This window comes from Pipistrellus kuhlii, unplaced genomic scaffold (assembly GCF_014108245.1).
Source record: "Pipistrellus kuhlii isolate mPipKuh1 unplaced genomic scaffold, mPipKuh1.p scaffold_m20_p_163, whole genome shotgun sequence".
NCBI lineage: Eukaryota > Metazoa > Chordata > Mammalia > Chiroptera > Vespertilionidae > Pipistrellus > Pipistrellus kuhlii.
In genome coordinates, this window is record NW_023425475.1 from 17,741 (window position 1) to 84,663 (window position 66,923).

Consider the following 66,923-nt stretch of genomic DNA (forward strand, 5'->3'; position numbering starts at 1 on the left):
CAACGCTGCTGACCTGGGCGTAACAATACTTTTCTCTCCCAGCTGAAGATGCTCTGGACAGATTGTATTTGTGTCATGCTCTTAGTTTATTACCTTTTCGAGGAAAAAAAAAAAAGTGCCAGGAACTCACAGATCCTGGAACTCAGAATGAAGCGCCAATAGCCGCTGGGATGATGTGTGGGATGGCGAACCCCGATTCAAGAACCCATGTCCCAGACTGTCAAATCTCTGCTTTCATACAGCGACCCTCAAACACAGGGAAAACAGCCAACCAGTTTCCAGAGAAACCCGGGAACATGGGACATTCGGGTTGGAAAAAAACAAACCAGGAAAAGAGCCGGCCCCTGGCCCGTGGCCGCCCCGGGAAACGCAGGCACAGAAAGATCTGGAAGAGGTGGCGGGCAGGAAGCAGAGGACGCCTCTTTTCGGATTTTGTGATTAACGGGTCTTTTATTGGTAGTAAACTAGAGCAAACAATCAGAATAATACATATGCAGTTTCAGTACACACAATAAAAGTTAGAGAAATCCAAAACCTGTATAAAACAAACGCGGGGACCGCACATCGGGGATCCGGCGGGAAGGCCCTCTCCGCCCCCACAGACCTGGACCCCGTCCCCCAAATGAGAAATACAGACTTTAGAACCAAGTGGGTGTAAGAGGGTTAAACACGTTTTCTTCTTCTAAGAATCCTGCAGTGGCTCGGAGGTGACCCTCAGCTGGCAGAAGCACGCTTAAGGGGGGAAAGGAGGAAGGGGGGGAATAAACTAGTATTCTGTAACCATCTTAATGACCCCTCGTTTCCCAAACACTGCTTTCGTAACAGAAGCGTCGTGCGCTCGCACGAAGTTAATGACTGCATCGTCCATGGAAGCCGGGGCAGGCGGGTTGCACAACGAGGGGCAAACAAACAAAGGTGAGTGGTGCTTTCCTGACGCCAGCGGGGCGGGAGCCTGAACCACCACGAGAGTACACAGGACTCACCGCAGCAACACCCGGGGCAGGTGAAAACGTCACCAGGAAAAAAACACAATGGCTGAGAGTGGTTTGGGGCAGAGCCGGTCACCAGCAGCTGCAAATGGCAATGCGGGTGGGCGGCGAGTCGGGGTCCCTCCCCACGACCCCCCACCCCGCACAATACTGACGGGCGCCCCTGCGCTCGGCTGCGGCTCCGCCGAGGGGCTCTGAGGTCACTGGGAGGCGGGCCGGCCCTCCCGCTGGCTACGGCACCGGCTGGGATTACACACCGCGGCCGGCGCTCGGGCGCCAAGCACGTGGGGCGTCCCGATACGTAAAGACCTGCGTGGGTTCTCTCCCGTGGTTCAAGCTGGGAGGGGCAGGTGTCTCTCTCATTACTGTTTGGTGTTTGGACGCCGCGGGCCAGTGAAATGCTCATTGGAATGTAGCTCGTTCTAAAACTGAAACTGTCAGGTCGAGGAGGGCCACAACCCTTAGAAAGAGGGTAGGTTTAGAAGGAAAAAAAAAACAAAAGAAAAAAAAAACAGACACCCAGAAGTGCGGGTGACCTGCACAGAGGAGATGTCTCCGGGCTATGTGTGACACCACACACCCCCAATTCCAAAGAACTAGTCACCCCAACGGGGTCCGAACCCCGAACCCCGGCTCGGCTCCGACCCTGGGCCAGCGCCAGCTGCCTGTCGGTGGACGGCACAGGTGGGCAGGGAGCGGGTGCTTTTTAAAAGTTGTGACTTCTTTCATTAAAGCTATGGTTCCGGGCTGGGCCCAGAGGCCCCGGGGGCTCTGTCCTGCCGGCGGGGGGACGTGGTGGAAGCTCAGAGCACAGTGAGAGGCCGCGCGCACACGGCGGCATCGCGATCTGAAATGTTCTCTCTCCACCCCTTCCTCAGACGGGGAAATGGAGATCCTGTCGGCCCAGACAGAGCACGTGAAATGTTTCCGATCCCTTACTCGAATGGTGAAGCGAATACCATCTGTAAACCGGATATTCCATCACAGCGACAGCGTACAGAGTTCCCATGCGTTATTACACTTTCCTGAGAGTAAAGCAATTAGAATAACCTTAATCCTAGCAACAAAGTTTTTTTTTTTTTGTTCTGTATTTTACATCGTTTTTTTTTTGTTTTCTCCCTTTTTTTTTGGTTTTTTTATTTTTTGTACTTTTTTGCATTTAAAACTTTTGGGCTATTCCCTGACCATCTCTATACATGTAAATTTGATTGCTAAGACATTGTCACTTTTGAATGTCAAACTATTTTTAATCTATCGATTTCCATTAAAAATCATAATAGAAACAGAGCTAAAATCACGCTAACAAAATAAACTAAATATGAAAAGTTGCATTGAAAGGGCATTACATCATTCTTAAGAGGATCGTGTACAAACATTCCAATGGCAGTGTTCTCGGAACGAAACAGAAATCGCATCCTGGGACCCCCGGCCGCCGCCCGGGGGCTTACCTGTAGCTCTGGCTGGTGGGAGTCTTGACGCGCGTGCTGCACGGCTCGCTCCCGTCGGCCATCATGTTTGTGTACCCTGAGAAATCGGACACCGCAGTCCTGGCTCTGGGGTCCGCCTCGCCGTTGGAGTTACTGACGAAGGTCATTGGCACCCTGCCGCCCGGCTTGAACTGAGACCCGAACGCCTGTGCAAAGTTCTCGATCTGGTAGGTGGCCCGCGGCTCCATGTCCTTCTGGGCGTCCAGCGGGCCGGCGAGCTCCGGAGAGGGCAGCGGGAAGCTGGCCGAGGGCTCCAGGGCCTTCTGCTGCTCCTTCTGGCTCGGCAGCTTCTGAGATGAGGACTGGAAGGCCGAGGACGTCTCGAGGTTCTTCTGGGAGTCGATCAGATCGTCCAGCTCCTGGGAAGGGGTCAGCTGCTGGTGGGTGGCGTCCAGAGCGGACAGGTACAGGCCCGGCTGGGATCCGAACAGCATCCCAAAAGGAGGCTTTGGCAACGAGGACGGCAACACTGAGGTAACAGACTGGCCGAAGCCACACTCCAGGGGGGGCGTAGTGTAGATCTGTTTCTCGGGGAACAGCGAGTGGTTGTGGAGGGGCGAGGCCAGGCTGACGAACTGGAACCCGTGCCCGAGGGCGAACCCGGTGTTGGTGGACTTCTCGAAGGCCTGCTGGAGGTATTTGGAGTACTCCTGCAGCACCAGGGCCTTGTCGCTGGGCGGGGCCTGGGCGCCCGGGCTCAGGCCGCCCTCGGGCGCCAGCTCGCCGTGCTCCCCGGAGGCGTGCAGGTCCACCCGGGGCTCGGCCAGGCCGAAGGGGTCCTCCTTCTGGCTCTCGGCCTTGCCGGAGTACTGGTCCAGGATGCTCTGCAGCACCTCGTCGGGGATGCCGGACTTGTCGTGGCAGGCCTTGATGTCCGCGTCCATGAGCGCCAGCGGGGCCTCGCCCTCCAGCACGCCGGCGCCGGCCGCCTGGATGACGGAGGGCTGGGCGGCCATGTGGCCCACGCTGACGGAGAAGGCACTGTTGCTGGCGGCGGAGGGCAGGTAGCGCCGCTTCTTGGAGAACTGCATGGCGTCGTCGTAGCTGCTCAGCGGGCCCTGCTTGCCGCCGCCGCCCGGGAGCAGGCCGCCCAGGGCCTCGGCGCCGGCGCCCCCGGCCCCGCCCAGGCCGCCCGGCTTCGCGGACAGCGCCTTCGGCCCCACCAGCTCGGGCAGCGGCGCCACGAAGTTCAGGTAGGTCTTGTCGGCGGCCTTCCGGCCTCCCTTCTTGAAGATGAGCTTTGGCACCCTCCTCTGCAGCTCGTCCAGGCCGCCCGGCGACAGGGCGGGCATCTCCACCGAGTAGGTCTGCATGCCCAGGCCGCTGGCCAGCGGCGGCTCGCCCGCCTTGCCCGCCTTATGCTCCTTGTTCTCGGCGGCGGCCGCGCTCTTGGCCTTGGACTTCCTCCTGGACGAGCCGCTTCCCTGAGACAGCGCGGCCAGGCTGCCCGGCACGGCGCCCGGGGGGGCCGCGGGGCCCGGCTCGCCGCCGCCTCCGGGGGCCCCCTTGGCCCCGGCCTCCCCGCAGGTGCGCCGGTGCTTGAGCAGCCGGTCGGTCCGGGAGAAGAACTGCTGGCAGCTGTCGCACTTGTACGGCTTCTCGCCGCTGTGCGTGCGCTTGTGCCGCTCCATGTGGTACTTCTGGATGAACTTCATGCTGCACTGGTCGCAGCCGAAGGGCTTCTCGCGGCTGTGGATCTTCTCGTGCCGCTGCAGCAGGTACTTCTGGATGAAGCCCATGTGGCACTGGCCGCACTGGAAGGGCCGCTCGCCCGTGTGGATGAGGACGTGGCGGCGCAGGTGGTAGGAGCTGCGGAAGGCCGCGCTGCAGTGGTCGCAGACGTGCGGCTTCTGGCTGGGCGACAGCACGGCGCCCGCGGCCTCCCCGTCGGCGGCGGCGGCCGAGGCTCCTCCGGGGGCGGCCAGGCCCGGCTTGGAGGAGGAGGAGGAGGAGGAGGAGGAGGAGGAGGAGGAGGAGGAGGACGCACCCCCGGGCGCCTTCCGCTTGTTGGCTTTGGTTCCCTGAGATTCCGGCTTGGGCCGCTTGGCCTTCTTGCCGTGCGTGTGGTCCGGCTTGGGCTCCTCGGCGCCCAGCAGGCCGTCGCGCGGGTGCGGGTGCGGGTGCGGGTGCGGGGCGGGCGGCGGCGGCTGCGGGTGCAGGACTGAGCTCAGGTCCTGGATGACGCCGGGGCCGCCCGGGTCGCCGGCCAGGCCGGGCCCGCGCTCCTCGGCGCCGGCGAACAGGCCGCCGAAGGGCGGGTGGTGGTGGTGGTGGTGGTGGTGGTGGTGGTGCGGGTGCGGGTGCGGGTGCGGCGGCGGCGGCTCGTCGGGGTCGGCCGGCTTCTCCTGCTTGATGCTCACGAGCGGCTGCAGGAAGCCCCACGGGGTGCGCGGCGCCGCGGGGAAGGCCGCCGACGGGGACGGGGCGGCGGCGGCGGCGGCGGCGGCGGAGGAGGCCGCCGGCTCCTTCTTGAAAGTCACGTCCGGCGGCGGCGGCGGCGGCTCGGCGGGGGCCGCGGGCGGGCCGAGCGCGCAGGCCGCGGGGGGGGCGGCCGGCCGGGCGAAGCTGGCGACCGGGGGCAGCCGGTGGTTGAACATGACCAGGCCCTGCGGGAAGCTGGGCTCCATCTCCGCCCGCCGGCCGCCGCCGGGGCCGCCGGAGCCGCCGCCGCTGGCGAGCCCGCCGCCGACTCTCATGCCCGGGCGGCGAGGCCTGGCTGCGGAGGGAGAGGACGGAGAGGCGCTGGGGCCGGGCCGCGGGGGCGCCCGCCCGCCCCGCCCGGCCGCCCGGCCTCCCGGCCGCCCGCCGGCCGGCCCCGCCCGCCCGCGCCGCCGCCGCCCGCACTTACGGTCCCGCCGCCGCGCCGCCGCCGCCGCCTCCGGTTAATAAAAATAACGCCGTCCTCCCCACAATGGAATTAAAAGCCTCCCCCGCTCTGCGCAGGCGCGGCGCGGGGGCTGCTGGGAGCCGCCGGCCCGGCCCGAGGGGAGCGCTGCGCCCACCCAGTGCGCAGGCGCCGCGGCTTCCGCCCGCCCGCCCGCCTGTCGATCACCGCCGGGGCGGTTGGGCGCCGGGGCCGGCGGCCCCCGGGGGCTGCTGGGGGAGAGGGGGCGTGGCCTGAGGGACGGGACCCCCCCCCTCGGCGGCCGGCGCGTCCTGATGGTGGGCGGCGGTTGACGGACAGGCTTGTGTGCGGAAAGGCGCCCGCGAGGTGGGCAGTCCCCCCCCCCGGGGGCTGCTGGGGGAGAGGGGGCGTGGCCTGCGGGACCCTCTCGGAGGCTCGAGCGGCCTGATTGGTGGGAGGCGGTTGACGGACAGGCGTGTGTGCGGAAAGGCGCCCTCGAGGTGGGCAGCCCCCCGGGGGCTGCTGGGGGAGAGGGGGCGTGGCCTGCGGGACCCCCTCGGCGGCAGGCGCGGCCTGATTGGTGGGCGGCGGTTGACGGACAGGCGTGTGTGCGGAAAGGCGCCCGCGAGGTGGGCAGCCCCCCGGGGGCTGCTGGGGGAGACGGGGCGTGGCCTGCGGGACCCCCTCGGCGGCAGGCGCGGCCTGATTGGTGGGCGGCGGTTGACGGACAGGCGTGTGTGCGGAAAGGCGCCCGCGACGTGGGCAGCCCCCCGGGGGCGGGATGTCCGGCGGGCGGGGCGGCGCGTGCAGGCTGCGGGCTGCGGGCTGGGGGCTGGCGGGGAAACTGAGGCCCGCACGCACGGGGGGACGGCGGGGCGCGCTCCCCTGCACCGTATGCAATGCATCCAGGGGCGGGATCCGAACCCAGGTCCCTCCGAGGGCCTCCCTCCTCCTCGGGGCCTCGTGGCGCGCGGCCTTCTGCAGCTGCAGGAAAAGCCTCAGATAGCGGTCCCGCTGCGAAAGAATAAAGAGAAGCAAAAAAAAACTTGTCTCCCTGCCAGCCTGCCCGGAGGCGCAGGAAAGGGCGGCGGCCCAGGTGCGGCTGCAAAGCTCGCCCACGTGCGGGCATCCGCGGCGTGTCAGCCCCACACCTGCTGGGTCTGGGCCCGAGGCTGGGGCCTGGCCACGTGCCGCCTGGCACCCCACCCCGGGGTGACACCTGCGGAAACCCATCCCCAGGAGAGCAGCACCCGGAGGAACCCGTGCAAAAGGGGGACCGGGACCAAGTCACCCCTTGAAATCCAAGCCCAATCCCCAAAAACCCAGTCTCAGTGCCTCCTGTCCCCAAGGCTGCAAAAGTCCCAGGAGGGATGCAAAAATCGAACCCCGGCCAAAACCGGTGTGGCTCAGTGGGTAGAGCATCAGCCTGCGGACTGAAGGGTCCCAGGTTCGATTCCGGTCAAGGGCATGGACCTTGGTTGCAGGCACATCCCCAGTGGGGCGCGTGCAGGAGGCAGCTGATCGATGACTCTCATCAATGTTTCTAACTATCCCTCTCAATTCCCCTCTGTAAAAAAATCAATAAAATATATTTTTTAAAAATCGAACCCCATAACGTGCCCACACACACACACACACACACACGGCATTGATACACACCAGAACGGTGACCATCCTGTGTGTACATAGCGTGTCTTCTCCCGCCGCAAGCCCATGTCCGTGGCAAAACGCCCAGCTACATACAAGCACACGGTTCCATCATACATGACCTCCCTGAGGCCTGTCCCCACTGAAACCCTGACGGTGATTCCTGCGTCCTCCTGGGCCTCCTCCGGAGTGTCTGCTCGAGGGCGTCCCAGGCCGTGGGGACCGAGCTTGTGGGGACAGGACACCCGTACTTTCCCAGCTCCCGCAGCTCGCTCAGGCGCCCGCCCCTCTGCCCCCGGGACCTGCGGGGGGACTGAGTCCGGCGTGAACAGGGAGGATCAAGAATTCACCAACTCCGCCAAAACCGGTGTGGCTCAGTGGATAGAGCGCCGGCCTGCGGACTGAAAGGTCCCGGGTTCGATTCCGGTCAAGGGCACGTACCTTGGTTGCGGGCACATCCCTGGTAGGGGGTGTGCAGGAGGCAGCTGATCAATGAATCTCTCTCATCCATGTTTCTAATTCTCTGTCGCTCTCTCTTCCTCTCTGCTAAAAAATCAATAGAAGCCGAAACCGGTTTGGCTCAGTGGGTAGAGCATCAGCCTGCGGACTGAAAGGTCCCGGGTTCGATTCCGGTCAAGGGCACGTACCTTGGTTGCGGGCACATCCCTGGTAGGGGGTGTGCAGGAGGCAGCTGGTCAATGAATCTCTCTCATCCATGTTTCTAATTCTCTGTCGCTCTCTCTTCCTCTCTGCTAAAAAATCAATAGAAGCCGAAACCGGTTTGACTCAGTGGATAGAGCGTCGGTCTGCGGACTGAAAGGTCCCGGGTTCGATTCCGGTCAAGGACATGGACCTTGGTTGCGGGCACATCCCCGGTAGGGGGTGTGTAAGAGGCAGCTGGTCGATGTTTCTCTCTCATCGACGTTTCTAGCTCTCTATCTCTCTCCTTCCTCTCTGTAAAAAAAAATCAATAAAATATATATTTTTAAAAATCAATAGAATATATTAAAAAAAAAAAAAAAAAAAAGAACTCGCCAGCTTCAGGCCCCGGTAACGTGCGAGCGGATGCCCTGAGGAAGGAGGCCTCCCCCCTCCCGCCCTCCTGCGGGGAGACAGTGTCTGATGGGAGCGGGAGGCAGACTGGCCAGCCCAGCCGTGAAGGGCAGCCTCGGGCGCGGGCGGGACGGCAGCCAGCCGGCTCGGGCCCCTCGGTGATCAAGATGAGAAGCCTGTCAGCGCCCGCGTCAGCCTTGAGCACCCCAGCAGACCCACCTCGGGGCGCGCACTCCATCCATCAGGAAGACGGACAGGCCTGCTCCCCGCGGTGGAGGGGGGGGGGCAGCCGTTAGCGCCCATCATGCCTGCCTGCCGCCGCCACGGCCCCCGGAATAAACTTCCCCGGCAGAGACAGAAGAAGACACACTTCATCAAGGTCGATTTAGTTCCCTATTTCTCAGCGTTAGCGGCGGTGCCTCGGGCATTTGTAAGAGAACGGGCGGCCCTCGCTGAAGAGGGGAGGCGGGGGAGCGGGGGAGAAGGGGGCTGCTATTCGGTTCCTTCAAGTTAGAAAATAAAAATGCCAACCCCGGGTACACGGAATGTTAGAAAAATCGCCGGGACCGGTGTGGCTCAGTGGATAGAGCGTCGGCCTGCGGACTGAAGGGTCCCAGGTTTGGTTCCGGTCAAGGGCATGGACCTTGGTTGCGGGCACATCGATGTCTCTAGCCCTCTATCCCCCCCCCCCCCTTCCTCTCTGTAAAAAAAAATAATAATAAAATAAAATAAAATGATAATAAAATATATATTTTTAAAAACAGTGTGCCCGTCTCAGGGAGAAAATTCAAACTCGGAAAAGGTCGTCAAAGTAATCGCAGAACAGCCAGGTGGCATCTGTATTTCTTTTTTCTTTTCCTTTTTTTTTATTTAATTTTTTATTTTTTTGTCTTGCCTAATGATTGGCAGGACATCTTCATACATTCTAGAATTTTTTGTTATACAATTTGCAAATTTTTTAAATATTTTATTGATTTTTTTTTTTATTTATAGAGAGGAAGGGAGAGGGATAGAGAGTCAGAAACATCCATGAGAGAGAAACATAGACCAGCTGCCTCTTGCACACCCCCCACTGGGGATGTGCCCGCAACCGAGGTCCATGCCCTTGACCGGATTCGAACCTGGGACCCTTGAATCTGCAGGCCGACACTCTGTCCACGGAGCCACACGGGTTAGGGCTCCCATTGATTTTTAGAGAGAAGGAGAGACAGAGAAACGTCGATGGGCTGCCTCCTGCACGCACTCCGACCAGGGAGGAGCCTGCCCTTGGCCGGAATCGAACCCGGGACCCTTACGTCTGCAGGCCAAGGCCTTATCCACTGAGCCACACCGGTGAGGGCCCAGTTGTGTCTCCTGTATCGCTGGGAAACATACCATCTCCCCTTCCCCTCTCCCCGCCCCCCCCCCCCAAAGTCTGCTAGGCCCGTGGTCGGCAAACAGAGCCAGATATCAATACCACCACGACGGACGTGTCTCTGGGGAGCCACGTTGTTTAAACGTAAACGTCTTCTGACGCCACGTCTCCCACACAGACCCGCCCGGCCGTGGTGTTCTGTGGAAGAGCCGCCCTCCGGGGCCCGAGAGCCGCGGTTTGCCGACCGCCGGGCGAGGGCACACTCAGCCGGACGGCCCCGTCACGATCGATCGCCGTTTCCTGCACGGCCGTCCCGTCTGTGCGCGGGGCGCAATGCTGCGGGCGCTTGTCCATTTTCAAGCCGTGCTCCTGCCCGGCCGCCGGCCCGCCTGGCTCCGGGGCTGAGCATCGACCTCTGAACCTGCAGGTCAGGGTTCGATGCCTGGTCGGGCCGCGCCGCAGGCTCCGTCCCCAGTGGGGGAGGGGGAAGGGGCATGCAGGGGCAGCGGGTGGACGGTTCTCTCTCATCGTGGATGTTTCTCTCTCTCTCTCCCTCTCCCGCTCTGAAATCAATGGAGATATATATGATTTTTTTTTTTTTTAAATCGAGGGAAAATGTGTAGGAAAATAACAGGGAAGCGATCCCTGGCTTCCTGGTGGGAAGGCCGGGAGGGAGGGCAGGTGAGTCAGACCCAGGTGAGGCCGCAGAAGCTATTCCCGGCAGGACCCAGGGGGGGAGGGGGGGAGGGGGAGGGGGGGAGGGGGGAGGGGGAGAGGGGGAGGGGGGAGGGGGAGGGGGAGGGGGGAGGGGGGAGAGGGGGAGGGGGGAGGGGGGAGAGGGGAGGGGGGGAGGGGGGGAGAGGGGAGGGGGGGAGGGGGGAGAGGGAGGGGGGAGGGGGAGGGGGAGGGGGGAGGGGGGAGGGTGGGAGGGGCGGCCCCTGTGGCAGGTTGCCGTGGAGACGGGAACAGAGCCTGCGGGAGGCTGGGCTGCGTGTCCGTCCTGGGGACCTGCTGGGAGGTTTTCCTTCAGTCCCGCCGTCTCATACGGAGACTGCGGCCCCTGCCGGTGCGGCTCGGTGGGCTGAAGGGTCCCGGGTTCGATTCCAGTTGGGGGTACGTGCCCAGACTGTGGGTTCGATCTCCACTGGTGGGGGTGGGGGGGGCGTTCAGGAGGCAGCTCTGATCAGTGATTCTCATCATGGATGTTTCTCTCTCTCTCTCTCTCTCTCTCCCCCCCTCTCCCTTCTTTTCTGAAAACAATAAAAAAATACTGTGGTGGGTTGTTTTTTTTAAGACTACAATACATTGGAACAAAAGAAGATGTAAATGTGCTTACATAGAGTGAGTCTCAGCCTTCGCCGGTGTGGCTCAGTGGGTAGACCGCGGGCTCCTGGCTGACGGGCCCCAGGCACATACCCGGCGCTGTGGTCTCCATCCCTAGTGGGGGGAAGGGGGTGCAGGAGGCAGCCGAGCAATGCTTCTCTCCCATCACAGATGTTTCTGTCTCTCTCTCCCTCTCCCCTTTCTGAAATTTAAAAAAAAGAAAAAAAATCTAATGAGTCACCTCACTCTCCCTCCCTGGTCTGGCTGTGAATCAGGGGGCCGCAGGAGCCTACATTTTCACACACACACACATGCATGCACACGCACACGCATGCACACGCACTGTTACACACATGCAAACACATTCACACACTCGCATGCACACGCACGCACAGACACATACATGCGTGTACACACACACGCACACGCACACGCCTTCCCCGAGTCTCAGCACCTCCAGGTGGTGACTCCAGCTCCACCGCAAACTGGTTCTGTGGCCTCGGGCGGGGGCGGCCCGGCCTGCCCTTCGCGCCCTCTCGCTGGCGGAGAGATAATTATAACGGCCCAGGGAGCCGAGCTCCGCGGCCACACCTGGCTCCACGCAGGCGTGTGTCATGCAAAACAGGACCCCTCGGGAGGCTCCCTGGGGGTCAGCTCACCCAGCTGTGACCGCGGGGAGGCGGGGCTGGCCTGGGGGGAAGATGAAGCTGATTCACTCTTTTTTTAATATCTATATTTTCTATTTATTTTTTACAGAGAGGAAGGGAGAGGGAGAGAGAGCTAGAAACATCGATGAGAGAGAATCATCGATCAGCTGCCTCCTGCACGCCCCCCACCGGGGATGTGCCCGCAACCAAGGTCCATGCCCTTGGCCGGAATCGAACCCGGGACCCTTCAGTCCGCAGGCCGACGCTCTATCCGCTGAGCCACGCTGGTTCCGGCCCAGTTCACTCTTGTATCCACTTTCAGGCTGGAACCAGCGGGCGGTAGGGGGCCCAGGACCTGAGGAGGAACTTCAGGACAGAATTTAAAGAGTTTTGGCCCCGGCCGGTGTGGCTCAGCGGATAGAGCGTCGGCCTGCGGGCTGAAGGGTCCCGGGTTCGATTCCGGCCAAGGGCATGGACCTTGGTTGCGGGCACGTCCCCGGTGGGGGGCGTGCAGGAGGCAGCTGATGGGTGATTCTCTCTCATCGTGGACGTTTCTCTCTCCCTCCCTCTCTCTGACATCCATACAAACTTGTTTAAAAGGAAAGAAGGAAGGAGGGAGAGAGATGGTCCCGGGCCGTGTTTGCTGAGCGTTAGGAGAATTGCCACACGGCGTGGCTCTGCCGCCGGTTAAACGTTAACGCGAAGCCGCGGCCCTTCGCCGGCTCCGGACCTTCGCCCCCGAGACCACAGGCCGCGCCGCCCTCAGCGTGACGGGCCGGCTCTCTGCGTGTTTCCGTGTGGGGCACGCACACGCCTGGGGTTCCCGCAGACCCCCCCCGCCTCAGGCTGCACCCAGGCCTATGCCCTCAACCACCCTGTTTCCCCGAAAATAAGACAGTGTCTTCTACTCATGTTTGCTCCCAAAGACGCGCTCCGTCTTATTTCCAGGGGCTGTCTTATTTTTCCATGAAGAAAAACACGGTACACATTTATGATTCAATGAAAATAAAGGACATGTATTACCTGTGTGCGGTACGGCAGTACGCTTGTTGTCCACACAAACCAGACACACTGAGAATCCTACAGGATCAAGAATGTACTCATTTATTCAGTGACAATCATATCATCCTCTCCTGGAACATCATCATCACAATCCAATTCCTGAATTTCCCGGTGAATTTCCTGTGACTCCATTTCTTTCAGAATCAGTGGACCAAATCTCTCATGTTTAGCCGGGGGGGGGGGGGGGGGGCTTATTTTCGGGGGGATGCCTTCTATTTCCCTCAGAAGGAAACCTGTGAGTAGGTCTTATTTTCGGAGGATGTCTTATTTTGGGGGAAACACGGTAGAATCGAACCCGGGACCCCATCTAACCACTGAGCCACCCCCGCCAGGGCTGGGAGTCCCTTTTTCTAGATCACAACAGCAACCGGACGGGCCTCCCGTTCCCGGGGGGGATGCGGGTGTGGGAACGGCCACCGTCCGCCTCTCCTGGAATTTTGCCCCCCCTCTCCCCCCCCCCCCCCGCCCGCCCCTGCCCGCCCCCCCCCCCCCCCCCCCCCCCGCCGTGGGGATGAGTGGCTGCCGCGGCCCCCGGGGGGATGGACTCCGTCAGGGCCTCATACACGGCGGCTACAGAAGCCCCCGCGGCCCCAGGTACGGCATTAGCGGCCGCGCAGCTAAATGACAGCCGCCCGCCGGCCATAAAGCTTTATGGGAGGCTCTGGGCCGTGCCGTGGGCCTAACGATACCGTTATGTGGAGCCCGGCCACCTCCGGCCGCCGGCCATCCATCAGCGCGCGGGCACTGCCGGCGCGGGGCGGCCAGTCCATGCATCTTGGCTCGGGCGATGAATAACACCGCTCGGCGCCCATTACTTTATGACAAGACACAGAGATTCACTTTGCTTTTCATTTACCCGCCCGGCGCCCGTGTATGGATGTATATGCCTCGGCGCCTGTTCCCTCCCCACCGCCCCCCCCCCCCTCTCCGGCCGCACGTAATAAACGATTATAAATCTCCACGTCCGACCGGCTCTCTCCCTCTCCCCCGGCCGGGCTCGGGCGGCGCATCGGCAGGTGGAGAAGAAGAGAGAGGAGAGAGAGGGAAAACCCACCCACGGCGACGCACTCGCACCTTTTATTTATGGTGTTGTCCTTGGTGACGGAGATTTCAATGCCCCGAGAGGAAAAGCATGATTAAAGGGGTGCACGTCCTCACCGGGGAGCCGAGGGCAGCCTTCTATTTGCCACGGGAAATATATTGGGTCGGCAAGTAAGTAATTGCGGGTTTCACACATATATGGCTTCAGTTGAATTTTTAGGTTTGCAGACGTAGTAAAAATGTAAAACACATTTTGTTATTTGATAGTTGGCTATTCAGCTGTTAATCAGTAAAAAAAGTTTTTTGATCTGTTTTGTAGTTTTTGTTTGGCGTTCGTTGAAAAATGGAAAATCAAAGGAACATTTTCGTCATATTTTGATTTTTTATTTCCACAAAGGGAAAAACGCATCGCAAGCTCATAAAAAGTTATGTGCTGTTTATGGTGACGAAGCCTTAAAAGAACGGCAGTGTCAAAATTGGTTTTGCCAAATTTCGTTCTAGTGATTTTTCACTCAAAGATGAAAAACGCTCTGGTTGTCCAGTTGAAGTTGATGACGCCCTAATCAAAGCAATAATCAATTCGGACTGTCACAGTACAACACGTGAGATTGCAGAGAAGCTTCATGTATCACATACATGCACTGAAAATCACTTAAAACAACTTGGCTATGTTCAAAAACTCGATACATGGGTTCCTCACGAACTGAAAGAATCACAGTTAACGCAACGCATTAGCAGCTGCGATTTGCTAAAGAAACGTAATGAAAATGATCCATTTTTAAAACGACTGATAACTGGCGATGAAAAATGGGTTGTTTACAACAATATCAAGCGGAAAAGATCGTGGAGCAGGCCAGGTGAACCAACTCAAACAACATCAAAAGCTGATATTCATCAAAAGAAGGTTTTGTTATCAGTTTGGTGGGATTACAAAGGAATTGTCTACTTTGAACTCTTACCACCCAACCGAACGATCAATTCTGATGTCTACATTGAACAACTAATGAAATTAAACAATGCAGTTGAAGAAAAGCGGCCCAAAATTGACAAATCGAAAAGGTGTTGTATTCCATCATGACAATGCAAGGCCACACACATCTTTGGTCACTCGGCAAAATTAATGGAGCTTGGTTGGGATGTTTTGCCACATCCACCATATAGTCCTGACCTTGCACCATCTGATTACTTTTTGTTTCGATCTTTACAAAACTCCTTGAATGGTAAAAATTTCAATAATGATGATGATGTCAAATCGTACCTGATTCAGTTTTTTGCTAATAAAAACCAGAAGTTTTTTGAACGTGGGATTATGATGCTGCCTGAAAGATGGCAAAAGGTCATTGATCAAAATGGGCAATACATTACAGAATAAAGTTATTTAGTTCCATGAAAAAATTGTCTTTGATTTTCTTTTAAAAATCCGCAATTACTTACTTGCCGACCCAATATAATCCCTTTTTGACATCAATTTCATCGAGAATAGACAGCGGCGAGTCATCGGGAGGAAGGGGGGCGGGCGGGGAGCGACGCAAACACGGTTCTAACTTCTCGAAGGTTCCCTCCGAGCGTCGCCCGCCGGAGAAACCGCTGGGGAAGTGGGGGGCAGTGGGTTCGGGGGGCAAAGGGGGTCCTTTTCCTTCTGGGAAACAGGCGGAGTGGGAGGCGGCGGATGGTTCCTGTTTCCACTGTTCGGAGGATTGGTTTTATTATTATTATTATTTAATATATTTTATTGATTTTTTACAGAGAGGAAGGGAGAGAGAGAGAGAGGGATAAAGAGTTAGAAACGTCGATGAGAGAGAAACATCCACCAGCTGCCTCTTGCACACCCCCCACCGGGGATGTGCCCGCAACCGAGGTACATGCCCTTGACTGGAATCGAACCCGGGACCTTTCAGTCCGCAGACCGACGCTCTATCCACTGAGCCACACCGGTTTCGGCTGCTTTTATTATTTTATATCTGTGCGTGTCAGGGAGGGAGAGAGAGAGAGAGAGAGAGAGAGAGAGAGAGAGAGAGAGAGAGAGAGGGAAGAAACAGGGGAGAACTCAGAAACACTCGTCAGTACACATAACGTCTTGTGCTGTTCCCCAAGATTGCCATTAAGAAGGAAAAAAAATGGCACTGGTGTGTCTACTATGGAAACGTTCAATGGGCCCAGGTTGGTGTGGCTCAGTGGATAGAGCGTCGGCCTAAGGACTGAGGAGTCCCAGGTTCGATTCCGGTCAAGGGCATGGACCAGAGCACATCCCCAGTGGGAGGTGTGCAGGAGGCAGCTGACGGATGTTTCTCTCTCATCGACGTTTCTTTTTTTATTTACTATTATTTTTTTAATTCTTTTTTTTAAATGTATTTTGTTGATTTTTTACAGAGAGGAAGGGAGAGGGAGAGAGAGTTGGAAACGTCGATGAGAGAGAAACATCGACCAGCTGCCTCTGGGGATGTGCCCGCCACCAAAGTCCATGCCCTTGACCGGAATCGAACCCGGGATCCTTCAGTCCGCAGCTCGATGCTCTATCCACTGAGCCACACAGGTTTCAGCTCATCGATGTTTCTAACTCTCTCTCTCCTCCCCTTCCTCTCTGTAAAAAAAAAATAATATATATATATTTTAAAAAGCCGGAGCCCGTGCCCATCGGGGCCACCCCCGGCCTCCCTCGGTTCCTGGGCGGCCCCACCGCCGCCTCTGACACCTGCCTCTCGCCCGGCGGCCGGGGGCCTGAGAAGCACATTCCGCCCTGTGTCAGCGTAAAAATAACAGCCCGGACGCTAACCCAAACACAATTACCCCGCAATTACCGTTCAGACGTCCGCCGAATCCGTCTCAGGCCGCCCCACTTCCCCCCCGCGGCCCCCCATCTCCCCCCTCCCCCCAGCCAGACGCCCTCATGCCCCAGGCCGGCGGGTGCTGGGGTCTGCGCGCCCTCCCTCCGCCCGCTGCCATCGGACCCGCCGCACTGGGTTCACCGCCCGAGGTCGGCCCCAACCGCCCACATGTGCAGCCGATTAGGGGGGGCCGGGGGTCAGGGGGCGAGCCCGCGGCCCCCGCTCGCTTTTAACTTGCTAATGTCTCTGACCCCTTTGTGCCCAAAGAAAGACAAGGAAAACGGCTTCCATCAGCCCCGGGCCCTGGGCGCTGTGGCCGCAGGGCCGGCCCGGCACCGTGTTTGGGGATCAATTACGCCCGTCAGGCTGAGACGGCCCAGACCCCGCGTCATGTTCGGGCAATTAGATCGGGGGCTGCGGGGGGCCTCCCGGTTCGAGGACCACCCTCCTCTCTCCCCTCCCCCCCCCTCCCACCTCCCTCCTCCTACCCTCCCTCTCCCTCTTCTCGTCTCTCTCCATCTCCATCTCCCTCGTTCTCTCCCTCTCCATCTCCCTCTTCTCTCTCTCTCCATCTCCCTCTCTCTCTCTCTCCATCTCCCTCTTCTCTCCCTCTCCATCTCCCTCTTCTCTCCCTCTCCATCTCCCTCTTCTCTCTCTCTCCATCTCCCTCTTCTCTCCCTCTCCATCTCCCTCTTCTCTCCCTCTCCATCTCCCTCTTCTCTCTCTCTCCATCTCCCTCTTCTCTCTCTCTCCATCTCCCTCTTCTCTCCCTCTCCATCTCCCTCTTCTCTCTCTCTCCATCTCCCTCCTCCCTCCCTCTCCATCTCCCTCTTCTCTCTCTCTCCATCTCCCTCTTCTCTCTCTCTCCATCTCCCTCCTCTCAGCCCTCTCAATCATCCCGCTCTCTCTCCCTCCTCCTCCTCTCCCATCTCCTCGTCCCTCCTCCCCCCCTCTCCATCTCCCTTCTCCCCTCTCCATCTCCCTCTTCGCTCTCCTCATCCCTCTCCCTCCCTCCCATCTCCCTCCTCTCTATCTCCATCTCCCGCTTCCTCTCTCTCCATCTCTCTCCTCTCTCTGCTCTCTCCCTCCCTCTTCCTCTTCCATCTCCCTCTTCTCTCCCCCTCCATCTCCCCTCTCCTCTCCCATCTCCCCTCCCTCTCCTCTCTCTCTCTCCATCTCCCTCCTCCCTCCCTCTCCATCTCCCTCCCTCTCTCTCTCCATCTCCCTCTTCTCTCTCTCTCAAGCAGCACAGACAAGGAAGCTTCCTCAAACATATCCATGTGTTTTTTTACAGAGAGGAAGGGAGAGGGAGAGTCAAAGATAAAGACATCGATCGGCTGCCTCCTGCACACCCCCAACCGGGGATGTGCCCGCAACCAAGGTCCTTGCCCTTGACCGGAGTCGAACCCGGGGCCCTTCAGTCCACCGCAGGCAGACGCTCTATCGGACCTTTCAGTCCGCAGGCCGGCGCTCCATCCGCGGAGCCACACCGGCTTCGGCAGCCGTGTGCTTTCTGAACCCCGCCTTGTCCCCACGTGTCACACGCAGAGCCACACATTCACGTACACAGACCTGAGCCAAGTACATGTGTGAAACCTTGGTCCTATTAGATAAATATTACTGATGTCAGAGGGGAAGGGAGAGGGAGAGAAACATCCACGATGGGAGAGAATCGTGGACCGGCTGCCTCCTGCACGCCCCCCACTGGGGACGGAGCCCGCCCCCCGGGCCTGTGCCCTGAGCGGGACTCGAACCCGGACCTCCCAGTCCCTAGGTCGACGCTCAGCCGCTGAGCCGCCCGGCCGGTCTGTACTGGCTTTTTTTATGCCATAAAAGCTGAACTTCCGAACAGAACACAGCGGCCACACACACACGGGTTCGTTTTACTGCAAACAGCACTCCATCTCTCTCTCCCCCTCCCTTCCTGCTGAAATCAATGAAAATATACTCTGAGGCCGATACGTGAAATAAAGGAAGCCCCTCTCACCACCACCCATTCCTCCCGCAGAATCCGCCTCTCCGGGTCATAACGGCCTCGCGCGCGAGGGACCGGGGCCGGGTTCGGGGAGAGGGACAGGGACAGGGACAGGGACAGGGGCCGGCTTCAGGGAGAGGGACAGGGACAGGGGCCGGCTTCGGGGAGAGGGACAGGGACAGGGGCCGGCTTCGGGGAGAGGGACAGGGACAGGGACAGGGGCTGGCTTCGGGGAGAGGGACAGGGACAGGGGCCGGCTTCGGGGAGAGGGACAGGGACAGGGACAGGGGCTGGCTTTGGGGAGAGGGACAGGGACAGGGACAGGGACAGGGACAGGGGCCGGCTTCGGGGAGAGGGACAGGGACAGGGGCCGGCTTCGGGGAGAGGGACAGGGACAGGGACAGGGACAGGGGCCGGCTTCGGGGAGAGGGACAGGGACAGGGGCTGGCTTCGGGGAGAGGAACAGGGACAGGGGCCGGCTTTGGGGAGAGGGACAGGGACAGGGACAGGGACAGGGGCCGGCTTCGGGGAGAGGGACAGGGACAGGGACAGGGGCAGGGACAGGGACAGGGACAGGGGCCGGCTTCAGGGACAGGGACAGGGACAGGGGCCGGCTTCGGGGAGAGGGACAGGGACAGGGACAGGGACCGGGGCCGGCTTCGGGGACAGGGACAGGGACAGGGGCCGGCTTCGGGGACAGGGACAGGGACAGGGAGCCGGCTTCGGGGAGAGGGACAGGGACCGGCTTTGGGGAGAGGGACCGGGACAGGGAGCCGGCCCCGGATTGGCCGCCTGGAGCACCGGAGGGTCCGTGGTCCGAGGAAGGAGGCGTTTTGGGGTCCCCCTCCCCGGCCAGGCCAGGCGGGCGGGCGGGGGGAATGGGGGCGCCGGCTGAGTTATGGCCCCATCGATCGGCCGCCCCCCGAAGCCGTGGGCCTCGGCCATAAACGCTCTCTGCATCAGGCAGCCGGGCACGTCCACGTTTTAATGAACTGTTTTCACACGGTCCACCGGGCGCCTCCCGGCTCCGGCCGCACAAATCACCGCCCCCCCTTGCCCCCCGCCAGCCGCTCCCCCACCCGCCCTGCTCCCCCTCCCCCTCTGCCCCCCCTCCCGCCAGCCCTCTGCCCCCCACGCCCTGTCTTCTCCGTTTTCAAATGCAAATGGGGTGCCCAGTCCTGCACCCTCTCTCCAGAGGGCGGGGCCGGGCAAGGCCAACCTCAGGCTTCCAACCCCTCGCGAAGGCGATCCTGACCGTCAGGGACTCCCCTGAGAAATAAGCCGCCGGAGGTCCGGGTTCGATGCCCGGTCGGGGCGCAGGCCCGGGTGCGCGCTCCATCCCCAGAGGGGGGCGGGCGGGAGGCGGCCGGTCTGTGATGCCGCGATGCTCTCTCCTCACGGACGCTTCTCCGTCTCCCTTCTCTCTCTGACATCCACAGAAACACATTAAAAAAATAAAATAAAAACAGCTGGAACCGGTGTGGCTCAGTGGATAGAGTGTCGGTCGGCCTGCGGACGGAAGGGTCCCGGGTTCGATTCCGGTCAAGGGCATGGACCTGGGTTGAGGGCACATCCCCAGTGGGGGGCGTGCAGGAGGCAGCTGATCGGTGTTTCTCTCTCATCGATGTTTCTGACTTCCTTCCTCTCTGTGGAAAACCAATAAAGTATATTTTGAATAAATAAATAATAAAACAGTAATAATAAGCCCCTCCACATGGGCGCCCGGCGTTGCCATGGTTCCCGGCGATGCATAAAGAACGAACCGGACCCTCACCCCCCCCTCCGGCCCGGAATCCTCCCCCATCAGGCCCGGGGTCCCCCCCCATCAGGCCCAGGGTCGCCCCCCCATCAGGCCCGGGACCCCTCATCAGGCCCGGGGTCCCCCCATAAGGCCCGGGTCCCCCCCATCAGGCCCGGGGTCCCCCCCATCAGACCCGGGTCCCCCCATCAGGCCCGGGACCCCTCATCAGGCCCGGGACCCCTCATCAGGCCCGGGGTCCCCCCATCAGGCCCGGGTCCCCCCATCAGGCCCAGGCCCCCCGTGCCTGGCGTTTCTCCCCGTGACCGGAGGCGGATGAATTATTGATCCGGGACGAGGCCGGCCGGTCCCTGCGGGGTAATTAACGGCCGTTTCACTGACAAACAGGCGCTCGGCCAGGCCCACGCCCACCCTCCCAGCGACAGCAAACTACCCGCGTGGGGCCGTCGCCCAGGGCTCGCCTCCCGGTAACACGGATGCAAACGAGGGTGTGAATGCTAGCGGCTGTGGGCTCCGAGGCCGGGGCCGCCTGGCGAGCCCCCTCTCCCCGCTCCCCCCCTCCCCCGTGGAGATCCGTGCTGTCGCCTGTCCGCGCCGGCCCTTTAAGACCCGGCAACAGGTGACACGGGACCGGAGGCGCGTCCTCGTCTGATAACAGTGATGGAGCCGAAGCCGGTGTGGCTCAGTGGATAGTGCGCCGGCCTGCGGGCTGAAGGGTCCCGGGTTCGATTCCGGTCCGCGGCATGGACCTTGGTGGCGGGCACATCCCCAGTAGGGGGTGTGCAGGAGGCAGCTGATGGATGTTTCTCTCCCATCGATGTTTCTAGCTCTCTGTCCCTCTCCCTTCCTCTCTGTAAAAAACCGAGAAAATACATATTTATGTTTTTTAAAAGCTGCGCCCAGGCCCGAGCCCACATGAGCTCCTCGTTACGCCCCGCTCCCCGCCCCCGTCCCCCTGTTGGTGCTCAGAGTCCGCGGGCGCCGCTGGGAAGCGACGTCCCCGGAAAACTGCCCGCGCCTGTTTCCAATACGGGCCCGGCCCCCCAGGCCCCCCGCCCCCGGCCGCGGACAAACAGAACGCCTTTTTTTTATTTTCTTTTGCTTTTGCTTTTCTCCCCCCCCCCCCCCCCCCAGCCGCTGGCATGTTGAAAGCCGCCGGTTTGATTGACACACGCTCTGCCTTAATGAAGGCAATTACCAAGAATAACAGCCGGCGGCTCTGGCCAGCGTCACGGCCGCCCCCCGCCCAGCGCGGCAGGCCGGCCCCGAGACGAGAACCAGGTTCCCGGTGGCGACACATCGCCCCCAACGCCCGTCAGAGCCGATCAGAGCTGCCGGGCTGAAGGGAGGGGCCCGAGGGGGGAAGCCACCTCGGGGAGCCCCCCGTCCCCCTGCCCCCGCCCCCCCGCCCCTCCAAAACTAATAAAATAAAACACAGCCCCGCGCACAGGGGCCTCCCCGCGGCGACCTCTGCGAGCAGCCGGCGTCGTCTGTCTCTTTTGCTAAAAATCTCTGCTGCGCCCTTTTTATTGTTAGTTTTAAAATATATACATTTTATTGATTTTTCACAGAGAGGAAGGGAGAGGGGAGAGGCATAGAAACGTCAGCGGTAAGCCAGGCCCCGGCCGGTGAGGCTCAGTGGATAGCGCGTCGGCCTGCGGACGGAAGGGCCCCCCCCCCCCCCGCCCCGGGTTCGATCCCGGCCAAGGGCATGGACCTTGGTGGCGGGCACATCCCCGGCGGGGGGCGTGCAGGAGGCAGCTGGTGGAAGTTTCTCTCTTATCGACGTTCCCGCCGTGAATGCGCGTTTGCGATGCTGTTTGAAGGAAGGAGGAGGGCGTGTGGGGGGTTTTCAATGTCTCTCGGCCTATTTTTATTCATTTGTTTGTTTGTTTATTTACTTATTTATGTGTCTGAGAGGGAGAGACGCGGACCTGGTCCCTTCGCCTTCCTTTTAGCTCATCCGCAGCCAGGAGACCGGCTCTGGCCAGATTCCTGGGAGACACTGCCCTCGGGTGGCCGGCGTGAGCGTTGCAGCGGGAGAGGAGCCTTCCTTTTGTCCCTCAAAACGCAGGTTTTACCAGGCGAACCCGTGAGGTCCCGTGAGGAACCCGTGAGGACAGGGACTCCAGGTGACGGCCTGCCTCACCCCCTCCAGAGGGCGCCCGCCCGCCCGTCAGCGGGGCCACTGGGGGCGGCGCTGAGGGTAACAAGGCACATCCTCACAGCCCCGGCCCCCAGGACCCTGCAGGGCTGCGTGAGCAGAACGGCCGATCGCCTATCGGACGTGCCCCCCCCTGGGCTGAGAGCTCGGGGTCAAAGGCCAAGCGAAATGCACCGCAGCCCGGAGCTTGTTTGTCTGCGTTTAATGTACTTTTATTGATTTCAGAGAGGAAGCGGGGGAGGAGAGAGACATCGAGGATGAGAGAGGATCACAGACCGGCTGCCTCCCGCACGCCCCACACTGGGGGTCCAGCCTGCGATCCAGGCCTGTGCCCGGAGCGGGAATCGAACCGTGGCCTCCTGTTCAGAGGCGGTGCTATATATACTATATATATATATAATCTTGAGTCAGGAATAAAGTGAATAAAACCAAAGCACCTTAGCCAGGAGACAGTGTGCAGCGGGCAGTTTGGTACGATTCCTTTATTGGGCACATGATTCTGGAAGGACGCACACCCCCCCGCCCCCGGCACGCACACACACACACTCACACTGCATTCGGTTTATTGGGTATAAATACTATAAAGACGTAAATACAGTTTACAATACACCCCAGAGGCCTCTGACCACTGACGCTGAGGCAGCAGCAGGTCAAGGTTCCTCCTGAGCCTGAAGTTAAAAACCACGCACTGTGCGCCAGCAAGCTCGCCGAACAGGTGGAAGCTTCCGGAAGTCCCCACGGGGACAGAGCCCCGGGCACTCAGCAGGGCCCTGCCTCTACACACTCACACACACACACACTCACACATACACACACATACAGTCACACACACACATTCACACACATACACTCACACACTCACACACACACACTCACACACACATACATTCACACACTCACACGCACACATTCACACTCATACACTCACACATACACACTCACATACACACACACACTCACACACACATTCACACTCACACACACACACACATTCACACACACTCATTCACACACACATACATTCACACACACATTCACACACACACATTCACACACACACACACACACACACATTCACACTCATACACACACACACACACACACAGCGCGTCCAGGGGGGCACAGCCAGATGCCAACATTAAATATAAGCAGCAGATTCGCTGCGGGCCCCACGCACAGCTCCGGGGACACCGAGGACCTCCACACGGGGCGGCTGCACGGCCAGTGTGCCCGGCGGCTGCCCCTACAGGGACGGGGCGCACGGGGGGGGGGGGGAGGGCACACGGGGGGGGGGGCGGGAATGGGGCGCACGGGGGGGGGACGGGGTGCACGGGGGGGGGGACGGGGCGCACGGGGGGGGCGGGGCGCACGGGGGGGGCGGGGCGCACGGGGGGGACGGGGCGCACGGGGGGGGGGGCGGGGCGCACGGGGGGGACGGGGCGCACGGGGGGGGGACGGGGCGCACGGGGGGGGGACGGGGCGCACGGGGGGGGGACGGGGCGCACGGGGGGGGGGGAGCGTACGGGGGGGGGGACGGGGCGCACGGGGGGGGGGACGGGGCGCACCGGGTGGGGGGGGGGCGCACCGGGGGGCGGGCGCAGGTTCCCGCAGCCGCGCCGGCCGGCACAGGCACTGCCGGGAAGAGGCGGGGGAGGGCGGCGGGCTCCCAGGGAGGCGGGGGAGGGCGGCGGGCTCCCAGGGAGGCGGGGGAGGGCGGCGGGCTCCCAGGGAGGCGGGGGAGGGCGGCGGGCTCCCAGGCGCCGCTCGGGGTCACTGGTCCCAGGGGCCTCTCGGACCGCCGGCCGCGGTGCTGGAGGCCGGGCGGAAACAGCCTCTCCTCAGGGGTGGAGGACGCGAAGGGGTGTTTTCCGTGACGTGACAGGCCCAGGGACCCTCCGTCTCCGTGCCTCCGCCCGCCGGCCCGCCCGGGAGCCGAGCCGGGCTCTGCCCACGCGCACGGTCCGTGTGAGCCCCGGCTGCGATGGACGGACGGGAGGCGTGTCCTCTGCGTCGCCGTGCCCTGGCCTGGACCCCGGGGGCGCCCTGAGCAGGCGGCGCTCGGCCTCGGAGGGGAGAGCGAGCGGCCGGGGAGCGCAGGCTCAGCCGCCCCAAACCGCGCGGCCGCTTCGCCCCCCACCGCCCCGAGCTCCGCGCGGACCGCAGGGAGCGGGCGTGGCTCCGTCCTCCAGGAGCACAGCCGGCGGGAGCGGGCCAGCCAGGCAGGCAGGCCGGGGAGAGCCGAGGCCACGAGGAGCCACGAGGAGCCACGAGGGCCCACGTGTCCGTCCGCGCAGTCTGACACGTGTCCATCAGGGCCGTCTGACACGTGTCCGTCCGCGCCGTCTGACACGTGTCCGTCCGCGCCGTCTGACACGTGTCCATCAGGGCCGTCTGACACGCTGCTGAGGGCCCCCGGCCGGGCCCCCGAAACCAGAGCCCGTCCAGGCCCAGCAGCAGACGCGGGCTCCATGGAGACCGCACGCCCGGTCCTCGCCGAGCCCGGCTTCCTGTGTTCCCCCCGCGTGGGCGAACGGCCCGCCCCGCCCCGCCCCCCGCCCTCACACCCACTGGGAGCCCCCGGGCGTGCGCCCCCCGGGGCTCGGCGGCCGGCGGCCCTCCCCGCTGTCCCCAGGGCGCGGCCCCCAGGGCCCCGAGGGGGCGGCCCCGTCCCCGGCCTCCAGGCAGAGGAGCAGGGCCTTGGCCGCGGCCGCCAGGTCCCCGAGGCCCCGGGCGCAGCACTCGGCACCGCCGGCCCCGGCCGGGACGCAGAGCCTCTCCACGCAGGTCCGGAGGGCGGCCCCGTCACCACGGCGTCCTGGGCAGGAGAGGAGAGTCACTGCCCGGCCCCTCCCGGGCGAGGCAGGGAGAGGGAGAGGCAGAGGCAGCAGCACCCACGGCGAGAGAGAACCAGGGGTCGGCTGCCCCCTGCTCGCCCCCCCCCCCCCCCCCCCCCACCCCCCCCCCCCCCCCCCCCCCCCCCCCCCGGGGATGGAGCCTGTGCCCTGACCGGGGATCGAACCGGGGCCCCTTCAGTCCGCGGGCTGGCGCTCTATCCACTGAGCCACACCGGCCGCCCAGGGCAGGTGGGTGCTTGTAAGGACGGGCTTTTCGGGGTCTGACCCGCCCTCACAGGGTCCCGGTCGGTGACTAATGCAGGAGGCAGCACCGGCGAGGTTTAGGCAACAGACGGAGGAGGAGCGAGGAGAAGCCTCTACCCCTTTCACCACGAGCCCGACAGTACGGCCGCCCCCGAGCACGCACCTCCCAGGGCGGCCACCCCCCCCCAACCCCGAGCACGCACCTCCCAGGGCGGCCGCCCCCCCCCACCCCGAGCACGCACCTCCCAGGGCGGCCGCCCCCCCTCCCCCCAGCACGCACCTCCCAGGGCGGCCGCCCCCCCTCCCCCCAGCACGCACCTCCCAGGGCGGCGAGCACAGCGTCCACCGTCCGCTCCACGCAGCCCGTCAGTTCCCACAGCCCCGGGGCGAGGCCCGCCAACGCCCTCAGGGCCCCGCGCCCGCCAGGCTCCTCCTGCGAACAGAGCGAGTGTGAGAACGCGGGACGGCCTCGTCCCTCCCCCTCCCCCTCCGTGGGGTCACCGACGAGGGGTCAGACTGAGACCGCCGTGCCGGCCGGGAGCCGAGGGGAGGACGGACACTGGGACAGAGGCCGGGAGGACAAACACGGGACACACAGAGGCCGGGAGGACAGACACGGGACACACAGAGGCCGGGCTGGGAGGACAGACACCGGGACACACACAGGCCGGGAGGACGGACACCGGGACACACAGAGGCCGGGAGGACGGACACCGGGACACACAGAGGCCGGGAGGACAGACACGGGACACACACAGGCCGGGAGGACAGACACGGGACACACACAGGCCGGGAGGACGGACACCGGGACACACAGAGGCCGGGAGGACGGACACCGGGACACACAGAGGCCGGGAGGACAGACACCGGGACAGAGGCCGGGAGGACAGACACGGGACACACACAGGCCGGGAGGACGGACACCGGGACACACAGAGGCCGGGAGGACGGACACCGGGACACACACAGGCCGGGAGGACGGACACCGGGACACACACAGGCCGGGAGGACGGACACCGGGACACACACAGGCCGGGAGGACGGACACCAGGACACACACAGGCCGGGAGGACAGACACGGGACACACAGAGGCCGGGAGGACGGACACGGGACACACACAGGCCGGGAGGACGGACACCGGGACACACAGAGGCCGGGAGGACGGACACCGGGACACACACAGGCCGGGAGGACGGACACCGGGACACACACAGGCCGGGAGGACGGACACCAGGACACACACAGGCCGGGAGGACAGACACGGGACACACAGAGGCCGGGAGGACGGACACGGGACACACACAGGCCGGGCCAGGAGGACACACACGGGACACACACAGGCCGGGCTGGGAGGACAGACACCGGGACACACACAGGCCGGGAGGATGGACACCGGGACACACACAGGCCGGGAGGACAGACACAGGCCGGGAGGACACACAGAGGCCGGGAGGACACACACAGAGGCCGGGAGGACGGACACGGGACACACACAGGCCGGGAGGACGGACACAGGCCGGGAGGCCACACAGAGGCCGGGAGGACACACACACAGGCCGGGAGGACGGACACCGGGACACACACAGGCCGGGAGGACACACAGAGGCCGGGAGGACACACACAGAGGCCGGGAGGACACACACAGAGGCCGGGAGGACACACACAGGCCGGGAGGACACACACAGGCCGGGAGGACACACAGAGGCCGGGCTGGGAGGACACACACGGGACACACAGAGGCCGGGAGGACACACACAGGCCGGGAGGACACACACAGGCCGGGCCGGGCTCACCGCTCCCCATGAGGCCAGGACGGCCTCCAGGCCCCCGGCCAGCGCCTCGGCCTTGGCGCTCAGCTGCTGGGCCGCCTGGAGGGAGAGGACAAGCTGGTCGTACCCACACGTCCCTCAGAAGCACGAACCCGGGACGCCCCGCCCCCCGGGCGCCACCCAGAGGCGGGTCAGGCTGCTGTCAGGGCACCGAGGAGGCTGATCGGGGAAGTCGCTCGGAACCGTCCCTGCGGTTTGGGCTCAGAGTGGAGAAGCAGACGGAGCAAAGGGAAGAGAGGACGGGAAGTGGCCAGCAGGTGTCACTGCCGCTCCACCGGCCGAAGGTTCACCGGGATCCCCCGGGACCAGCCCATTGCGGGCCCGCAGCTCCCAGCAGCCTTTCCACAGGGACACAGGCCACACGTCCAAACACGTGCATCTGCAACCGTCTAGTTCATGGAGTCACACACACAAACTCAGGGGCGGAGCATCGACCTAGGAGCCCGGAGGGCAGGGTTCGATTCCCGGTCAGGGCACAGGCTCGGGGTGCGGGCTCCCTCCCCAGTGGGGGGCGTGCAGGAGGCAGCCGGTCCGTGGTTCTCTCTCAGCGAGGACGCTTCTCTCCCTCCCTCTCCCTTCCTCTCTGACGTCAATGAAAACCAGCGGGAGCCCCGTGTGTTACCTCGCTCGGGGGGCGCAGGCCAGCGAGTTCACTCCGCAGCGCCCCCGCCCGCTCCAGCCCGGAGTCGATGAGCAGCCGCAGCCCCGCGCCGACTCCGTCCCACAGGGCGTCCGCCAGGTCCTCCTGGGGAGGCACCGGCCAGACTCAGGCTCCAGCGGGAGCAGTGCCCGCAGACACAGTGCTGAGCAGAGGGACCCCCACACTGTGCCCACAGCCAGAGGGACCCCCCTGTGCCCACAGCCAGGGGGACCCCCCTGTGCCCACAGCCAGAGGGACCCCCCTGTGCCCACAGCCAGAGGGACCCCCCTGTGCCCACAGCCAGAGGGACCCCCCTGTGCCCACAGCCAGAGGGACCCCCACACTGCCCACAGCCAGAGGGACCCCCCTGTGCCCACAGCCAGGGGGACCCCGATAATGCGTCCACAGCCGGGGCTGAGCCCGCAGACAGACTCCCTGGAACCAGCTCCTCCCGGTGACCTCACGGTAACCGCCGTCCCCGAACCAAGAGGCCGAGAGGCACAAAGAGGACTCGCCAGCCGCGGCCCGCTCTCGCCAGCGCGGACGGACCCACCGAGCTCTCACCTGCAGGCCGGCGCCCCCGCAGGGCCCGGGGTCCAGGAGACGCGGCCGGCTCCCGCTCAGCACGGCCAGCTGCCCCGCACAGGCCACGGCCCGTCGCACGGCCCGGGCGGCCCTCTCCTGCGCGTCGGCCACCATGGACGGGATGTCCGAGGAGCAGCCCTGCGTGGACAGGCCCGTTTATCAGTCCTGGCCTCCAGCTCGGCCCGGCCCGGCCCGCCCACGGCGGAGGCCGGCACACACAGAGCACACGCCTCCCGCACAGCCGCACACGCACTGACCTGCAGGAACAGCTGCACGCAGCCGCCCAGCTTCTCCACCTCCTGCCGCAGCTCCTCGCCCAGCCGGGCTGCGGGGGCCCCGGGCACGGCGTCCCCCGGCCAGAGCGGGGCCAGCGCCGCCAGCTGCCCGAAGGCGCAGGCCACCTGCACCGCCTGCGCCTGGGCCGTGGGGTCCGCGGAGAACACTGAGGGGAGAGGACGGGAGGCCTCGCCCGGGAGCTCGGACCCACCGCCCGCACCGCCCGCCCCTCCCGCACCACCCCCGCCGCCGGGACATCGCAGGGGGCTGGGGAGGGCTGAGGGGCTGGGGGGCTGGGGGGTGCTGAGGGGCTGGGGGGCTGGGGGGTGCTGAGGGGCTGGGGGGCTGGGGGGTGCTGAGGGGCTGGGGGGCTGGGGAGGGACTGAGGGGCTGGGGGGCTGGGGGCTGGGGGGAGCTGAGGGGCCGGGGGGGGACTGAGGGGCCGGGGGGCTGGGGGCCGGGGGGACTGAGGGCCGGGGGGCTGGGGGGGACTGAGGGGCCGGGGGGCTGGGGGGGACTGAGGGGCCGGGGGGCTGGGGGGAATGAGGGGCCGGGGGGCTGGGGGGGACTGAGGGGCCGGGGGGCTGGGGGGGACTGAGGGGCTGCGGAGCTGAGATGGGACTGAGGGGCCGGGGGCCGGGGGGGACTGAGGGGCCGGGGGGCCGGGAGGCTGGGGGGGGCTGAGGGGCTGGGGAGGGACTGAGGGGCCGGGGGGCCGGGGGGGACTGAGGGGCCGGGGGGCCGGGGGGGGCTGAGGGGCTGGGGAGGAACTGAGGGGCCGGGGGGCTGGGGGGGACTGGGGGCCGGGGGGCTGGGGGGGACTGAGGGCCGGGGGGCTGGGGGGGACTGAGGGGCTGGGGGCTGGGGAGGGACTGAGGGGCTGCGGAGCTGGGATGGGACTGAGGGGCCGGGGGACTGGGGGGGGCTGGGGGCCGGGGGGCCGGGGGCTGGGACGGGGAGGGACTGAGGGGCCGGGGGGGCTGGGGGGGACTGAGGGGCCGGGGGGCTGGGGGGGGCTGAGGGGCCGGGGAGGGACGGGGGGGCCGGGGGGGCTGGGGGCCGGGGCCGGGGGGCTGGGGGGGACTGAGGGCCGGGGGCTGGGGGGGACTGAGGGGCCGGGGGGCTGGGGGGAATGAGGGGCCGGGGGGCTGGGGGGGCCTGAGGGGCCGGGGGACTGAGGGCCGGGGGGCTGGGGGCCGGGGGGGCTGAGGGGCGGGAGGGCCGGGGGCTGGGGGCCGGGGCCGGGGAGGGCTGCTCACAGTCGCCGGGGCCGTCCTCGTCCTGTGCGTTGTGGGCCCGGGCGAGCGCCAGCAGCCCCCCGTGCACCCGCCGGAGACCGTCCAGCAGGCCGTCCGCCGCCGTGTCCTCCTCGCCGCTCCGCCCGAGCACGGCCAGGGCCGCGCCCACCAGCTCCCGGCAGATCCCAGGGAGCGCGGGCCCCGCAGGGCCGGAGCCCAGGGCGCCAGGCGGCTCCCCGGAGCCTGTGGGACGGGAGCCGGCCTCAGCCCGGAGCCCAGCACAGGCCCGGCCCGCCCGGCGTCCCTCCCGGCACACAGGCCCGGCCCGCCCGCGCGTCCCTCCCGGCACACAGGCCCGGCCCGCCCCCGGCGTCCCTCCCGGCACACAGGCCCGGCCCGCCCCCGGCGTCCCTCCCGGCACACAGGCCCGGCCCGCCCGGGCGTCCCTCCCGGCACACAGGCCCGGCCCTCCCGCGCGTCCCTCCCGGCACACAGGCCCGGCCCTCCCGCGCGTCCCTCCCGGCACACAGGCCCGGCCCGCCCGGGCGTCCCTCCCGGCACACAGGCCCGGCCCGCCCGGGCATCCCTCCCGGCACACAGGCCCGGCCTGCCCCGGCGTCCCTCCCCGGCACACAGGCCCGGCCCGCCCCGGCGTCCCTCCCGGCACACAGGCCCGGCCCGCCCCCGGCGTCCCTCCCGGCACACAGGCCCAGCCCGCCCCCGGCGTCCCTCCCGGCACACAGGCCCGGCCCGCCCGGCACCGGGTCACAGGGTCGCCCGGCGACCGCCACCCACCTGACGGGGCCGTGTGGGCCTGGGCGCCGTGCAGGTAGCCGGAGACCCCGCGATGCCTCACCAGGCTCCGGCTCCTGCGGGAAGGGGGAGGAGGTCACGCCCGCCCGCCCGCCCGCCCGCAAGCAGGGCTCCCGCCCGGGCTCCATCCCGGCCCAGCCCCGGCCCCGGGACCCCTCAAGGTCAAGAGCGTGTGCCTTGTGGGCTCCGCTGCCTGTCAGGGCTCACGTGGGAGGCAGCCCATCCACGTGTCTCTCCCACATCGATGCTTCTCCCTCCTCCTCCCTTCTCCTCTCAAAAACCAACGGGAAAAATATCCTCGGCTGAGGCTGAACCAAAATAAAATAAAATAAAATAATAAATAAATAAGAATAAATAAAATTAAAATAAAATAAATAAAAAACAAAAAACGAATAAAATAAGAATAAAATAAAAAATAAGATAAATAATAAAATAAAATAAGAATAAATAAAACAAAATAAAAAATAAGTAAAATAAAATGAAATGAAAAACAAGGCAGCGACACAGCCGTGTGCGGAGCCGGCCGGCGGGCCGGCAGGCGGCCTACCTCCTCCGGGAGAGGGCGGCGGCGGGCGCGGCCGAGAGGTCGGGCTCCCACTGGTCCTCGGGGTCGCAGAAGAGCTCCTCCTCGCACTTGCCGGCACTCTGGGGGGGAAAGCAGACGGCTTCTGTTTGTCATCGACCTAAACACGTGGTCACGTTTCGCTTTTCGTTAACATCTTCAAGATATGTTTTTACTGATTTCAGAGAGGGAAGGAGAGAGAGAGACATCAGTGATGAGAATCATTTGCTCGGCTGCCTCCTGCACACACACACCCCCTGGGAATCGAGCCTGCAACCCGGGCGGTGTGCCGTTGACCGGAATCGAACCCGGGGCCCTTCAGTCCGCCGCTCAATCCACTGAGCCACACCGGCCACGTAGGGAATGTGGAAGTTACTGACACGTATCCACACAGAGAAAGCAGGACCCCCGCAGCCCGTCCGTCACGCCGAGGGCACCCCGGTCCGCCTCCTCCCGGCGGTGGGTCCTGTGAGCACGCCCGGCCCCGGAGCCAGGGCCCTGAGCGCCGTGGGGTCTGACTCATGAGCATCTGGGCTCACAGCTTCGCTCGCACCGCCATCGGCTTGTGGTCCTCGTCTGAGTCATCTCTCCGGGGCTGTGGCTTTCGGTCGATCCTGATCCATCGCTCTGGGGCCGTTCACGGATTTGTCTGGTTGAGGCTCGAAAGGGCTTCCTCACGAGACCGACTGGGACCCGCACCTCTTTTTGCCACCCCACCCTCCCTTTTATTTTCATTCTTTGAGACGAGGCTGGTTAGGTGATTAAAAACTCCCACGTGGAGTAGGATTTTAGAAGACAGAAAGTCAGATATTAAAAACAAGCAGGGCCTGGCCGGTGTGGCTGAGTCGTTGAGCGTCGACCTGTGAACCAGGAGGTCAGGGTTCAATTCCCGGTCAGGGCGCAGGCCCGGGTTGCAGGCTCGATGCCTAGTGGGGGGCGTGCAGGAGGCAGCAGATCCGTGATTCTCTCTCCTTGTGGATGTTTCTCTCTCTCTCCCTTCCTCTCTGAAACCAATAAACTGTTTTCTAAAAGCGCAGAGAAAGTCACAGCACGGCACCTCGTCCAGCTCCTTCAGGGCGGCCAGCTTGGACTCGAACTTCTCCCGGCTCCAGAGTGTGGCCACGCCGAGCCGCAGGTCCCGCACGCGGACCCGGGGGCCGCCCCCTCCGTCCGGCGCCTCGTGTCTGAAACACACGGAGGGGGCGCCGTCTCAGACACGCGTGCCCGTCACCTGCACCCACAGCTTTCTGAGCCGGAGGGCCCGGGAGGAAACCCGCCCGGATTAGCCGCGTTGTGACGGGGACAACGTGTGAGGGCGTGCTCTCTTCGGAGTCACTGAAACAGGTGTCTGATTCCCGAGAAGGGTGCGGAGGCAAACCGCTCTCAGCGCAGAGCCACCGCCAGCCGGGCCACGAGGCTCACCTGCCAAACACGTACTGCCTCTGCGCGCGGCCGCTGAGGGCGTTGGCCTCCTGGATCATGAGCGAGAGCTTCAGGGAGCCCCAGCTCGTCGCCACTGGAAGCGAGCACACGGGGAGTCAGTGCACACACACACACACACACACACACACACGGGCATGCACACGGATGCACATGCACACACATAAGCACACACATAAGCACACACAGCTGTCGGGACTGGAAGCGAGCACACGGGAAGTCAGTGTACACGCACACACACAAATGCATGCACAAAGACACACATGCACACATATACACAGCTCATTGGGACTGGAAGCGGGCACACAGGAGTCAGCACACACAAGCATACTGACACACCACACACACACACATGCACGCACACATGCACACTCTAGCAATAACCCCCGGGGAAGGACAGGCCTGGGAAAGTCACTCGCTTCATGATTTAGCCCTGGCAGTGATGCCCCAGTGGTTGGAGCGTCAACCCTCCCACCAAAGGTCATGGGTTCAATTCCAGGTCAAAGGGCATGTACCTGGTTGCAGGTTCGATCCCCAGAACTGGTCGAGGCTTATGTGGGAGCAACCAATTGATGTGTCTCTCTCACATCGATGTTTCTCTCCCTCTCTCCCTCCCTTCCCTCCCCCTTCCATCCTCTCCACAAAAATAAAACAAGCTGAGCGGCTCTAACCCGCGTCCCAGGGTGAGGGTGTCTGAGCCGCCCTCCTCCGGCCCGGGCCGCGGGGCGGAAGCCGACGCCGTCCGTCCGCACTCACCCGAGGGGCCCCGGTCCCGGCCGCCCTGGCCCCGCTGCAGCGCCTGCACCTCCTGGGCGATCTTCTGCTTCTCGGCCTCCAGCGCCTCCAGGATCCGCGTGTGGCGCACGCTGTGGTCTTCCAGCGCCTGGGCCGGGCGTGCAGGGCCACGCGTGTGCGTGTGGGAGAGAGGTTAGGGCCGCGGAACACGCCGCCGTGACAGCCCAGCTCCCGGCGTGTTCCCGTCGGCACGGAGAGCCACCGGAATTCACGAGACGGCCGGAGAGTGATGCTGTGACAATAAGTCCTGCTTCTCCCCGACGGCCCTGCTTCTCCCCACTTTTTCCTAACAGCCTGGCTTCTCCCCCGTCCACCCTGGCTTCTCCACTGTCCAGCCCGGCTTCTCCCTGCACAGCCCGGCTTCTCCCCCGTCCACCCCGGCTTCTCCCCGCCCAGCCCGGCTTGCCCCACCCACCTCGGCTTTTCCCCGCCCACCCTGGCTTCTCCCCCACCAGCCCAGCTTCTCCCCCCGCCCAGCCCGGCTTCTCCCCCACCAGCCCCGCTTCTCCCCCGCACACCCCAGCTTCTCCCCGCCCAGCCCGGGAGCGCGGCCGGGAGTCACCTGCTGGGCCGCCAGCCGCTCCAGCTCCAGGCGCCGCCGGTTGGCCTGCACCTCCTGCTCCAGCCGCTGCTTGGCCCGCTCCAGCTCCTCGATGCGCAGATGGGCCTTCTGGGTACTCGCCTCCTGCAGCTGCTTCTGCTGGGACTCCTCTTTCTTCGGAGAACAATCGCAAACAAGCAATGGGTAAACAACCAGGCAAACAGACGGCACTTCTCCCAGCTCCCGGGCGAGCAGAAGGCCCCGCCTTTCCCCGCAGCAGGAGCCGGGCGCGGTGGGAGGAGAGCCGGGCTCACGCGGCTGGGGGACCCCGTGACCCTCCCACCCCCCCATCGACGGCCCGGCCCCTCGCGAGGGCGTCACTGGGTGCTTCATACGTCAGGGTTCAGATCAGCAGGTGGCCAGGGAGGCTCCGGGGGCGCCCAGCAGGGGGCGGACCAGAGGCAGCACCTGGCCCAGAGGGCTCCTGTCTGGTCCCGGCAGCCACCTGTCGCCTGCGTACACCGTCCAGGAAAGGACACGGGGTGGGGAGAGACTGGCCCGCCCGTACCAGCTCGGCCTGCAGGGCCTCGATCCGGCCCTCGAAGGCGGCCCGCTGACAGCACAGCTCCTGCTCCGCCACCTCCTTGGCCACCTGGATGCCCTGCAGCATCTCCTGCTTGGCCCGCAGCTGCGCCTCTCGGACCTCCGCCTCCAGCCTGCAAAGCACCAACGCCCATGGCAGCGTCAGTCCACAGGCCGAGGCTCTGCCCACTGAACTACACCGGCCAGGGGGGGCTTTTTCTATCACAGTTTACATTCCATGTGATTATCACCACAGCAGCTCCGAGTCGTCTTAGGATGTTTCCCATTAAACAAAAACTTCGGGCAGCCCTCCCCCTGCACCCCTTTGTCCCCCAAACTCTCTGACGCAGGCCCCCGACACTCACTGCGACCGCTGGGCCGCCAGCCACTCGTTCTTGGCGAATTCGAAGTCCTTGGGGCCCTCGCCGGCCGGGGCGCCTCCCCCGAGCGCACTCTGCTCGCTGTGGGCCTCCGCCGGGTGGTTGAACCGGAAGTAATGGTCGCCCCCGAGGACCACACGGTCGCCCTGCGGCACACACAGCGCCCGCAGCTCAGGGACCCGGGACGGGCGGCGTTGTTAACAGGGGTCAGAGGGCAGCACGGAACTGTCCGCAGGTGTCACTTCCGGACGTGTCACCATCAGCCCCATGAGGAGCCCGGAGCGCAGACTTAAAGAGGGCGCTCAGGGGCCTCTCCCGCAGACACCGTTAGGGCTGGACACACACACACACACACACAAAGCCCGGCCGGTGTGGCTCAGGGGTTGAGCATCAACCTATGACCCAGGAGGTCACGGTTCGATTCCGGCCAAGGGCACAGGTCCGGGCTGTGAGCTCCATCCCCAGTAGGGGGTGTGCAGGAGGCAGCCGATCCATGGCTCTCTCTCCTCACTGATGTTTCTCTCTCTCTCTCTCCCCCTCTCCCTTCTTCTCTGAAGTTGATCAAAACGTTTTTTTTTTAAAAAGAACTGCACAGGAGTCCCTCCCGGACACTCGGGTGCGTGACCGCCCTGCCCGGGGCCCAGCGCCTCCTCCGCCCGCCTCCCGGCGCCGCTCACGTGGTGCAGCTCGGTGGGCCCCAGCACGCGCCTCCCGTTCACGTAGGTCCTGGCCTCCCCGACGGGGGCGATGGTCACGGTGCCGTCGACGTTGCTGATGGTGCTGTGGGGAGGGAGCCGGCCACAGCCGGTCCACGGTTCTCTCTCCTCATGGACGTTTCTCTCCCTCTCCTCCCCCTTCCTCTCTGACCCCGATACAAACGTACACGTCTTTTAAAAGCACCTTTGTACCCAGGGAGCCGGAAAGAAGCCCAGAGTGAAGTCGTCCTTGTGCTAACAGGACAGGAAAGGGGGGAAGGCTGACCCCACGAACGGGACGAGTCTGTCATCGCCCAGGCAAGATGCACTGGAAGGACCAGGCCAGGGACCCGGGCGCGCGCGCGCGCGCGTGCCTCCCGTGAGCAGTCGATCGGTCACCGCGGACAGCGGCCGGGCCCTCGCTCCGGGGCAGGCGGACGTACCAGTGCCGGTCGGCCACCAGCGCGCCGGCCAGCTGGATGTCGGGGCCGGCGCCGGGGCCGCGCTGGCCCACGGCGGTGGTGCCCTCCCGGAGCACGTACAGCAGCGCCTCCGACAGCTGCGGGTCCTCACTCAGGTTCACCAGGTTGGGCAGGCGGCTGTCCACCTGGAAGGTCACTCCCGCTCGCTGGAGCCGGGGTGGGAGGGAGGAGAGACCGTGGGAGACGCTTGGAGGCGCTCGTGAGGAGCTGACGCGGTGAGAGGTTTCTCTCTGCCACCCCCCGCGCTCAGCCAAGGGCGGTGACTTCCCCGTGTGACGCCCCGACGCCCCATCCCAAGCGCCGCCCTGACCGCACGCCCTGACACGGACCCTCCGTAGGGCCCTGCTTCCTACGGGGGCAGCGGGTACTCCACGCTTACTCTGCGTCTTGCTGGCCCTTCCCGGCGCCTACCTGTAACTCCTTGATCTCGTGATGCTTTCTTTCTTCGGCCTGCTCAAATTTTTCTTTCCACGCTCTTTCCAAAAACAGAATTCATAGTTAAAAGTACACACACACACACACACACGTGTATATACATATATATAGATATATAGATGTATAGAGATACGATTAACAATCAACAAAGATTCTGAAGCCTCTTGGGATTAGATGAGATGGCCTGGGGCTGGGCAGCTGCAGGGGGAGGGGGGACGGGGTGGGCGAGGCCGCACCGTCCAGGCCCCGCCCACCCCGCGCTGGCCCCTGGCCCTGCACCGGTCTGCCTGCTCCGGGCCCCACCTCTGCATGGCCACCATGGCTCGCTCCTGCTCGTGCAGCCTCATCCGTAAGGACGCGATTTCCTGCCGACAGAGCCGGTACCGCTCGGGGTCGATGTGCTGACGGCTTCTCTGAGCAGCTCTCAGCTTCTCGATTTCTGCTTTCAGTTCTAAAGATTTATAAGAAGACGCACGATTGATCCAGAGTCATCTCCCCCCACACTGCAGGGATGGCCCCGGGAGGAGCTCTGAAGCCGCCTATGTCCGTCCGTCCGTCCGTCCGTCCGTCGCCCACACTGTCACCCGAGGCCCCGGGTGCAGGGGGCGCAGGGCGGGGCAGGAGGGGGCGCTCACCGCGGACGAGCTGGGCGCTCGTGTCCTCGTTCACGCGGGCTGCGTTGACGATGCTGCGGGCCTGGTGGGCGTAGCGCAGGGTGCTCAGCGTCTCCTCCAGGCTGCTGCCCGCCGGGCTCACCGTGGCGATCATGGCTGTCTTCGAGTTGCCGCCCAGGCTCTCCTTCAGCAGCCTGCAGGGCGGGCAGGGGCAGGGGCAGGGCCAGGGCCAGGGTCAGCCTCCGCCGGGCCCCGCAGCCATCCCCCGGGTCTCTCCGGCCAGCCCGCACGGAGCAGACCCAGCACAGGGACAGGAACTGGGGCACGGGGCGAGGTCTCCCTCCGCGGGCCGCCCCGGCCGGCAGGTGGAAGGGTCCCGAGTTTGATTCCGGTCAGGGCACAGGCCCGGGTTGTGGGCTCCATCCCCAGTGGGGGGCGTGCAGGATCCATGATCCTCTCATCAGGGATGTTTCTATCTCTCTCTCTCTCTCTCCCTCTCCCTTCCTCTTTGACATCAATAAAAATATATTTTTAAAATAATTTTAAAAAGTAGCCGAAACCGGTTTGACTCAGTGGTAGAGCGTCGGCCTGCGGACTGAAAGGTCCTGGGTTCGATTCCGGTCAGGGGCATGTACGTTGGTTGCGGGCACATCCCCGGTAGGGGGTGTGCAAGAGGCAGCTGGTCGATGTTTGTCTGTCATCGACGTTTCTAGCTCTCTATCTCTCTCCCTTCCTCTCTGTAAAAAATCAATAAAATATATTTAAAAAATAAAAAATAACTTTAAAAACAAAGTTCAGAGGACACTTGCCACGTGAGGACGGACTCCCGGTACGGAATGAAGGCTCTGCGTCGGCCCCCGTGCTCGGCCAGCGCCGAGATGACCTTGCCCAGGGTCAGCAGGGACTTGTTGATGCTCACGCCTTCCTGTGCCGGAGAGACCGCGTCTGGGTCAGCTCGCCGCTCAGAACAGGGCGGCGCCACGCCCTCTCCCACAAGCCACCGGCTGTCTCCCGACTCCCCACTTCCTGCCGCTACCGCAAAGTGACCACCCCCAAAACGGGGGCCTCTGCACCCCAGCATGCAGCCTGTGAGCTGCAGGAGGAGAGCGTCTCCCTGGTAACCTCCGAAGCATGAAGCCCCGCCCCCGGGAGCGAGCCCCGCCCCCGGGCCCGGCCCCTCACCCTCAGCAGCTGCCCGCTGGTGCCCGCAGGCCCTTGGCGCTCACTGCCCGCCAGGTCCACCAGGCTGATGCGGCTGGTCACCGCGTGGTCGTGCTGCTCCCCGTCCACCAGCTCCGTCTGCGGGAAAAGGGGGTGGACGTGGCTGTCGGTCCCAGGAGGGAGAGCGGTGAGGGGGGCACAGGCCCCTCGCTTGTTAGCAGAACCGAGCGCCCCCTCCCTGGGCCTGCGATCGTGAGTAAGGCGCAGCTGCGAACACACCGGGCCGTGCTCGGATTGTGCCAACATGAAAGAAACGACAGGAAGGGGGACAGGAGGCCACAGCCTTTAAGGCACATGTGTCAAACACAAGGCCCGCGGGCCAAATCCGTCCCGCCAGGCCTTGCAATGTGGCCCGCACCGCGCTGTCATCACTGCACTCCGCTGCGTTTCCATCACAATGACAGTTTATGACTGTTCAGTAAACCATTCGGCCCGCGATTTAGGCTGGATTTTAGATTTTGGCCCCTTCTCTGATTGAGTTCGACACCCCTACTTTAAGGAAACCACCACGAGCAGAGGCGAAGCCCAATCGTGTGCGGAGGGGCCGTGTATCCCATCCCGGACCCTACGGCTGAACCGTGAGAAACCTTTTCCTTTCTGATGGGGTTTCCCAGACACGGTCCCATGCTCCCCGTGCGTCACCAGGAGGGATCGCGTGTGGACAGGACACCCGTGATATCGCGGTCAAATAATAATAGATATTATTGGTTTTTAAAAGAGTGAGGAAGCCGGGACTGGTGTGGCTCAGTGGATAGAGCGTGGGCCTGTGGACTGGGGGGTCCCAGGTTCAATTCCGGTCCAGGGCATGGACCTTGGTTGCGGGCACATCCCCAGTGGGGGGGTGTATAGGAGGCAGCTGATGGATGATTCTCTCTCATCCATGTTTCTAACTCTCTCTCCCTCTCCCTTCCTCTCTGTAAAAAACCAATAAAATATTTTTAAAATTAAATAAATAAACAGCAAGGAAAACGTACAGCCAGGTGCACCAAACCGGACTCAGTCGTTAAGTATTATATTTGCCAAAACCCAACGATGTCAGGTCCCTACGGGAGTGTCCGCTGACCGCTGACTGACGGGAGAGGAAGAGGCGGAGGCGGGTCCCACCTGGGTGCGGGTCATCAGCAGGGTGAGCACCGAGTGCGAGCGGGAGCTCTTGTCGTTCATGCCGGTGGCCGCCGTGGCCCGCTGCTTGCTCCCCAGCTGCAGCCAGCCCTGCGGGGGAGGCGGGGGTCTGCTCACGCTCAGGCCACGGCCACGCTCCCGGGGGGGCAGGGGTGGAGCGAGGGCGGCCCCGCTTACCTGGATGTCCGCGTAGGAGCCCACCGCGTTCCTGCGGGAGGGAAAGAAAGCCGGTCACGCTCTTGTCCTCGCACAGGAAGCAGGGAAGCCCCTGAGCGTCTTCCCGGTTCAATTCCCGGTCGGGGCACAGGCCCGGGGTGCAGGCTCCATCCCCAGTGCGGGGCGTGCGGGAGGCAGCCGGTCCATGATCCTCTCTCATCGTGGATGTTTCTCTCTCTCTCTCTCTGTCTCCCCCCTCCCTCTCCTTAAAAAAATATTTAAAAAACCGAAACTCTTCCATGACTCAGCTCACACCTCCTCCCCCAGCGTCGTAAGGAGCAGACGCAAACATCAGCAGGAGAGGGGACAGAGGAGAACGCCAAGCACATCCTACCCCGTGTAATTCGCGGTCTGCGCGTAACACACGGCACTTACATGCAGCGGACACGGTACTTACACGGCCAGAGCTTCGACGTACGGCCCGGAGACGGGGTGCTCCCGGACCCTCAGCTGTGAAGCGAGCGGAGTGGTGGTCAGCTGACTGGCTCAGTAACAGTGAACCCGCAGCTCCCTGGCACCTGCCATCACACAGCAGCAGGCGGGTCCTCCGTGCCGCCAGTGGACGGGTGGACCCGCAGGCGTTCATAAACAGGAACCAACGCCTCCTCTTACCGGCTGCTTCCTCTGCCTGCTGCCCCCTCTGCCCACCAGCAGGTCGTGGATCTTCTCGTTGTAAACTTCAAAGAAGCTCATCTCCAGGTGGTACCTGACCTGGGAGGAGAGCTCAGGCTGCGACCTCGCCCCCAAGCCTCGCCTGGTCTGCAAACTGCCTCCTGTCCCCCTCCTCCTCCTCCGCCCTCAGCCCTCCGCCCTCCACCTCCGACTCAGAGCAGAGCAATCAGTTTACAGACCCCACTGCTCCCAGGTCCTCACTTTCCAACTGCTGCACCCGCTGCCCTCCGCCCGGTGCCCTCGCCCCCACTGCGCAGAGGGACATGAGGGCCCCGGCCCTGACACCGCCCGCTCTGGCTCTCCCAGCCTAACCCGAGGCCGGCAGACCCGGCACCTACCTCCTGGGTCTGGTGTTTGGCCACTTGAGCAAAAAGGTCTTCGCAGAACCTGGGGATGATGCCCGGCTCTTCCCCGAACCCCATCATCCTGAGCGAAGAGGGGAGGGAGGCTGAGCAGGGGGCGGGGCCAGGGGATCACCCCACGGGGGCACGTGGATTGGGGGGGAAGCCGGGTGAACAGGCTGGAGGGGCCAGGAGCCCCAGAAGCTGAGAGGCAGAGAGGACCCTCCCCTGGCGCCCTCGGAGGGAGCACAGCCCCGACCCCGATTCCAGATTCCGGTCCAGGGCGGGGAGGGCAGAGCTCCTGAGGCTCAGGCCAGTCTGTCGTCCTGGGAGCAGCAGCCCAGGAAACACACCTCCCTGCCCCTCCTTCTGGGCTTGGACCGGAGAACAAGAAAAAGAGGTTTATCTGCGTTACGTTTGTTCATTTGCCCAGTTACTCAGTGACCGGAAAGTTAATGTTCAAGCAAAAATATTCCTTTTCATTAAACAAACGTTCTATTGCTCTGTGTCCGCGATGACTCGTTCCAGCCCTTCGTTTCCAGCGTGTCTCTGTCGCGATAAACCCGCGCTTCTGTGAGCATTTAAGCTGGTGCTCTGTGGCGGCCCACGTACACTTCAGCCTTGTTTACCCGGCCCGCGGGAGCCTCTGGGTTTGACATGCTGGCTTCGCAGTAACAGGAGGCCAAGGACACTCACAGAGGCCAAGGACTCTGGGCATAAACCGAAGCCCAGAGGCTGAGCAGCTGGACTGCGGGTGCGGGACTGGCGTGTACACCGAGCAGACCTGACCCCGGTCCCCGGGGTCTCAGAACCGTGTGCCGTCCATCAGGGCAGGCCGCTTCTCACGACGGACAGACACGCACACGCACACACGCGCACATATACACATGCATGCACACACATGCACACACATGCACATGGACACACGTGCACACACCTCTCGCACACGTATGCACACACGCACGCACACGCTCACACACACCTCTCTCTCACACACACACACACACACACACGCACGCCTCTCTCACACACACACACACACACACACACGCACATACGCACGCACATATGCACACGCACACACCCTCCCCCCCCCCCAGCCACGTCACGGCGGCGGCACTCACGTGTAGGACTTCCCGGAGCCCGTCTGGCCGTAGGCGAAGAGGCAGGCGTTGTAGCCCTCCAGGGCGCGGGCCAGCAGCGGGGCGGCCAGCGCGGTGTACACGGAGGCCTGGCCGGCGTAGCGCGGGTGGCTCCGGTCGAAGGACCAGAAGGCGGCGTCGTAGAGGAAGCGGAACTCCTGCCGCAGGGCCGGGTGCCGCACGGCGAGGTCCGCCCCGTCCAGGAAGACCACCTGGGCCGCGCTCTCCTCCTGCTCCCTTCGGGGGCAGACAGGGGGAGGCCGTCACCGCCCGGCTCCGAGCGTGAGGACCTCACAGCGGGTCCAACAGAACACTCCTCCGGGCGGGACGATGTTCAATTTTACGTGGAAAATGTAACGGCCGGTGTGGCTCAGGGGTTGAACAGCACAGCGATTGAGATTTCTCTGGAGAGCCACATTTTTAAAACTTAAACTTCTTCCACACAGGCTCGCTCACCCAGGCCGTGGTCTTTTGTGGAAGAGCCACACCCCAGGGGCCAGAGAGCCGCATGTGGCTCGCGAGCCGCAGTTTGCCGACCACTGCCCTAAAAATTTACAGCGGTCGGCAAACTCACTGGTCCACTGAGCCAAATACCAACAGGACGGCGACCGAAATTTCTTTGGAGAGCCACGTTTTTTAAACTTAAACCCTATAGGTAGGTACACTGTTATTGGCTTGATTAGGATACTCCTAAGCTGGCCTTTGCTAAACACTCAAGGGGCCTCGCGAGCCACAGTCTGCCGACCACCGGGCTAAAATAATTGACGCACCACAACTCAGCCCGCGTTCTCTCTACAAAGACGTCACCAAAGAAAAAGAAAAGAAAACGTCACCGACAGGCGTGAGGAGCAGGACACCAGCTCCGAAGGCCGACCCACCTCTTGCTGAAGGGCCTCACGCGGACGGCCACGGTCACCTGGCTGCTCTCCACCTTCAGGGGGCCCCTGGGGGTGCAGGCCTCCTCCCTGGGAGGGAGCGTGTGCTCCTGACACCCCTCCCCTTTATTTGGGAAGAGGGTGCGTTTGGGGTTCTGCTGGCCCTGGGCGCCGGGCGTCCTGCGTTTCAGGGCGGACAGCACCGCGCTCTGAGGACGAGGCGTGCCGCAGCGCGGGGTCCGCGTGTGCTCCGCCATCCGTCGCCCGGGCGTCCCTCCTCCTAGGCTTTCGGACCTGTCTGTGTGTTTTTCAGCCTCTTTCCAGAGCCCCCGGGGATGCAGGCTTCCTGCCCCCACTCGGTCGTCCCACGGGCCCCGCTCGGGTCTCGCGGACGAGGGGCCGGGCCGGGCCGCCTCGGCCTCTCCCCCGGGGCGGATGGGCGTGCTGTGAGTGAAGTGCCCGCTGCCCCGCGCTCCCGCCAGGGCGGAAAACGCTCCCCCGTCTTCGTCCCCGGCCCCCAGTCCGGGGTCGCTGTCTCCGGCGGAGGAGGCCGAAGACGCAGCCGGGGAGCTTTTCTTGTTGTCGGCAATCCTGACGCTCCTGCTGGCGTCCCGGGAGGCTCCATCGCTGGCTGCGGCCCCTCCCACGCTCTGGGTCGCTGAATCCGCTCCAGCTGCTGTCCGAATGCCCACCGGATCTGCTCCAGCTGTCGTCTGCCTGCCCAAGGGATCTGCTCCAGCTGTTTCCGGCCTGCCCAAGGGATCTGCTCCAGCTGTCGTCTGCCTGCCCAAGGGATCTGCTCCAGCTGTTTCCTGCCTGCCCAAGGGATCTGCTCCAGCTGTCGTCTGCCTGCCCACGGAATCTGCTCTAGCTGATGTCCAACTGCCCACGAAATCTGCTCCAGCTGTTTCCTGCCTGCCCAAGGGATCTGCTCCAGCTGTTTCCTGCCTGCCCACAGGATCTGCTCCAGCTGTTGTCTGCCTGCCCACGGGATCTGCTCCAGCTGCTGCCCGCCTGCCCACGGAATCTGCTCGAACGCGACGCTGTAACCTAAGAGGCGTTTCTGTCTTTCTCGCGGACGCCTCTCCCCCCTCACTCCCCAGCAGCGAAGAGTCCTTGTGCCTTGTGGCCCTCCTCTGCAGGGTCAGTCTGCCGGCAGGGTTGGGAGTGAGGGCCGCCCCTCCGGGGGTCCTGCAGGCGGAAATGACGTAAGTGCTATTGATGCCCCTGAGTTTCTTGGCGGAGCCCAGGAGCGGGTCGTCGTTCTCACGCTCTGACCCGTCCGAGCCCGAAGGCTGCTTCAAGCTGCCGTCTGGGCCCAGGCCGTGCCGGGAGGAGCTCCTAAGGGAGTCGGGAGCCCCGGGGAGGCCGCCGCCGCCCCCTCGGTGTGCCCTGGAGACTGACATGGCGGCGGCGAGCGACTCTCAAAGGATGTTGTTGATAAAAAATAAAAATAAAGGATGTTGTTGATAAAATAAATAAATAAATAAATAAAAATAAAGGGTGTTGTTGAAGCCTCTACGCTTGTCTCTGGATGCTCCTTCGACGTCCAGCCTATCCGTTTCCAAAAGTATCTGTTAAGTTACAAAAAAATTAAAAAAATTAGATTGCACAGACCACAAAGAGGCTTTGAAGACATGAGAACCTGTCATGACATAAGAACACATGAGAATAAATTTCGATGAGCAGCTCAGAACCGGCCGGGTTCAGAAAAGGAGGAGGCACCTCTGAACACCAACCTCTGAACCTGGAGGCCACGGTGTGATTGCCGGTCAGGGCACATGTCCTGCCTGGTTGCAGCCTTAATCCCCAGGAGGGGGGGCAGCCAACCAGCCGATCAATCAATGATTCTATCATCACTGATGCTTCTCTTTCTCTTTTTTCTCTCCCTTTCCCCTTCCTCTCTGAAATCAATTAAAAATATATTTTTTTAAAAAAGAACGAAAACACCAGGAGTTAATTTTTAGCGAAGTCTTTCTAAAGGTCTCAGTAAACCACACCCAGGACGTAAGCCTCTCAGGCAGCCCTCCTCCTGGGCAGACACCCGGAGAGGCTGGCGATTCCGCCGCAGCTGGACTCGTCGCGGCTCCCACCCACAGGTGGGGGGTTCGGCAGGTTCTCCTTCGGACCGGCCCGGACCCCAGGGAGAGCAGTCCCCGCCCCCCACCCCCTCCCCGGCGGCCTCCCCGCGGTTCCGGGCTCAGAGGGTCACGGCGAGGGCGGAGAGACTGTCCGGGGCCTGAGGTCCGGCCGCCGGGCCCGGTCTTCCTCCCTGGACTCCATGGAGGCCCTGAGCCCAGACCGCCGCCCGCACCCCCAGGGCCGCACCCCCACAGGGGCACCCCACCTCGCACCCTCACAGGGGCACCCCCACCTCGCACCCCCCAGGGCCGCACCCCCACACGGGGCACCCCCACACGGGGCCGCACCCCCACACGGGGCACCCCACCTCGCACGCCCCCCACCGCTGAGAAGGCCGGACCCTGTGTCCGCGACACTCACCGCCCGCTGCCCGCTGCCCACAATTTGAACCGGGCGCGCCACCTTCTGATTGGCTACCGGAAGCCGCGCTCTGATTGGCTGCCGGGCGTCGCGTATTGATGAGCGGCTGAGGCCTCGTCGGCGCCGCCTTCTCCTGATTGGCTGCCGGAGGTGGCAATCGGACTGGCCTTGCCGCTGACGTCGCGCCGGCCCCGCCTTCTGATTGGCTGCTGAACAGTCGCGTCGGCGCCACGCCTTTGCGTCCTCCCGCCCCCCGGAAGCGCCCGCAGGCTGGGTCGCTGGGGCATCTGAACGCTGGACCCGCCTGGCCCTGGACTGGATGTGTATTTTGTTTTGATTTTTAAACATATTTTATGGATGTTTCTAACTCTCTCTCCCTCTTCCTTCCTCTCTGTAAAAAAGCAATAAAATATATTTTAGAAAAGAAAAAAAAATATTGAGAGAGAAACATCCATCAGCTGCCTCCTGCACACCCCCCACTGGGGATGTGCCCGCAACCAAGGTCCATGCCCTTGACCAGAATCGAACCCGGGACTCCCCAGTCCGCAGGCCGACGCTCTAGCCCCTGAGCCAAACCAGTCAGGCTTTCATTGATATTTTTCTCTCTTTCCCTTCGACTCTGAAATCAATAGAAAAATAATTTTAAAATAAATAAATGAAATGTGACTGGTTGCTATACGTCAATATAATTGACAAATATTTTAACCGAACACAGGCAACTGTCAAGTATCTGTGAGAGCTGCAGTAGCCGGCGTGCGTATATGGAAATGCGAGATGGTTGCGCGAAACCGGATTCTATAAATGGACGACCTCAGAAACCAACTGCATCTGCAGGCAGCTACCAACCTTGTTGGCCATTTTTTCTTAGTTTCCAACCTCCTTCGCCACCAGCTGCCAACTCTTCCCTGGGGTTAAGCCTCTGCTTAGCTCTGGCCTCAGAGTAACGGGGGTCCCCACACCTGCATTCTGGCCTCAGCTTCCTCCATCCCAGGGATCTCCCTACATCAAAATCTTCTTCCCTCTTCACGGTCCCAAATAATTCCCAGTTATTCTGAAAATAAAAGCAAACCTTTTTTAAAAAAATCCACCAGAGGGAGACAAACTGGAAGAAAACGCATGGGAAGACGTCAGAAGAGGCCCTGCCTGCCTGGCTCAGTGGTTGAGCGTCAACCTATGGACTAAGAGGTCACAGTTCAACTCCTGGGGAGGGCACATGCCCGGGTTGTGGGTTCCATCCTTGGTGGGAAGTGGGGGGAGCGTGCAGGAGGCAGCTGATCCAGGACTTTCACCATTGATGTTTCTCTACGCCCTTCCTCTCTGAAACCAATTTTTTTAAAAAATGTTTTATTGTCCTTTTTTTTTAATCATTGATTTTTTTTTTTTTTTTTTTACAGAGAGGAATAGAAAGCCAGAAACATCAGTGAGAGAGACACATTGATCAGCTGCCTCCTGCACTTCCCCCACTGGGGATATGCCCGCAACCAAGGTCCATGCCGTTGACCAGAATTGAACCTGGGACCCTTCAGTCCGCAGGCTGACACTCTATCCGCTGAGCCACACCAGTTTCGGCTTTCCCCCCCTTTTTTTTTTTAATGATTCAAACCCATTGGAAGCCTTTTAGATTAGGTTAAGGGGCACAGGAAAACCTTCACTCGGGCCATTTAACAGTCCCTGGGGATACAGATGTATTGCAGTTTACTCAACTTCGTACTTTTTCGTTTGCTAAAACGTGGGCTGTACTGTCCTGCTTTGCAGGAGTTCGTGCTGAGTTGCATTTTTACTGCCGCGTCTTTGGTGCGACTGAGACTCTTGTGGTTCTCAGGTGTCCGCCAGCCTTACACACAGAGGCCAGTTTACATGGGGCAGGTTCTGTATTTTCTTTCTAAATGCCAACACGTGCCCGGCCAGGGACCTTGGGAGCGTGCGCCTGCACGCTGTGGTCTGCCCGGCTGGTGAGACCCTCAAGAATTCCGTCGTGACCACTCGGTGACGCAACCCAAGCCCGCAGACCAAGCCTGCCCGTCACCGGAGGAGAGGCCGTTCCTGGAAGCTGGTCATCCCCTTTTTTTAAATATATATATTGTTTTATTTTATTTTATCTTATTTTTAAATTTATGTTATTGATTTTTATTTTTTTTTTTACAGAGAGGAAGGGAGAGATAGAGAGCTAAAAATGTCGATGAGAGAGAAACACCGACCAGCTGCCTCTTGCACACCCCCTACCGGGGATATGCCCGCAACCAACGTACATGTCCTTGACCTATCAGTCCGCGGACCGACGCTCTATCCACTGAGCCACGCCGGCTTCGGCTAGTCATCCCTTTTAAAATGGACGGAGGAGCGCTCGGGGTTGAGTGAGTGTCCCAGGAGCTCTTTCCTCTCTGAGTCATGCTGGGTCCGATCCAGGGAAGATTGGTAAGAGTCGGAAAGCCACTGTCAACCCAGGGCCTCCTGGGTAACCCGCCTGTACATCGAGGGAGCGCTAGGGTTCAGCAAAGATGGAGAGAACTGCCCTCGGGATTCTTTTTTTTTTTTTTAATTTAATATATTTTATTGATTTTTTTACAGAGAGGAAGGGAGAGGGATAGAGAGTTAGAAACATCGATGAGAGAGAAACATCCATCAGCTGCCTCCTGCACACCCCCCACTGAGGATGCGCCCGCCACCAAGGCACATGCCCTTGACCGGAATCGAACCCAGGACCCTTCATTCCGCAGGTCGACGCTCTATCCACTGAACCACACCGGTCAGGACTAGATCGAATATATTTCAAACAAAAACAAAAGAGGTCGCAGTGGTCTAGCCCCCGGCTCTCTCCTCCTCTCGGCGCGCAATTCCGTGGGGCTCCACACCGGACCTCCAGCCGTGGGGGCTGAGTGTCCGCAGCGCCGTTCCCGCCCGGTTCCCTGGACGGCTCGGAGCGTCAGGCACCTGGCCCGTTCCTGGAACGCGGCACCCGATACCCCGCGTCCTCCCGGGCGCATCCGAAACCCTACCTCTCTCCTGGGGACACGGGGGCCTCAATGCGGCCGCTGTGTCCCAGGCGCCCGCCCTCCCGCCAGCCCGCCCGCCCAGCCGGGGTAATTAGGATAAGGTGACCAGACGTCCCGATTTTTAACAATTTGTCCCGCGTCCCGAGGTGTTTTAAAAAAGTCACGATTCCAAAAATCTTTCCAAAAATCGGGACTTTTTAAAAACGCAGCGGGACGCGGGACAAATTGTTGAAAATCGGGACTGTCCCGCCAAAAGCGGGACGTCTGGTCACCTTAAATGAGGATGGTGCACGCCCGCAGGGGGGCTGGGAGCGGGCAGCGAGGGGTGCCTGTCTGTGCCCCCCGATTCCCCACTCTGCACAGGATTTGGGGGGGAAGGGAGGAGGCGAGGGAGAGGGTTCGTGGTCACAGAGTTCTCCCTTTTTATCTCTTCTTAAAATATATTTTTATTGATTCCAGAGAGGGAGAGAGAGAAACACCCATGATGAGAGAGAATCACAGATCGGCTGCCTCCTGCACGCCCCCCACTGGGGACGGAGCCCCCGGCCCGGGCCTGTGCCCCGACCGGGAATCGAGCCCTGCCCTCCTGGTTCCCAGGTCGACGCTCCACCGCTGAGCCGCGCCGGCGGCTGTGAACGGCTCGGTGTGAACGTGTATGGATGGCGAACGCCCGCCCCTCGGTGCCGGAGGCCGCACGTGCCACACGGCGCACCAGGGACCGCGAGGGGCCCGGCGGGGCGGGGCGCGGCCGCTCACCTAATTACCCCGGCCGGTGTCAGCAGCAGCCCGGCCGCGGGGTCACGCTCCGGGACAACAAAGGGCCCTGTCTCCCCGGAGTCGGCTTACGGGCGGGCGGCCCAGCCAGGACGCTCACCTCGAATGACCTGCCGCCGCCCGCCCGCCCGCCCGCCCGCCCGGCCCAGGCTGCCTCCCGGGCGAGCGGGCGCCGTGGCCGTGCGGTCAGCGGGAAGCACAGCCAGAGTGCCGCTCAGCCTGCCTCCGAAAGGGGCATCTCCTTCTAAATTTACTGATGGATGTCCGAGAGGGAGAGAGGGAGGAACGTCCATGATGAGAGAGGATCACGGACCGGCTGCCTCCTGCACGCCCCCCACTGGGGATGGAGCCCGCAACCCGGGCCTGTGCCCCCACCGGGAATCGAACCCGGACCTCCTGGCTCCTAGTTCGGTGCTCCACCCACTGAGCAACTGTGGCCAGGCAGAAAAAATATTTTAATTGAAATTCATTGTTAAAGGTATTATACATGGTCCTAACCAGTTTGGCTCAGTGGATAGAGCGTCGGCCTGAGGACTGAAGGGTCCCGGGTTCGATTCCGGTCAAGGGCATGGACCTCAGTTGCGGGCACGTCCCCAGTGGGGGGTGTGCAGGAGGCAGCTGATGTCTCTCATCGATGTTCCTAACTCTCTCTCCCTCCCCCTTTCTGTCTGTAAAGAATCAATAAAATATATATATATATATATATATATTTTTTTTAAAGTATTATAGATGTCCCCTCCCCAGCCCTTAAAAAATATAAATACATAAATAAAAAGAAATTTGTCTAAACCGCCCCCCAATTTCTTTTCCGTTTTTATTTCGCGTCCTCGTCCCGGTTCCTCAAACTGCAGGTCCGGACGCACAGGAGGTCCCGGGGCTGCGCCGGTCGTGTCCGGGGGACGGACGGAGGTGGGCGCGACGTTCACTTCTGGGCCTGGCTCTTGTCGTGCCTCCGGATGATGTCCATGAGGTTGGCGCCCGTGACCAGCGGGTTCTGGGCCTGCCGGGCGCCCTGCTGCTCCCGCCGCTGCTGGTCGCGCAGGTACGGCGAGTTGAGCAGCTGGGGCGGCAGCAGGGAGCCCGTGGGCTCCACCCGCTTGGCCACGTCCCAGAAGAGGCGCCGCGCCTGGTTGTTGATGAAGGTGATGGCCGTGCCCCTCTGGCCCAGCCGCCCCACGCGGCCCACCTGCGGCGAGAGGCAGGGGGGTTGGCGGGACGTCCCGAGGGAGGCGGGGAGGGCCCGTGGCTGACGGGAGCGCGTCACGGACCGGCTGCCTCCCGCACGCCCCCTGCTGGGGACGGAGCCCGCCACCCGGGCCTGTGCCCCGACCGGGAACGGATCCCTGACCTCCCGGCTCACAGGTCGGTGCTCAGCCGCTGAGCCACGCCTGCAGGTGCTTCTTACGTATTTAATTCGTTAGGAAGATCCCCACGACCTGACTCCACGTGGGAGGAGGAAACGAGCCTCAGTTTTTGAAAACCACCGCCTGGGCCGTGGGGATGCAGGGTGGGGGGCCCTGCCGGGTCATTTGGTCCGAGCCCTGGCCGGGGGCAGCGTCTGGCCCGAGGCCCTTGGGCGGCCCGGCGGGAGGGTGAGGGGGCTGGGAGGGAGGGGGCCCCGGAGAGAGGCCCCGGGGGAGGGGGCCCCGGAGAGAGGCCCCTGGCCGGGCCGGTAAGTGAAGGAAGCCGCCGGCAGCGCCGGGGAGATAACGGCTCAGAGGCGGCTCTGTGTCCGCCGGAAAGGAGAGCTGCCGGCCGGCCCCTCGGGCGGCGACGGCGAGAGACGCCCTTGAAAAGGGAAAGGCCGGCGACACGGATACGGCGAGGGGAGGAGGAGATGAGGACGATGCCTCGGACACAGCGCTGGCCGGGCTCCTGTCCCCCGGCCAGAAGTGTCCACGTAAAACAACCCTCCCCCCGCCCCCCGCCCCTTTCTTCCTCTGGTTCTGAAAGCCATCTAACCTGCTCACTGACGAGAACCAGAAATATAAAGGAGCCCTAGCCGGTGCAGGCCAGTGGGTAGAGCGCTGACCCACAGACTATATATATATGGTGCATGAATCCGGGCATGGGTGGGGCCCGGCCAGCCAGGCCAGGGGGAGGGGACGTGGGCGGGTGGCCGGCCTGCCTGCTGGTCGAACTCCTGGCCGAGGGGACCATTTGCATATGAGCCTTTTATTCTATAGGATAGTCACGGAGTGGCCACATGATGATGCGTTCAGAGATCAAACAATCTGGCCACTCGGTGTCTATCCTATAGAATAGGCACAAAAATAAGATAAAAATCAAGTTTCCCGTCCCTCCCAGAACCGTTCCCTGTCTCTCGCCATCACATGGACGAGGACGAGCACACGGCCCCCCTCACCTGGTGCCCGAACCCCCTCACCTGGTGCCCGGACCCCCTCACCTGGTGCCCGGACCCGCCCTCACCTGGTGCCCGGACCCCCCCTCACCTGGTGCCCAGACACAGACCCCCTCACCTGGTGCCCGGACCCCCCTCACCTGGTGCCCGGACCCCCTCACCTGGTGCACAGACACGGACCCCCTCACCTGGCGCCCGAACCCCCTCACCTGGCGCCCGGACCCCCCCTCACCTGGTGCCCGGACCCCCTCACCTGGCGCCCGGACCCCCTCACCTGGTGCCCAGACCCCCCTCACCTGGTGCCCGGACCCCCTCACCTGGCGCCCGGACCCCCTCACCTGGTGCCCAGACCCCCCTCACCTGGTGCCCGGACCCCCTCCCCTGGTGCCCGGACCCCCCTCACCTGGTGCACGGACACGGACCCCCTCACCTGGTGCCTGGACCCCCCTCACCTGGTGCACGGACCCCCCTCACCTGGTGCACAGACACGGACCCCCTCACCTGGTGCCCAGAGCCCCCCTCACCTGGTGCACAGACACGGCCCCCCTCACCTGGTGCCCGGACCCCCTCACCTGGTGCCCGGACCCGCCCTCACCTGGTGCCCGGGCCCCCTCACCTGGTGCACGTACTCGTCCATGCTGGCCGGCATGTCGAAGTTCACCACCAGCCGGACCCGGACCAGGTCCAGCCCGCGCCCCAGCACGCCCGTGCTCACCACCACCTCGTGGGCCCCGGCCAGCAGGCCCTGCGCAGGAAAGCGACACCGTGCGCTGCTCAGAGCGGCGGTCGCCGGCCCGGAGGGGGCGGCCGAGGACCGCGGGGGTCTGTGAGGGCCGGAGGGGAGGGCTGGTGACCCCTGACCCCTGCGAACTAACTGTGTCTCCTGTGGTTTTATAGGTTACAGACTGGAGATACTTTTCCCCAGACTCTCTGCAACATTGTTGCAGGATCCTCTCCAGAGGGAAACTTAGTGTCCCAGGGGGGAATGGGCGGGGCCCCGGTCCCCCCCCCCCCCCCCCCGGGATGCTTTCTGTCCCTTCCCTCGGGCAAACCTCTCCGAGGCGAGCCAGGCTCTGGCCCGGCCTCCCCTGACCTCAGGTCAGAAACGGTGGCTCCTGAGTGAGTCACCTCCTCAGCGGGAGGGGACGATCCCCGGGGACCAGGCTGACCGCTCCCCAAACGCAGAAGCTGGCGGGAGGGACAGTCCGCTTCCTTCGGTCACCGCCCGCCTCCAGTTCTTAAGTCGTTAAAAGAAGGCCTGCTTTGCCCTGGCCGGTGTGGCTCAGTGGACAGAGCATCGGCCCACAGACAGAAGGGTCCCAGGTTCGATTCCGGCCGGGGGCACAATCGGGGGGCGGGGGGGGGGGGAGCACTTTTAAGAAAGGGTCAGCGTTAGACACCGGCTGGTCACACCAGCGTCTCCTGAGACTGAGGCGACCCGGGTTCCGGGGGCGGGAAGAGCCAGGGGGCCGGGAGCCGAACCTCCAGGATGCGCTTCCTCTCGGCCTGCGGCTTCTCCGAGTGCATGGACACACTCCGCAGGCCGGTGACCTTCCGCACGGCCTGGCTCAGCAGGTCGGCGCCGAGCCGGCAGCCCACGAACACCAGCACCGGCGGCTGGAACAGCTTCTTGTCCTGGGGGCGGAGGGAGGGCGGGCGTTAACGCTGCAGGCGGGTTCACAGACATCGCGAAGGACGGAGCAGGCAGAGCCTGTGGACATGCCTGGTTTTCTTTTTCTTTTCCTTTCAATATATTTTACTGATTTTTTTTTTTTTTTTTACAGAGAGGGAGAGAGTTAGAAACATCCACGAGAGAGAAACATCCCTCAGCTGCCTCCTGCACATGCCCTACTGGGGATGTGCCTGCAACCAAGGTGCATGCCCTTGACCGGAATCGAACCCGGGACCTTTGGGTCTGCAGGCTGAGGCTCTATCCGCTGAGCCACGCCGGTTAGGGTTTTCTTTAAAATATGCACAAACAGTCCTGGCCGGTGTGGCTCTGTGGATAGAGCGTCAGCCTGCGGACTGAAGGATCCCAGGTTCGATTCCGGTCAAGGGCATGTACCTTGGTTGCGGGCACATCCCCAGTGGAGAGGGTGTGCAGGTGGCAGCTGATGGATGTTTCTCATCGACGTTTCTAGCTCTCTACCCCTCTCCTTTCCTCTGTAAAAAATCAATAGAATATATATATTTTTTTTTTAAATTTTTTTTTTCCCCCCATGGAGTCCTACGGGAATCTGAGACAGGCAGAGCAATCTATTAGCAGGGACCTGGGCCAGATTCCCCGAGAGCCACACCCATGGCTCCTCCCCGCCAGACCCAGGAGGGGGACGGCGGGCCGGCTCCCCGGGGCGCCCGCTCACGTTCAGGATCTCGAACAGCTTCTTCTTCTTGGCCGGCTCCTCCACCCACAGCACGATCTGCCGCACGCTGGGGCAGGGCTGGTTCTTCTCCCCGGCCGAGATGCGCACAGGGTCCCGCAGCAGCCGGCCCGCCAGCTGCTCGATGCCCACGGGGATCGTGGCCGACACCAGCACCGTCTGGCAGTCCTGGGGGACGGCGCCCAGCACGTCCAGCACCTGCTGCTGGAAGCCCATCTTCAGCATGGTGTCGGCCTGGAACGACACCGTTTCGTTTCGTTATTTTGTGTGTGTGTGTATATATATACATATATATATATTTTTTAAAATATATTTTATTGATTTTGTACAGAGAGGAAGGGGGAGAGATAGAGACTTAGAAACATCGATGAGAGAGAGTCATCGATCAGCTGCCTCTTGAACACCCCCCACTGGGGACGTGCCCACAACCAAGGTACATGCCCCTGACCGGAATCGAACCCGGGACCCTTCAGTCCCCAAGCCGACGCGCTATCCACTGAGCCACACCGGTTTTGGCTGTTATTTTGTATGTAAACGAGAGGCCGGGTGCACGGGTACGCGGGCAGGAACGGGCCCTCCTCGGCCCGGCTCCCGGCACCGCCTGTGCTCCGGCCGGAGCTGCCCTTCCGCCCTCCCACGCTGCCCAGAGGCCTGGCGTGGCGACGACACAGGCGCCCCGCTCAGCCCCCCGCCCCCGCCCCCGCCCCTTGGTGCCTGCGTATGCAAATTAACCCGCCGTCTTTGCTGGGTTAATCTGCATACCCACTCCTGATTGGCCGGTGGGCCAATCGTGGAGGCACGGTCAATTTGCATCTTACTCTTTTTATTCGTGTAAGTTTCTTATCAATGTCAGAGAGGAAGGGAGAGAAACACGCGTGACGACAGAGACTCATGGATCGGCTGCCTCCGGCTCGCCCGCTCCTGGGGATGGAGCCTGCAACCTGGGCCTGTGCCCTGACCGGGATCTGAACTGTGACCTCCCAGTTCATAGGTCGACGACGCCTGACCAGAGCCACGCCGGCCGGGCTGAAACACCATTTTTAACATGAGCTTGATGCCCCAGTGGGGGGCGTGCAGGAAGCAGCCGATCCGTGATTCTCTCTCATCGTGGGTGTTTCCATCTCTCCCTCCGTCCCTGAGATCCATAAACATGTGTTTTTATAAAACGGCCCACAAACTGCACCACGCGACGCACGTTCCCGGCCACTCGCCTCGTCCACCACCGCGATCCTCACGCTGCGGAGCTGGACGGAGCTCTGCTTCACGATGTCCAGCAGGCGGCCCGGGGTCGCTATGACGACCTGGGGAGAAGGGGAAAAGCAAATTAAAAAAAAAAATAATGATAATAAATAAATAAATGCAAGCCCTAGCCGGTGTGGCTCAGTGGATAGCGCGTCGGCCTGAGGACTGAAGGGTCCCGGGTTCGATTCCGGTCAAAGAGCGTGTACCTTGGTTGCAGGCACATCCCCAGTAGGGGGCGTGCAGGAGGCAGCTGATGGATGTTTCTCTCATCGATGTTTCAACTCTCTCCCCCGCTCCCTTCCTCTCTGTGAAAAATCAATAAAATATATTTTAAAAAATGCCTGCACTGACTTGGCAAGAAGCCCTCTCCCCAGGAAGGACACGCCCCGGCCCCCATGGCGGCTCCAGGGCGCCTGGCGGAGTGGGCCCCTCACCTTGACCTGCTGCCGCAGGCGGTGCAGCTGGGGGGGCAGGGGCAGGCCGCCCACCAGCAGCGCCGTCCTCATGCGTGGCAGGCCCTTCATCAGCTCCTTGGCTTGTCGCTCGATCTGAATGGCCAGCTCCCGCGTCGGGGTGAGGACCAGCGCGGACGGACACGTGTCCTGCAAAGACGGAAAACAGAGCTAGAGGCACCAGCCGTCCATTCCTGTGGACAGGAGCAAATATTGTAAAAATACACATACGTGTGTGTGAGTGTGTGTGTACACACTGAGTGGCCAGATGATGATGCTCTCTGAACGCATAATAATCTGGCCACTCAGTGTGTGTATACATATATGTATATATATATTAGAGGCCCGGTGCATGAATTCGTGCATGGGCGGGGTCCGGCCAGCCTGCCCAGGGGGAGGGGACGTGGGCGGTTGGCCAGCCTGCCTGCTGGTGAACTCCTGGTCAAGGGGACCACTTGCATATGAGCCTTTTATTCTATAGGACGGACACTGAGTGGCCAGATGATGCTGCGTTCAGAGATCATCATCATCATCTGGCACTCCGTGTGTATTTTTTTATTGATTTCAGAGAGGAAGAGTTCAATGATTCTCTCTCATCATTGAAGTTTCTCTCTCTAACCCCCTCTCCCTTCCTCTCTGAAACCAATAAAAATATACATATTTTTAAAAATTCCCTAAAGTTATGTTTCTCAGACACAGTCCTCATTTATTCCAGGCCTGTAGTCAGCAAACTGTGGCTCGAGAGCCACATGTGGCTCTTTGGCCCCTGGAGTGTGGCTATTCCATAAAACACCAGGGCCCGGGCGAGTCTGTGTGGAAGACGTGGCGTTAGAGGGCGTTTATGTTTAAAAAACGTGGCTCTCCGGAGACACGTCTGTCCTTGAGCTGTGGATATTGGGCTCTGTGGACGGAGGAGTTTGCCCACCGAGGCCCCAGGCGACCTTGAACTCACCTCGGGCAGCGCGCGCATGATGAGCGGCAGGAGGAAGGCGGCCGTCTTCCCGGAGCCCGTGTCCGCGCTGGCCAGGACGTCCCGCCCCAGCAGCCCCACGGGGGTCATCTGCATCTGGATGGGGGTGGGCACCTCGTAGCCGGCCGCCCTCAGGTTGCGGTTCAAGGTCTCGGGGAGGCCGCAGTGCTCGAAGTCCACGATGGGCCTGGCCACCGCCCGCCCCTGGACACAGATGCCCAGCTGCTGCCTGAGGCTCTCCACCTGGTCCTCCCGGAGGCCGGCGATGAAGGGGTGCTCCTGGTAGGCGTAGGGCGCAGGGGGTGGGGCTTCCGGGGGACCGCCGGGCGCCTCCCCCTCCTTCCCCTTCACGTCCAGCAGGTGCCTGGCTTTGCACTCCAGGCTGCACACGTCCTCATCCGTCTGGTCACAGATGTACTCCCCGTAGCGGCCGCAGACCACGCAGGCCGGCTCCCCGGGCTCCGCCGGGCGCTGCAGTTTGGAGAAGGACTTGACGGGCTCCTCCGGGGGACGGCCGTCCGGGGCGCCTGGCTCTGGCCCGCGGGCGGCTGCGGTGTCTCCCGCGGCGTCTCCCGGGGCGCCGGCGTCTGAGGGGGGACCGCTCCCTGCGTCCCACCGCACGACCTCAGCGTCCGGCTTCGCTTTCTTGGCCAGCGGGCAGCTCTGGCTGCCGTCGGGGGCGTTCCTCTTGACTTTGAGAGATCTCGGGACAAACATCCTTCACTCTCCTGCGGAGGAAATTACATATATGATGAGGTTTATTTTATTTTATTTGTTTTTAAATATATATATTTTATTGATTTTTTACAAAGAGGAAGGGAGGGGGAGAGAGAGCTAGAAACATCAATGAGAGCGAAACATCCATCAGCTCCCTCCTGCACACCTGCTACGGGAGATGTGCCCCCAACCAAGGTACGTGCCCTTGACAGGAATCGAACGTGGGACCTTTCAGTTCACAGGCTGACGCTCTATCCACCGAGCCAAACTGGTTTCCGCAATGAGGCTTATTTAAACACAATGAAGTGCCCGGCACAAAGGAGCAGGTAGTTATCCTAGATAGAATCACCCTATGCCAGTGGTGGGCAAATTCATTCGTCCACAGAGCCAAATACCAACAGCACAACGATTGAGATTTCTTTGGAGAGCCACGTTTTCTTTAAAACTTAAACTTCTTCGAACACCACTTCTTCCAAACAGACTACCCAGGCCGTGGTGTTTTGTGGAAGAGCCACCCTCCAGGGGCCAAAGAGCCGCGTGTGGTTCGAGAGCCGCGGTTTGCCGACCACAGGCCTAGTGTCCCTGGGTTTTGCCTCAAAGGATGAGAGAAAGTATCAGGACGCTACCTATAGGGAGCTTTTCTTCCATTCACCAACTTTCTCTGATGAAGACAGCATCCTTTCCCACACACACACACATGCACATGTACACCTGAGCACACATATGCACACACACCAACAGAGAGACACATGAACAGACACGCATGTGCATACGTATACATACACACAGACACACGGAGAGACACACGCAGCCCGTGCACACAGCCTACGCCTGCTTGCTGCCTGCTGGCACTCTGACACAGCAGACATCACACACACCCAGGAGTAAGCCCTATTGCATTTTCACAAAACGGGGGGGGATACCTTCCCACGGGAATGTTCGCGATCAAAGCCTCCAAGCACAGAGGGAGACGCTGTTTGGACCCAGTAGGGAACCAGCCAGGGTGCTCAGTGCTCCCCAAGTCAGCGGACCTCGTCGGGGTCCCAGGCAGGGGCGTGTCCCCCACTGACACACACACACCCTAGGCTGCGTCTCCCCCACGGGAGCCTGTGTCAGGGCCCGGGGTGCCCGCCCTCACCAGGGGCGTCTGTGCAAATGGCCATCCCATACGCTCTTCCCCGTTTTTCCTCAAAAACAATTCTCAGGGCAAACGGCTCGATTCCCACAACAACAACAACAAAATGCAGCTGGGGGTCTGCAATGGCGATCTTATGGCTCCGTGCAGCGCGGCTTTCTGGGGGCGCTAAAGGCTGGGAATGCAGAGTCCAAGGGCGGCCCCCTTCCCCGCCGGGACCCCCCCCCCCCCCCATCCCCAACCCCACACCCACCCCCAGTTCCCGGATCCAGGTCTCACCCGCGCTGCGCCTCGCACCCAGAGCGCCTGCGCGGCCCGGCGGCCCGCACCCAGGGCGCCTGCGCGGCCCGGCGGCCCGCACCCAGGGCGCCTGCGCGGCCCGGCGGCCCGCACCCAGGGCGCCTGCGCGGCCAGCCGCCCAGAACTCAGGGCGCCTGCGCGTCAGGCGTTGCTAGGAGACGGGGCGGGCGAAGAGCTTGGCATGATGGGAGGGAGGACCCCTCCTGCTGCCACGCCCTAGCGCCCGGGTGCAGATGGACGGAGGCCCGAGCCGCCGGGCCCGCCGCGTCCCCCGCAGCTCCTCACGCGCCGGGCCGGGCTTCCTGCCTCCAGACTCGGCCTCCCCGCTGCTGGGAGGGGCGTGCGGAGCGGAGTCACGGCTCCGGGTTTTGGGAGGGGCCGCGGCGCCGCCCTAGATCTATAGGGAAGGCGGGGCCAAGGTGGAGGGGCGGGGCCACTGTGGGAGGAGCCTATGGGTGGGCGGGCGTGGCCAGGAACAGGGGGCGGAGACCACGCGCTGGCCCCGCCCCTTCCCGGCTCCCGGCTGGAGGGAAAGCGCGGAGCCGGATCGGGGCGGGAGGCCGTCTGCGGGGCGGGGCGGGGATCCTCCTGGAAGAACTGACGGATCGCGGGGGCCGGGCTGGCGGAAAAGGCCTCGGACGGCCCCAAGGGACGGCGGGAGGGGCGGCGCGGGGCCGGGCGGGCACGGGACAAAGCGGGAAGTCTGTGTGCAAAGGGCGGGCATCGGGGCAGGGGGGTGCGCAGGCCCCGGAGGCCGGATGCTGGATGCTGGCTCTGCGCTCTGGGCTGCCGGCCTGACCCTACCATTAAGCCGAGGCCTTTCATGTGGCGAGTCCCCGCCACGGCCACACCCGCCCGACAGCAGAGAGAAACAGCACCGTCTGGGGCTGGGTCCCTCTGGCTAACGGTCCCCATGGGCAGCCTCTGAGCCAGGGCCCCCGGGGCTGGTGGAGCAGAGGCCTCGGGGACGGGGACGGGGAGGGGAAGGGGCTGAGGACTCGGGAAGTGTATTTTGCTCCAGGGACGCTGCTGGGCCCAGCAGGCGCGGCTCCGTGGCTGAGTGTCCGGCCTGTGAACCAGGAGGTCACGGTTCTGGTTCGATTCCCCCCCCCGGTAGTGGGCTCGAACCCCAGTCGGGGGGTCACCCGTGTGCAAGAGGCAGGAGACCCGTGATTCTCCCTCATCGTGGATATCTTGATCTCTCTGTCCTCTCTGAAATCAATTTAAAAAAATATGTTTACTTTTTAAAATATATTTTTATTGATTTTAGAAAGAGGAATGGAGAGGGAGAGAGAGATAGGTTCATCCATGATGAGCGAGAATCATTTGATCGGCTGCCTCCTGCACACCCCCCAACTGGGGATCCAGCCTGTAACCCGGGCCTGTGCCCTTGGCCAGAACCGAACCCAGGACCCTTCAGCCCGCAGACCGACGCTCTATCCACTGAGCCACACCAGCCAGGGCCTGTGTGTTTGTTGTTGTTTAAAAAAAAAGCTCACATTCAGGTCCCCAATCAGGACTCCTCGGAGCACAATCCACTTCCCCCCGCTGCTCTGCCTCCCCACGGACACGGGGAGACGGCGGCGGGAGCCTTCCCTGTGGGAGCTCCGGGGGGAACCGCAGGCCGCGGGGCTGACACGCTCCGAGCCCCCGGACACCGCCGGGCAGGGCGGGGCCGGAAAGGTGCGGCCTGACTCAGGTGGAGCTCCCACGTCCTACGTGACCACTCTGAGCCCGTCTCCGAACAGGAAATGCGGTCACAGCGAGAGCTGTTGAGACACGAACAGACATCCTAACGCCCGTCCTTCCCGGCAGCCTGGGAACCGTGGCTCACACCTATTCGCCTGCAGCTGCTCCCTACCCGCTTCTAGGTGAGGCTGGGCATCCCGCCAGAGACAGACAGCACAGGGGATGGCACTGGAGAGCCACTGTTTTCTGTTTGTTTGAAGCATATTTTTTTAAATATATTTTATTGATATTTTACAGAGAGGAAGAGAGAGGGATAGAGAGTTAGAAACATCGATGAGAGAGAATCATCGATCAGCTGCCTCTTGCACACCCCCTACTGGGGATGTGTCCGCAACCAAGGTATGTACCCTTGACCGGAATCGAGCCTGGGACCCTTGAGTCCGCAGGCCAACGCTCTATCCACTGAGCCACACCGGTTTTGGCAGCCTTAGCATTTTTTAAAATATATTTTTATTGATTTCAGAGCAGAAGGGGGGGGGAGAGAGAGAGAGAGAGAGAGAGAGAGAGACATCTACACTAATAAAAGAGTAAGGTGCAAAATGACCACATCTTTGTGACGACCTCCAGCCAATCAAGGGTGAGTATGCAAATGAACCCAACAAAGATGGTGGCTTCATTTGCATCTGCAGGCATGGAGCAGCTGACCAGGGCTAGACCCAGGTGTTCCATACTGCCCAGCTGCTCCAGGTCTCTCTCTCTCTCTCTCTCTCTCTCTCTCTCTCTCTCTCTCTCTCTCCCACACACACACACACACATTGAGTGGTCAGATTATCACGAGTCCAGAGATCATCATAACCTGGCCACTCCGTGTAAATACAATTGAAAGACAGAATATGAAATTAAACAAATAAAAAGCCAATTTGGTGTGCAGCCCAGGGGGCTGGGAGTTCCTTGATGCTGTGGGAGCAACCAGGACCTGATGGCCCAGACGGAATCTCACCCGTGGGGAGATGCCAGGGGCACATGAACACGCCCCTGGTTTTCCCGGACAAACTGCACCCGCCCCCCGGGCAGCCGTCCCCTCAGCGGGTGCGGGACGGGAACACCCGGGAGGCGGCCGCGGGGCCGTGAATGCCTCTTTGTTGCCGAGGCAGGGAGGGTGCCGGCCCGCCCAGCACTGGCCACCCCAGCCTCCCTCCTCGGAGATTTATGGCTTGGCTGGGAGGGCTTGCTCAGCACACAGCGTGAGGTCAAGGCATTTGTTTCTTCCCTGCGTTCTGAAAACACACACACACACCCCGTTACACAAAGCCCACATTTCACAGGCAACCTGACTTTCCGCCCTCCCAAGCGGTGTCTTCGTTTTTATTAAATGTTACTTCAACATGTTCGAGGGGAGGACGCAACGAGGAGACGCCGTGTTGTGGGAAGAACGTCTTGGATCCAAAAGCAGTGACCGGCTGGACCGGTGAGCTCTGCGGAATTTTTTCCCTAGACGGAGTCACACGTATGTTGATAGATATGCGATTTGATGTGTAGGCTGTTTTGTGGTATTGACAGCAAGCTTCAAAACTTCCTATGTCAAATTTGCTGAAGGTGTGTTAACATCATAGATATTTTTACGCTTAAAAATGTCGAATTTCGTGCCAAAAAAGAAGAGCATTTGCAGGGAGTTTTAATTCATTACTTTATGTTGAAGAAAAGTGCTGCTGGAACTGATCGTGTACTTCGGGAAGCGTATGGTGAACAGGCTCCATCTCAAGACACGAGCGAACGCTGGTGAAAACGCTTTAAAAGGGAGGATTTCGGTGTGAAAGACAAAGAACGCCCAGGTCAACTGAAAAAGTTTGAAGACCAACAGTGACGAGCATTACTGGATGAAGATGCGTGTCAAACTGAAAACAACTTGCAGAGAGATTCAACGTTGCTCAGCAAACAGTTTCCGATCATTTGCAAGCAAAGGGAAGGATTTTAAAGGAAGGAAAACGGGTGCCACATAAACTGAACGAAAGACAAATGGAAACCGAAAAATCATCAGTAAAATGTTGCTTCAACGGCACAAAAGAAAGTCTTTTTTGCACCGAATTGTGCCTGGTGATGAAAGTGGATTTATTCTGAGAATCCCAAACGCACAGAATCACGGGTTGATCCAGGTCAACCATCAACATGGACTGCCAGGCCCGATCGCTTCGGAAAGAAGACAGTGCTCTGCGTCTGGTGGGAGCAGGAAGGTGTTGCTTCTAAAACCAGGTGAAACTGCTGAAACCGGTTTGGCTCAGCGGTAGAGCATCGGTCTGCGGACTGAAAGGTCCCAGGTTCGATTCCGGTCAAGGGCATGTACGTTGGTTGCAGGCACATCCCCTGTAGTGGGTGTGCAAGAGGCAGCTGGTCGATGTTTCTCTCTCATCAACGTTTCTAGCTCTCTATCTCTCTCCCTTCCTCTCTGTAAAAAGTCAATAAAATATATATACATTAAAACCAGGTGAAACTGAGTACTGATCCCTACCGACAGCAAGTCATCAATTGGAACCACGTTTTGATCGTAAAACCACTGGTTAATAATACGGATGCCGGTTAATAATGCAGATTGAGCCTCTACCGGTTAATAATTGGTTATTTGTTGTCAGTAGCAATCAGTATTAACGGTCCCGGTCTGAGAGGCAGGGACCTCCATCCTTTTATTTTCTCCAGCCCCTCAGGCTGTCTACGGCAAACTCCTCAGTCCACGGAACCAAATGTCAACAGGGCAACGACTGAAATACCCTTTGAGAGCCCAATTTTTTTAAACTTAAACTATATAGGTCGGTGGGTTGTTATTATCTTCATTAGAGTGCGTGGTATTTTGTGGAACAGCCACACTCAAGGGGCCAAAGAGCCACACGCATGTGGCTCGAGAGCCGCAGTTTGCCCACCACTGGGCAGACGGCAACACCGCCCGGCACTCGGAATAAGGATGGCTGTCGGAGAGTTTTATCAGCCGGTGCTGTGCGCAGCGGAAATGGTTTTCTAAATGGAATGCTCGTTAGAAATTAACTTTCTGAGAGGAGGAGGATCTGGGGGAGATAATAGATCAACCGAAGGACTTGTATACATGCATATAAGTACAACCAATGGACATAAAACTATGGGGAGGGAGGGGATATGGGGGAGGGAGGGAGGGGGGCAAAAAAAAATCATTAAAATATATAAAAATAAATAAATTAATTAATTAAAAAAAAAAGAAAAAAAAGAAATTAACTTTCTAATTAACCCTCGTTCGAAGATTTCCCGTGCAGGAGTGACACCGTTTCCAGTGGATACTGTAACACCGGGAGGTTTTCCTGCCGAATCCCACCCAGCCGTTCAGTCCGAGGATACAGTATCCGTTTAGATGCTGGATACAAAGTATCGGGCGGAGAAGCAGACACTTTGTATCGACTCCAGCTCTCCCCCCACCGAAGAGCGGGCTGTTCCTCACGGGGCGGGAGCCATGCTGGCTCCCCCGAGCCCCATGTCATTCTGGACAGAGCGACACGCAGGCTCTCCTTCCCCTCCTCCCGCCCCGGCGCCAGGCTGTAATTTCCCGCTTCCTGGTTTAACCCAGAGGCTTTCATTAGCACCGGGAGCGAAACGGGAAGTGGCCTTCCTCTGATCTCCGGGAGGAGGAGGAAGACAGGACGGATGAGAAAACAGAGGCGGGAGGAGGAGGAAGCCACATTGTGTGTCTGTTCATGGAACCCTCATCTTCAAATCCCCCCTAAGGTCCTGACCCAGAAGACCCTCCCAAAGCAGGAAGTGGGGCGTCTGTTTCCGGCTGTCCCCGTGTCGTGGGGAGAGGGACCACCAGGCCCGGCCGGCGGGGCTCAGGGGCTGAGCATCGACCTAGAAACCAGGAGGTCCCGGTTCGATTCCCGGTCCGGGCACAGGCGCGGGCGGCGGGCTCCATTCCCAGGGTGGGGCGTGCAGGAGGCAGCCGGTCCATTATTCTCTCTCATCATGGACATTTCTCGCTCTCTCCCTTCCTCTCTGAAATCTATGTATCTATCATCTATCTCTCTTATCTATATTTTAAAGGGATGACCACGTGCACATCCACACTGCAGTCAGAAAGAGGGCCTCAGCCCTAACCAGTTTGGCTCAGTGGACAGAGCATCAGCCTGTGGACTCAAGGGTCAAGGGTCCTTGATTCCGGTCAAGGGCATGGACCTTGGTGGCGGGCACATCCCAGGGAGGGGAGGGGGGTGCAGGAGGCAGCTGATGGATGTTTCTCTCTCACCGGTGTTTTAAACTCTCTCCCTTCCTCTCTGGGGGAAAAAAAAAGTCAATAAAATATATTAAAACATAAAAGAACGTGCTTAAAAAGGAGGTCCTCACAGCTCAGCGCCGCCCCAGCCAGAGATCTGATTTTCTATTTTTGGCGGCTGACACGAGAGGGGAACTGGCCCGAGGCCATGACCGCCAAAGACCAACGTGTTTGAAAATGCCAGCATCTCTGGGACCAGAGAACCCTCTCCGTCACAGTCCAGTGGCCATGCCCAGCCATGCCGGAGGGTGCCGGCCCGGGAACACGCCCGCCAGGCCTCGCTCTTCGGCGTAGACACGGCCTCGGGGCCACGCCGGGAGCTTCCTGCCTGCCACCCCTCCCATCCCCGGGGGCGGGCTGCTCCACCACCCACTTGGCATCTGGGCTGTGGCGAGGACGGATGAAGTAATCCTCGTAAAACCCGGCGGAATGAAAGCCGCGCTGTGTCTGGGGGAGACAGCGTGTGAGCCACACAGCCCAGGCCCTTCCAGCCCACGGGGTTTACCAGATGGCCCCTCTGCTCCGTCCTCAGCTGGTGAGGCGTCCTCCCCCCCTCAACCCTTGCCCCCCACCACCCTCGGTCATTCTTTTTCCTTTTTTAATTATTATTATTATTATTTTTAAAAATATATTTTATGCTGAAACCGGTGTGGCTCAGCGGATAGAGCGTCGGCCTGCGGACTGAAAGGTCCCAGGTTCGATCCCGGTCAAGGGCATGGACCTTGGTTGCGGGCACATCCCCAGTGGGGGGTGTGCGGGAGGCAGCTGATGGATGTTTCTCTCTCATCGATGTTTCTAAATCTCTATCCCTCTCTCTTCCTCTCTATAAAAAAATCAATAAAATATATTTTTAAAAATTAAAAATAAAAATATACAGAAAACAACATAAGCCAGGGAGGAGGTGTGTATGTGTCGGAGGAAGTGGACACACTGTTGGCTGTCGGATAGAGATGCTAAGCCCGGAGACCAAACATACAGAGTAGCTGAAACCGGTGTGGCTCAGTGGATAGAGCGTCGGCCTGCGGACTGAAGGGTCCCAGGTTCGATTCCGGTCAAGGGCATGGACCTGGGTTGCGGGCACATCCCCAGTAGGGGGGTGTGCAGGAGGCAGCTGGTTGATTTTTCTCTCTCATTGACGTTTCTAGCTCTCTCTCCCTCTCCCTTCCTCTGTGAAAAATCAATAAAATATATTTAAACACACACACACACACACACACACACACACATAGAGCTCTCTGTATGGGCAGCCGGGCAGGGCCCTGGGGCACCCCAGGGCGTGGGGCTTGTTTTCCTCGACGCCCTGGATCCTGAGGAGGCCGGGGAGGGCACTCCTCTCTGCCTGGCGCGCTGTGGCGACGCGGTGTCTAAAAGGGACCATTCTGGAGGTGCCACAAAGAGCACCCTCTCAGGGCGCCCATCTCCCTCCACATGAATCCCTCTTTGTCCGCGGGGTGTCTCTCCGTTCACAGAGCCTCCTGCTGTGACCCCAGGTGTCTCGGCCGCCCCGCCAGTGAAAGCTGCCCTTTGTGCGGGCAGTCCTGCCCCCCCCCCCCGCCCCGCTCCCCCCCATTCCTAAAACGCAGGCGATCGGGGCCAGGGCCACCGAAATGCATCCCGCGGCATCGGAGGGCCGGCCACAGCCGCGCCTTTGTCTCCTCCCCTTCGGCATTGTGCGTATGTAGGTTGCGGTGTCGCTCCCGGTCCGATCCCCAGGGCTCTGACCCCGCACTGCTCCGGCCGGACGCGGGCTGGACCTGGTTTCTGGCCTCAGCCGCCTCGTCTCGGCTGGCGGGTGATGGTGATCCCCCGGGCAAGTGTTTCGGCATCTCTCTCCGACCTTGGCAGGCCCCAGGTGTCTCTGGATTTGTCTTGTTCTGGCTGGCATTCAGTGGCAGGTGATTTGAGCTATGTTATTTATTATTATTATTATTTTAAATATATTTTATTGTTTTGTTTTTACAGAGAGAAAGGGAGAGGGATAGAGAGTCGGAAACACAGATGAAAGAGAAACATTGATCAGCTGCCTCCTGCACACCCTCCACTGGGGATGTGCCCACAACCAAGGTCCATGGCCTTGACCAGAATCGAACCCGGGACCCTTCAGTCTGCAGGCTGATGCTCTATCCACTGAGCCAAACTGGCTTTGGCTATTTATTATTATTATTATTATTATTATTATTATTGCCTGGGGTCACTTGGCCTGGCCTGTGGGATTCGGCTGAAATTGGATTTCCGACATCCCCCAATGGGTCCCTGATTGTGAGAGGGTGCAGTTCAGGCAGAGGGACCCCACGGATTCAGGATGGGGGGTTGGGGGGTGGGCATGGCCAGGGAGCAATGTGGGTGGTTGGCCAGCCA

General features: G+C 61.7%; 2 protein-coding genes across 7 annotated transcripts; both read right to left on the bottom strand.

Annotated features, from left to right (window-relative positions):
- Positions 1–430: 430 nt before the first annotated feature.
- LOC118720352 (zinc finger protein 281) lies at positions 431–45,376 on the bottom strand. Of its 3 annotated transcripts, XM_045582462.1 has the most exons (30): positions 45,269–45,376; positions 42,770–44,340; positions 41,874–42,128; positions 40,747–40,834; positions 40,349–40,447; positions 40,134–40,186; positions 39,698–39,728; positions 39,503–39,610; positions 38,360–38,476; positions 37,987–38,102; positions 37,199–37,371; positions 36,867–37,014; positions 36,540–36,603; positions 36,090–36,274; positions 35,629–35,731; positions 34,937–35,097; positions 34,558–34,705; positions 34,011–34,163; positions 33,410–33,536; positions 32,636–32,729; positions 32,271–32,397; positions 31,199–31,296; positions 30,634–30,707; positions 29,860–30,081; positions 28,582–28,766; positions 28,304–28,462; positions 27,722–27,844; positions 27,046–27,138; positions 16,479–16,499; positions 431–4,371 (listed from the first exon to the last, which is right to left on the bottom strand). In XM_045582462.1, the coding sequence occupies exons 2-30, from the start codon at positions 44,170–44,172 to the stop codon at positions 2,434–2,436; spliced, it is 6,666 nt and encodes a 2,221-aa protein (XP_045438418.1). In that variant the 5' UTR covers positions 44,173–44,340; positions 45,269–45,376; the 3' UTR covers positions 431–2,433. The 3 variants fall into 3 exon arrangements, with proteins under 3 accessions (XP_045438418.1, XP_045438420.1, XP_045438419.1); XM_045582464.1 differs by lacking the exons at positions 16,479–16,499; positions 27,046–27,138; positions 27,722–27,844; ... (24 more) ...; positions 42,770–44,340; positions 45,269–45,376 and adding an exon at positions 5,325–5,447 and having other exon boundaries at positions 431–5,188; XM_045582463.1 differs by lacking the exons at positions 16,479–16,499; positions 27,046–27,138; positions 27,722–27,844; ... (24 more) ...; positions 42,770–44,340; positions 45,269–45,376 and adding an exon at positions 5,325–5,434 and having other exon boundaries at positions 431–5,192.
- Positions 45,377–49,741: 4,365 nt separating this feature from the next.
- On the bottom strand, positions 49,742–58,969 carry DDX59 (DEAD-box helicase 59). 4 transcript variants are annotated; one of them, XM_045582465.1, is made up of 8 exons: positions 58,780–58,969; positions 56,425–57,175; positions 55,455–55,622; positions 54,990–55,079; positions 53,761–54,012; positions 52,880–53,032; positions 52,014–52,142; positions 49,744–50,221 (listed from the first exon to the last, which is right to left on the bottom strand). In XM_045582465.1, exons 2-8 carry the CDS (start codon positions 57,157–57,159, stop codon positions 49,958–49,960), a joined length of 1,791 nt encoding a protein of 596 aa, XP_045438421.1. In that variant the 5' UTR covers positions 57,160–57,175; positions 58,780–58,969; the 3' UTR covers positions 49,744–49,957. The 4 variants fall into 4 exon arrangements, with proteins under 4 accessions (XP_045438423.1, XP_045438421.1, XP_036296069.1 ...); XM_036440176.2 differs by lacking the exon at positions 58,780–58,969 and adding an exon at positions 58,574–58,717 and having other exon boundaries at positions 56,425–57,170; XM_045582466.1 differs by lacking the exon at positions 58,780–58,969 and adding an exon at positions 58,548–58,570 and having other exon boundaries at positions 56,425–57,170.
- Between the last annotated feature and the right edge of the window lie 7,954 nt (positions 58,970–66,923).

Coding starts and splice junctions, on each gene's coding strand:
- LOC118720352 (XM_045582462.1), bottom strand. CDS start 44,172: ATGTCAGTCTCCAGGGCACACCGAGGGGGCGGCGGCGGCCTCCCCGGG. Junction 40,835..41,873: donor GGCTCCGGGAAGTCCTACAC/GTGAGTGCCGCC, acceptor CTCTTCGCTCAG/GATGATGGGGTTCGGGGAAG. Junction 34,164..34,557: donor AGGCCCTGCAGGCCGAGCTG/GTACGGGCGGGC, acceptor TGTTCTCCGAAG/AAAGAGGAGTCCCAGCAGAA.
- DDX59 (XM_045582465.1), bottom strand. CDS start 57,159: ATGTTTGTCCCGAGATCTCTCAAAGTCAAGAGGAACGCCCCCGACGGC. Junction 55,623..56,424: donor TCATGCGCGCGCTGCCCGAG/GTGAGTTCAAGG, acceptor CCGTCTTTGCAG/GACACGTGTCCGTCCGCGCT. Junction 53,033..53,760: donor AGCTGTTCGAGATCCTGAAC/GTGAGCGGGCGC, acceptor CTCCGCCCCCAG/GACAAGAAGCTGTTCCAGCC.